Here is a 72,089-nt window from a genome sequence, read left to right on the forward strand (position 1 = left end):
AAGTTATATTGAAATCTCTCAAGTAAATCTTCTAAGCTCTCATCTTCTCTTTGTATCATTTTAAAAACCTCGTCCTTGTGATTAGTAGGCATACAATAGTCCAAATACCTATCCAAAAATGTCTGTTTCATTTCATCCCAAGTCCTAATGGATTGAGTGAGTAACCCCATGAACCATTTCAAGGCTTGATCCTTCAGTGTTGAAGGGAACAATTTGAGTTTCTGGGAGTCATCCAGGTAGTCATAAGTTCGACACACCACTTCAAACTCAAATAAGAATGTTTCAGGGTCCTCAGTCCTTAACCCATGGAAGTTAGGGAGGACAGATGGTGATATGTTTTTCATGGTGGCTCGAGAATCCTCATTAACAATGGGAAACCCAAATGAATTATCCCCATCTCTATTTCCTCCTCCAAGGGGACCTCTACCTCCATTATTGTTATTGTTCTTTCCTCCTCCTCCTCTACCTCTACCTCTACCCCTACCACCTCCTTCTTCCTCTGCCATGATGATTCTCCTAGGGATTTCAAAATCTTCTGGTTCCTCTACAAAAGGTGAATGAGAAGAGATTTCTCCTTCTTCTTCAGATGATTCCACTTCCTCAATTACAATTGGTCTTTCTGTAGGAGAAAGAGAAGAGTCTCTTCCTGGTTCAAATTCAATAGAAGGTGTAGGAGAGTCAACTCTTGGCTCTTGAATTCCAGGAATTCTAGGACTAGGAGTGTCGGTTGGAGATAAGGGAGGTGTCTCTTGTCTATCCCTTGAAGCAGATGGACTTGTAAAAATTGAACTTCGAGCTCTAGCTAAAAACCTTCCTCTAGAATCTCTAGCTCTATGCATGTCATTTTTTATTATTTTCTTCAAGTCAAGTTAATAGTTCTTTTTCTGATCTTCCAGTTCACTCTAGGTGCAAGAAGAGAGCATACTCAAGAAACTACCAAATCAATAACTTTCTCTTTTCTGATCCTCCAGATCACCTTGCAGTGCAAGAGGAGAGCATACTTTGATAGGTTATCAACTTCTTTCCTTGAAATTTTTTTTATGTTTTTTTTCTAAGAATATGGCTACTTAATTTCACTTCCCCGGCAACGGCGCCAAAATGTTTAGTCAATTTAGTGTTTCTAAATTGATGTCATTAATTGTCAACCCGGGGCTCGTAAGCTGATGAAGTGAAGGTGTACTATATGTACTTAAGCAACCTCTTAGAGCTTTTTGTCGTTTGGGGTGTTGTTTGTGGTTAATTTATCTTCCTAAGATGGAGTGATGATTTATAAACAGATGAGTGATAGTGTGTGTAAGGTGAATTCTAGATGAGTGAGGGTGTGTGATTAGTGGTTTCTAACTACTTGCTGAAAAGGAAAGCTTGAAAGAAATAAATAACTTGCAATGAACTGAAAGCAAAGAACCACTTTCTAATGGCACTAGACACCATTCATGCTGCTGCAAATAAAAGGTAAGAAAATCACTTTAAAAACCAATGATAATGTTTATCTCTTCCTAACTCCCTGCTTCTAACACATAGTACTGTGTAAAACACGATTAGGAAGTAGCTAAAGATGAGTTAGAAAAGTGATCAAAAATGAGAAAAATCTACTTTAAAGACTAGTTATAATGTTTTGCTCTTTCTAACTCTCTGCTTCTATCATATGGTACTATGTAAAGCACGATTAGAAAGTAGTTAAAGATTAGTCTAAAAAGTACTCAAAGCCAACTGTAATTTATCAGTATTCTGATCTCCAAAAGATAAACAATTTGTGATAAAGAGACCATTCATATGTTAGCAGACAACTTTGAGAAATTAAACTAAAAATCAGCTATGAAAAGTAAAGGCAGCAACTTTGAATCTGTCAACTGAAACTACCACTAGATATAAAGCAAATACATAAACACAAAAACAATCCCGGGTTAAAAACCTGCAAAAGAACAATACTGATCAGCTTAAAATAAAGGCTGGAAATAAAATAACATGAAAGTGAATCAAGCTGTACATGTTTCAAAGAAAAGGAAATGCTGAATGGAAAATAAGGAAATGCTGAACATAAAATACTATACAAGGGCAGTCATGAACAGGGGCCCTCCATTCATACAACCCAAAGAAGACTCAAGGAATTGAAAACGTCAGAACAGCACTGCTTCTATTACTCCATGTGCAGAAAATTACAGTCAAGAGTGCTAGAATAGCACTATCAAAACAGAGTCTTGAAATGCACTAAAATTATAACAGGTTCATAAAACACAGCAACTAAAAAGTAACATTAAGCGTATGCAAACGCTAGTTTTTATAGGCATCTAAACGATTGCCTAATGCGTAAAGCTAGAAACTGAAAATTAACTAATCTGTCATGCGTAATAAAGGTGCAGCAACACGTCATGAGCTTCGTGGATGAGCTGGAGGTTCTGGTCGTTATGGGAATTGAATCCAGAGTTGGATTATGTCTTCCACAACCTGCGTAACACGGACAAATCACCAGTTGCATTGACGTGACCCAACAGCTTACGCAACACCGTTAAGCTGCCTTTGTTGACCGTGGCTTGACCCTCGTTGACCGGAGGTGTAGATGATGTGGCTGACCGAACTAACAGCACAGGAACCTCGAGCACCTTTATTCCTAAGTGCCCATGTGGCTCATTTTGCAAAATGACACGTGGAACCTTGAGATTAACAAAAAGGCTGCGGAATCATCAGATGGCTGCGGAATCGCTGAATGGCTGCAGAATTGCCAGACAGCTGCGGAATCTCTGCAAATATGTCAAAATCTAAACAAAACAGTCACACATTAGCAAAGTTCACTTAATCATGCTTAAAGACATTAAATGTAATGATCTGGGTTGGTTTGCAAGGAAAATGAGGCAAACGAGAGAGATGAGTGAGGGAAAACTGTAGGTAATGATGGATAATCAAGTGCAAAGTAGAGGCTCTACATACCCCCACTACGAGGGTGTTGCATGTCCTCATGCAACGAGAACATTGTTCAATCCACCCGCTGAGATGCCTCTGCTAAGACATCTAGCCTTCTCTTCTTCCTCTGTGTGGCCACATTGACTCTTGGTCTTTTCATCAAACACCTGAATTTTAGATTGATCAAAGCTCTGTTTAATTTCCTGCATCTCTTCTTGAGCTTTTTGTTTTCCTTTTGCCACAGGCCCATATGAAGCATGGTGTTATCTTGGACCATCTTGTCCACATTGCTCTGTACCTTCAGTTTTTCATTTTCTTGTTTGATGTGGCGATTTAGTACCTCCAGCTCAAATATTTCTTGCTTCAGTGATTGCACTTGCTATTCCAAAGGTTGAACAGTGCTCGGACCAGCAGCTGCTTGTTCTAACGTCTCCAGGTAATTATAAACTTTCTGCTGATCTGGGTCAACCTCAGGTGACTTCTTAGGACTAGGCTCATACTGAAATTCAGATCCATGTTCATATTCAGGTTCATGCTCAAAAGGACTTTCCTCACGTGGAGGATTGGTCTCAACATACTCAGCATGTGGAGAGCTTTTCTCAAAGTCAGGTCTTGTAGCAACCTTTTCAGGTGTGCTCAAGTCAATGATGAGTGACTTTTTATTCTCGGTGGCCCCCACTTTTCTTTGTAACCTGCTGCTTCTTCTCACGGTGGTGATGTTCTGTTTTTCTTTTTGTGCCTTTTGCTTTTGTTTTTCCACCTTCTTGGAAAGGGCAGTTTCATGGAGTTGGGCCAACCTTTGTGTTAAGGGCTGAGTGTCTTCTTCACTAGAATTCTCTGGAGTAAGGTAGGTTTCTTGAGCTATGGATTTTCCTTTATCTTTCTTTTGTTTCTTCCTACTCTCTTTTCTCTTTTGAGCAACTTCTTGGGCAAGTTCTGAAAGGGTTTCTGTGATGACTCTTTGAGTTGTTTGATCAATGTCCACAGCAGGCTCAGGATCAATTTCATGTTCAGAATGATGTACATCAGTTTCTTCTTCAATCTGTTCTTGGACAGTTTCTTCTTGGACAACAGTTTCAGGGGTAGCCTCTTTTCTTTTTCTTCTACTCTTTCTAGGCACAGAGGTTTCTCCTGCTTCTTCAAAATGGTTTCTCACAAGAAATCTCTCCCAGGTATCTCTTTTTGCTTTCAATTGTTCCTCAACTAGCATCTTAACAAGACCATGATGATACAGATGTGATTCAATGTTTCTTGGGTTCCTTTGGACAATTGAACACATTTTTCTAAGACTTGAGAGTAGAAAATATGGAAGGTTAATATCTTCTCCTAAGAAATGCATCATGACTTTGGCATGGTAAACATATAAAACTCCAAACCTTCCCTCACAAGTAAAGAATTTTTGCACTAATAAAAGTAAAGTTGTCCATTCTTCCTTGACATAAGTAACAGGAATCCCTTTTGTAAAAATGCTGGTATCCATACCTGGATTCTTTAAGATTTGCTTCCACTGTTGGTCTTGTACTGATCTGTTTTTAAACCATCTTTCTCCAGTTTGTGGGAGTGAAGTGGCCTGTGCTATACTGCTCTCAGTGACTGTAAACTTTAGGTCCCCTATCTCCACTTGATTGTCTTTGTCTCTTAGGAACGTGCAAAGGCCTTCGTAACCTCTTTGTGGTAACCTCTGAATTTCTAGATGCATTGGAGCCAGTTTGCTTTCTGCAAAGCCTCTTTAACTTGAGGATATCCCTCCAGAAATTTTGAACCCTCGGGTTCTACTCTTAAGAGTTTACCCATTGGCTCTACGGCTCTGTTCTAAGACTTTTGGAAAAAAAGGTTACACGGCTTCAACAGTGGCCTTAACACAGTAAATTTACGGCTCTAATGTAACTGTCGTAACATACGTTCACTGATAATCAGAATTAGCAGAGAGGAAGAAGTAAAACAGAGTATGGCTAAGGTAGCAGCGTAGTGAGCACAGCGGAATAAGGGAACTGTGGAAATGAAACAGCGTGAATGGAATGATACGAGCGTAGGAGGGTTATGAAATGATGGGTAGAAACGGTTAGGCCCTTAGGTTTCGGTCATAGGTTTACACTTGGCTGCGGGATTATGACTTAGAGAGACGTAGTACAGTAGTCTACGTCACTTAGGTACGAAAATCTTAATGGAGGAGCAGCCGCAATTGAGTTTCAAAATCGTGATGATCATGACCGATAAGTGTGGGGGATACGTGGATTTTTGGTCGCATGATGGGAAAGACTGGTAATCATTACATTAAATGGCAAGAAACATAACCCTGAAACTTTGCAAAATGAGATAACCGTAAGTTTAGGATTTAGATCATACCTCATATCCGTGCTTGGATTGCCTTTGATCATTTTCCACTAACCCTTCATTGTTTTATTGCTGTTGCATGACTCTTTTCCATTTATTGTTGATGACTTCTGAACTGTAAATTTCTTTTCAAACAGACTGTGTTTTTTATGCAGGTGCAGAGGGCTGCGGAATGACTGAATGGCTGCAGAATTGCCAGACAGCTGCGGAAACTGCAGTGATACCCTCCGGCTGCACAAAACAACTTCAGTTATCCAAAAAAAAATAACTTTATTGATGGAATGAAATGTAATGAATGGATGGATGGATGGAAAGAAATGAGGTGAAGTGAGAGTGATTAAATGAATGAGATGGTGAATGAGGTGGATGAAATGGCGAAATGAGATGGAAGAGAGAGAGATTTTTTTTTTTTTGAAAACATGAGGTGTCAGGTGACCCTGATTTTCACCTCAGGTTTTCTGCATAAGACTGCCAATCAGAGATTGGTTTTCAGGCTTATACATTTATTTTTTTTTTTTTTTTTTTTTTTTTTCTTTTTTTTTCAAAAACCAAAGATTAGGCTGATGGAGGAGAAGAATCCTTCTCCACCAACCTGATTGCAGAATCTTCTTTAAACAACTTGACAAACTCTTCTTTTGAGAATGGCTTTTGGTAGATTTTCAAGCGATGGCCATTCACAATAAGAGGAGTATGAAATTCATCAATAGTTTTCACTCGAATTGCTCCATTGCTAAAGACTTCATCAATCTCATATGGCCCAAGCCAATGAGTTTGAAACTTTCCTTTGAAGTCTTTGAACTTTGAATCAAACAATAGAGCCCAATCTCCTTTCTGAAACTTTCTTTCTTTGATATGACGATCATGCCATTTAGATCTTTGGTGCTGAACTAGATCGGTCCTTAGAATTGCATCTTGTCTTATTTCATCTAGCTCATTTAGCTGGTCCATTCTGTGTCTTTGGGCTTCTGAGAGGCTCATTCCCAATTGGACTGCCATCTTGAAGGTCTTGATTTGGAACTCAATGGGGAGCAGGACTTCCTTCCCATAAACAAGTTCATAGGGAGAATGTCCTGTTGTGTTCTTCCATGTAGTTTTATAGGCCCATAAGGCTTCAGGGAGCCTTTCCGCCCAATCTCTTCTATGAAGATGAACAGTCTTGGTGATAATGCCTTCAAGAACTTTATTGGTAGATTCCACTTGGCCATTTGACTGTGGATGGTATGGAGTAGATGTTCTGTGCTTGATCTTATATTCCTCCATCAGCTTCTCCATCAATTTAGATGTAAACTGGCTGCCCTGATCTGCCACAATTTCCCTTGGGACACCAAAACGAGTGAAAATATCCTCAAAAAGAAATTGAACAACTGAATTTTCAGTGGCAGAAGGCAATGCTTTTGCTTCTACCCACTTAGTAACATAATCAGTACAAACCAGTATATACTTCTTTTGCTTTGATGGTGGATTAATTGGTCCAACGAAATCTAGAGCCCATTTCTCAAAGGGTTCGATGCATACCTGAGGCTGTAGAGGCATTTCATTTGAAGGAGTTGGTTTCCCAACTCTTTGGCAGCTGTCACACCTTCTAACATACTGCTTTGCATCTTTAAAGAGAGAAGGCCAATAATATCCTAGAGAAAGGATTTTATAGGTTGTCCTCTTGTCAGCAAAGTGCCCGCCGCATGGTTCATCATGACATGCCTTAAGGATGTCAGGCATTTCATCTTCCCGAACACACCTTCTGATTATACAATCTGGCCCTGTTTTGAACAATTCATTAGAAATCCAAGAATAATGTGCACTCTCCTGAATGATTTTCCTTTTCTCATTAGGAAATAAGTGTAGAGGAAGCTTCCCTGTAACAAGATAATTAGCCATATCTGCATACCAAGGAGTCTTGGTAGTCACTGCAAACAAGTATTCATCTGGAAACTTATCTTCTACTGGAGAATCTTCATTAGTGTTTTGGATTCTAGACAAGAAATCAGCTACTGTGTTTTGTTTTCCAGGTCTATCTAACACAGTAATGTTGAATTCTTGTAAAAGTAAAAGCCATCTTGTAACTCTACCATTAGTGACAGGTTTGTTCATTAAATATCTTATGGCAGAGTGATCAGTATGGACAAAGGTTTCATAGCCGGTTATGTAGTGTCTAAACTTGTTGATTGCATGTACCACAGCTAAGAACTCTTTTTCTGTAACAGTATAATTTAACTCAGTGGGAGTCAAATTCTTACTTGTGTAATAAATGGCATAAGGGATCAAATCCTTTTGTCCCAAAACAGCTCCTAGAGCTGTATCTGAAGCATCAGTAGAAATGTGGAAAGGGAGTTTCCAATTTGGCCCCCTTAAGATGGGTGCTTCAGATATTCTAGTCTTTAAAGCTTCAAAGGCAGATTGACACTCGGGATCCCATTTGAACTCACAGTCCTTGGTAAGCAATTTGAAAAGAGGGGATGCTATCTTAGTGAAGTTTTCAATAAATCTTCTGTAATACCCAGTAAACCCAAGAAAACTCCTAACATCCTTTTGGCAATTTGGAACAGGTAACTTAGAGATGACTTCAACTTTGGATCTATCAACCTTAATCCCATCTCCTGAAATATGATGTCCTAAAACAATCCCTTCAGTAAACATCATAAAACACTTTTCATGACTTAAAGAAAGATTTGTTTCCTTACATCTTACCAGTACTTTTTCCAAATTTTCCAAAGCTTCTTCAAATGTATTACCATAAACTGTGAAATCGTCCATGTATACCTCTACACAATCATGAATCAGATCTGAAAAGATTCCTAGTACAGCCTTTTGAAATGTAGCGGGTGCATTGCACAATCCAAAAGGGAGTACTCGGTAGGCAAAAGTTCCCCAAGGACAAGTAAATGTGGTTTTGTCTTGATCTTCAGGTGCTACCTGAATTTGATTATACCCACTAAAACCATCCAAGAATGAGAAATACTTTTTACCTGCTAAAGTGTCTAGTACCTGATCAATAAAAGGTAGAGGGAAATGATCCTTTAAGGTTGCCTTGTTCAATTCTCGATAATCAATGCAAACTCTCCATTTACCATTCTTTTTGGGCACTATAACCAAGGGAGAAACCCATTGGCTATCTGAAATGGGGTAAATGAAGTTTACCTTGAGCAATTTCTGGAGTTCTTCTTTCACGATTTCCCTAAGGTTTGGATTCATCCTTCTTTGTGGTTGCCTAATAGGTCTGTCGTTTTCTTCAATATAGATGTGATGAATACAAGTCTTAGGATCGATTCCTTTCATGTCAGTGTATTCCCATGCAAAGGTAGTGGAATGTTTTTGCAACAGTTTGGTTAATTCTTCTTGTTGTGGTCTTCCCAAGTTTTTGTTAATGTTCAATTTTTTTCCTGGAAGGATTTCAACTGTAGAACTACCAAACTCTTCCATTGAGAAGAGAGACATATGTCTAGAGGAGAGATATTCAATGTCTGCATCTAACTGAAACTGTGTAGAGTCATATTCTAAAGGTATTTCAAAATTTTCTAATGTATTTAGAATTTGACTATCCTCACTGATTTCAGAGATGGTTAGAACAGGTTGAATAGTATCCTCATCATCAACCCACTCATCTTCTCCTATTTCTGTTATTGCCTTTGCTGGAGGATACAAGTTGAATTTCTTGGTGGAATTACCATCTGATATATACATGTCCCCAGACCTACAACTTATGAAAGCATCAGCTGTGGCCAGCCAAGGTCTTCCTAAAATAAGAGGATGTCCTCCTAGATTGTTCTTGGGAGTTAAAATCATAAAATCAACTGGATATTCCCAAGAATCTAGAGAGACTGGAATGTCTTCCAATACACCATCAGGTTTAATGATTGATCTATCTGCAAGTTGCAGTAAAGTAGGTGTAAAGAGAAGGTTAGGAAGCTTTAACTGATCCATGGTCTGTCTACTCATGATGTTGATCGCAGCTCCTAAGTCAATCAAAGTATTTGGGATTTCAACCCCATTGATATGAGTCTTGACAATAGGGCTACCATGATCCACATATTTTTGCATGGTAATCTTACCCATCATTATGTCTGCAATTTTTCCAACTAGATGTATCCTTTTTGTATCTCTGGTTCTCTTTCCTGTTTTCTTCAAACTCAACTCCTTTATTGTCTTCGCTAGAATGGGAATTTCTTTAATGGATTGTAACAAGGAGATCTTGATACAAACATTCTTCAACTCATCTAGGAAACTATAGTCAGGCACCCATATCTGCTTTTCCACCCCTTTGTCAATTTGCAATCTTTCAGGAAAAGGAGGTGTAGCTAAAGGTGTAGGTTGCTCAACTATGTGAGTTGTAGAAGTTGATTCTTTTTCTTTTTCTTTTTGGATATTTTGGTTTTGAAGTGATACTTCAGAACCTTTATTGACTTTGAGAGATTCTTCCTCAGAAATGCTTGGTTGTTGGACACTTGTAGAAGGTTGATCTAAGATTCTACTTTATCTGAGTTGTACTTCATTGAGAGGAACAACCATATAGGTAGGGAATGGTTGACCTTCCATCATGTAAGCATTTTGAGGGTTCCTATTATTTGGATTTGGTAATGGCTGAGAGGGAAGTTGATTTGATTTCTGCTGGGATTGAAGTGATAGTTGAGAATTTTGATTTTGTGGAGGAGGTTGTTGTTGTTGAGGGTATGGCAATGATAGTTGTTGACCTTGATTTGGAAGTTGTGGGGCTTGCTGATTCTGAAATGATGGAGGATATTGATAGAATTGAGCAAATCTCCCATAAGGATTTTGCATGCTTTGCATCCATGCTTGAAAAGCATTTTGAGGTTGAGGCCAAGGTTGTTGCCAAGGATTCCAATTTGGTTGGGATTGAGAATTCATAGAGTTGTTAAACCCTTGATTCTGTTGTCCTTGCCAAGGTCTCCTTGCAATAAAACAGAGAGATTCAAGTGTATCTGGATCCTCTTGAAAGACTGCTTTGAGGCCAGGAATTGAAGGACAATCCTTGGTCTGATGAGTTTCTGAGCAAATTACACATGTTTCTACAACGTGTGCATCTAAGGGACATTCCCTTAAAGCATGTTTCTTTCTACACTTCGGGCAAAAGATAGCCAAAGCCTCAGCTTCTGCTTTTTGTTTATTGTGAATCTTAAGGGTATCAAGTTGTTCACTAAGACTCCCTAAGATGTCAGTTTTAAATTCATCAAGCATACTGCCGATTTCAGCCCTACTCACTGATCCTGTTGCAGATTTATTTGCCCTAAGGAGAGAAGGATCTCTAGGCCCTTTTTGAGTTTTTGATTTGCCTCTTGAGAGATGGATACAAAGTTCTGCTATATCATTGAGTGAAAGTTGAGAAATATCCCCTTTCCCCATCATGTTTAAGATGTCTATCCATTCATCCCTAATGGCTTTTAATAAGAGGGCTTTTAAGGTCTCTTCATCCAAGGTACTCATTTTTGCTCTTTTCAAGTTATATTGAAATCTCTCAAGTAAATCTTCTAAGCTCTCATCTTCTCTTTGTATCATTTTAAAAACCTCGTCCTTGTGATTAGTAGGCATACAATAGTCCAAATACCTATCCAAAAATGTCTGTTTCATTTCATCCCAAGTCCTAATGGATTGAGTGAGTAACCCCATGAACCATTTCAAGGCTTGATCCTTCAGTGTTGAAGGGAACAATTTGAGTTTCTGGGAGTCATCCAGGTAGTCATAAGTTCGACACACCACTTCAAACTCAAATAAGAATGTTTCAGGGTCCTCAGTCCTTAACCCATGGAAGTTAGGGAGGACAGATGGTGATATGTTTTTCATGGTGGCTCGAGAATCCTCATTAACAATGGGAAACCCAAATGAATTATCCCCATCTCTATTTCCTCCTCCAAGGGGACCTCTACCTCCATTATTGTTATTGTTCTTTCCTCCTCCTCCTCTACCTCTACCTCTACCCCTACCACCTCCTTCTTCCTCTGCCATGATGATTCTCCTAGGGATTTCAAAATCTTCTGGTTCCTCTACAAAAGGTGAATGAGAAGAGATTTCTCCTTCTTCTTCAGATGATTCCACTTCCTCAATTACAATTGGTCTTTCTGTAGGAGAAAGAGAAGAGTCTCTTCCTGGTTCAAATTCAATAGAAGGTGTAGGAGAGTCAACTCTTGGCTCTTGAATTCCAGGAATTCTAGGACTAGGAGTGTCGGTTGGAGATAAGGGAGGTGTCTCTTGTCTATCCCTTGAAGCAGATGGACTTGTAAAAATTGAACTTCGAGCTCTAGCTAAAAACCTTCCTCTAGAATCTCTAGCTCTATGCATGTCATTTTTTATTATTTTCTTCAAGTCAAGTTAATAGTTCTTTTTCTGATCTTCCAGTTCACTCTAGGTGCAAGAAGAGAGCATACTCAAGAAACTACCAAATCAATAACTTTCTCTTTTCTGATCCTCCAGATCACCTTGCAGTGCAAGAGGAGAGCATACTTTGATAGGTTATCAACTTCTTTCCTTGAAATTTTTTTTATGTTTTTTTTCTAAGAATATGGCTACTTAATTTCACTTCCCCGGCAACGGCGCCAAAATGTTTAGTCAATTTAGTGTTTCTAAATTGATGTCATTAATTGTCAACCCGGGGCTCGTAAGCTGATGAAGTGAAGGTGTACTATATGTACTTAAGCAACCTCTTAGAGCTTTTTGTCGTTTGGGGTGTTGTTTGTGGTTAATTTATCTTCCTAAGATGGAGTGATGATTTATAAACAGATGAGTGATAGTGTGTGTAAGGTGAATTCTAGATGAGTGAGGGTGTGTGATTAGTGGTTTCTAACTACTTGCTGAAAAGGAAAGCTTGAAAGAAATAAATAACTTGCAATGAACTGAAAGCAAAGAACCACTTTCTAATGGCACTAGACACCATTCATGTTGCTGCAAATAAAAGGTAAGAAAATCACTTTAAAAACCAATGATAATGTTTATCTCTTCCTAACTCCCTGCTTCTAACATATAGTACTGTGTAAAACACGATTAGGAAGTAGCTAAAGATGAGTTAGAAAAGTGATCAAAAATGAGAAAAATCTACTTTAAAGACTAGTTATAATGTTTTGCTCTTTCTAACTCTCTGCTTCTATCATATGGTACTATGTAAAGCACGATTAGAAAGTAGTTAAAGATTAGTCTAAAAAGTACTCAAAGCCAGCTGTAATTTATCAGTATTCTGATCTCCAAAAGATAAACAATTTGTGATAAAGAGACCATTCATATGTTAGCAGACAACTTTGAGAAATTAAACTAAAAATCAGCTATGAAAAGTAAAGGCAGCAACTTTGAATCTGTCAACTGAAACTACCACTAGATATAAAGCAAATACATAAACACAAAAACAATCTCGGGTTAAAAACCTGCAAAAGAACAATACTGATCAGCTTAAAATAAAGGCTGGAAATAAAATAACATGAAAGTGAATCAAGCTGTACATGTTTCAAAGAAAAGGAAATGCTGAATGGAAAATAAGGAAATGCTGAACATAAAATACTATACAAGGGCAGTCATGAACAGGGGCCCTCCATTCATACAACCCAAAGAAGACTCAAGGAATTGAAAACGTCAGAACAGCACTGCTTCTATTACTCCATGTGCAGAAAATTACAGTCAAGAGTGCTAGAACAGCACTATCAAAACAGAGTCTTGAAATGCACTAAAATTATAACAGGTTCATAAAACACAGCAACTAAAAAGTAACATTAAGCGTATGCAAACGCTAGTTTTTATAGGCATCCAAACGATTGCCTAATGCGTAAAGCTAGAAACTGAAAATTAACTAATCTGTCATGCGTAATAAAGGTGCAGCAACACGTCATGAGCTTCGTGGATGAGCTGGAGGTTCTGGTCGTTATGGGAATTGAATCCAGAGTTGTATTATGTCTTCCACAACCTGCGTAACACGAAAAAATCACCAGTTGCATTGACGTGACCCAACAGCTTACGCAACACCGTTAAGCTGCCTTTGTTGACCGTGGCTTGACCCTCGTTGACCGGAGGTGTAGATGATGTGGCTGACCGAACTAACAGCACAGGAACCTCGAGCACCTTTATTCCTAAGTGCCCATGTGGCTCATTTTGCAAAATGACACGTGGAACCTTGAGATTAACAAAAAGGCTGCGGAATCTCTGCAAATATGTCAAAATCTAAACAAAACAGTCACACATTAGCAAAGTTCACTTAATCATGCTTAAAGACATTAAATGTAATGATCTGGGTTGGTTCGCAAGGAAAATGAGGCAAAAGAGAGAGATGAGTGAGGGAAAACTGTAGGTAATGATGGATAATCAAGTGCAAAGTAGAGGCTCTACAGTAAGACATTTATTTTTGAAAATATTATTTGCATACCAAGTTTAAGTAAGAATCTCCATTCAAATAGTGAAGTAACCATGCAAATTGTAACATCTCCCCAAAGTAGTAGTGTATATGTGTACGTGATGTATGGCTAAGAGATGAATAATGTGATATGTAAAGAATTGTACATTCGATGATAATAAAATTGTACCTCATCGGTTGCTTGGACTATGATTTCACATGAGGAGAAAGAAAGGGGGCTTGAGGAACTCAAGAGGGTCAAAGAAAGATAATACTATTTTATTCATAAGCCTAGGTCCTTCGTTTTATGTTTTCTTAAGTCACTTAACTTGGAGTTAGTGGGAAACAAAAATATGTGGGCTTAATGTGAAGACATGATTAATCATTTTCATGCAAATTTATTACATCACCTTGGGCATGCAAAGGGATTTTGGATGCTCATTCTTTCTAGGAAGCCTTGTCTCAAAGATTAAATTGTTGTGTGAATGTTATAATAGAATTATGGAGATGGATTCCATGAACTTTGTTGAATTATGACTATGCAAGGGAATTTGTTGTCATGGAATAAACTCAATTACAATTGATACAAAATCAATATTGTTTATTTTTTCATTCCTAAACATTTCTACACTCAAGATTCAAATATATTGTTTACTTTCCATTCACTAAATAGCAATTTCATGTATTTAAGAAATCTCATTTGAACTTTAATGTCTTTAGTTAATCATTTATTGAATCACATGTTTGGTCCCATCCAAATGTTGGGCATGGAGCTTGATTATCTTCTTGATTGTTCATAGGTTTTTGTGTTCAGTCACATTGGATCCCTGTTCCTAACGGGGCGGCAACACCACCCATTTAATTTTCGTCAGGGGGGTCCAGGGGGGGCGACAACGAATTTTATGAGCCCCCCCCCCCCGAGCGGGGGTTTGAGGGCACTACCCTCGAAACTAAAAATAGATGAAAATATGCCTTGTAAAATATTGTAATTTCATAGTCAATCTGGATCGTTCATTAGGCGGATGATCTAATGGTAGAAGTTATGTTAATTTAGGGTTTTTTCCCCTAGAAGGCAACCCTCGGTTTATATGAGGGGATTGTATTGTGACTATGGATGATTATTCTGGGTGAGAGAGAGAGGAGGTTGTGTGAGAGCGAAGATGAAATTACAACAAACCTTTTGTAAGTTGTATCTCTTCATTTTTTTGGATAATATAAAAGGAAGGACTGGTTGTTTCTCTATTGACATAGCCCAAATTGGGTGAACAACATATATCTGTGTCTCTATTGTCTTATGTGTTTTCTATGTTTATGTTTCTGCAATATTTTATGTGTTCCATTTCTCTATAATATATAATTTTCTAACAACTGGTATCAGAGTCGAAGGTCTATTTAGCTAATAAACTCACAGGAGAGAAGGGTTGCTAGTTCGAGTGGGAGCAATGGTGGAAGATTGTAGGTTTAGGGTCGAGAAATTTAACGACCAAAACTACCAACTCTGGAAGATGTGGTTAGAAGATTATCTGTACTGAAAAGGTATATAGCTACCATTAAGTGGAAAAACAAAGAAGCCGACAAGTATGATAGATGCAGAATGGGAGATTATCGATAGAAAGGCACTAGGAACAATATGGTTGCCTGGCAACGTCAATGGCATTCAACATTTCAAAGGAAATGATAATAGAAGGTTTAATGATGGCATTGGAAAAACTATATGAAAAACCCTTGGCCTCAAATAATGTATTTCCTATGAAGTGTCTATTTAAAATGAATATGTCAGAAGGTGGATTTGTTGCTAATCATTTAATCGAATTTAACACTATTACCATTCAGTTAAGTTCTGTAGGGTTAAATTTTGATAATGAAGTTAGGGCTCTGTTGTTTCTATGCTCATTTCCAAAAAGTTGGAATGGCTTAGTTATGGCTATCAGTAACTCTCTCTTTGGATTTATTACTTTAAAATTTGATGATGTTGTTGGTGCTATCCTTAGCGAGGAAATGTGATGAAAAATATCATGTGAGACATCAAGTAATGCTTTGATTGCAGAGACTAAGGGAATAAAAATGGAAAGAGGAAGGACCTAAAGAAATCACAGTAAGTCAAGAAAAGGCATATCCAAATCCAAATCAGGGATAGTGTGTTGGAAATGCGAGAAGAAAGGACACCTGAAGAAATATTACAAATCTCGGAAAGGAAAAGAAGGAGATGGACAACAAGAGAACAATCATGAAGCGAATGTGACATGTGATGTGTTGAAAGATGCTTTGATTCTTTCATTAGATAATATTATTGATGCATGGGTGGTAGATTCAGGGGCCTCATTCCATGCCACACCTGATAGGAAACATTTTCATGACTACGTTCAAGGAGATTTTGGACATGTTCGTTTGGGTGATGATAAACCCTGTAAAATCGTTGGAATGGGTAAGGTTTTTATAAAGAAACAAAATGGAAATCAATGGTTATTGAAGGAGGTAAATCATCTTCCAGATCTATAAAAAAAAAAATCTAATTTCAACAGGACAGTTAGGTGGTGAAGGTTGTGTAACTACATTCACAGATAAAACCTAGAAAGTCACTAAAGGAGACTTGATAATAGTAAAAGGATAAAATGTTGGTACATTGTAGTTATGCAATGGTATTTCTAATTTTGTTAATGATTTAACCTTCACATGAGAAGATATGACATTGTGGCATTATAGGCTTGGGCACATGAGTGAGAAACGGATGTAGATTCTTCACTCAAGAAATTTGTTGCCAAGTTTGAAGCATGTTGATTTGGATTTCTGTGAGAATTGTGTTTACAGAAAATTGAAGAGAGATAGATTTATTAGAGTTGGGAAGGAAAAGAAGAGAGAAAAATTAGAGCTTGTGCATATAGATGTATGGGGACCAGCTCATGTATCATCTCTTGGTGGCTCTCACTATTATGTTACTTTTATTGATAATGCAACTAAAAAAACCTGGACTTATTGTATTTGGAACAAATATGATGTATTTGATACTTTCAAGAAATGGAAAGCTTTGGTTGAGAACGAGACAGGAAAGAAGTTAAAGTGTCTCAGATCAAACAATGGAGGTGAATACTGCAACAAAGAGTTTTATAACTATTGTTCAAAACATGGAATTCATAGAGAGAAGACAATTCCAGGAACACCATAGGAAAATGGTGTGTCAGAAAGAATGAACGGGACAATCATGGAGCATGCAAGGTGCATGAGATTGCATGCGGGATTGCCCTTACAAATTTGGGAAGATGTTGTAGATACTAATGTTTATATAATAAATATAGGCCCTTCAAGTTCCTTGGATGGTGGTATTCCAGAGGAGGCATGGACAGGCAAGAAGGTAAACTACTCTTTTTTAAAGACTTTGGTTGTGAAGCCTTTGCACACATTAACAAAAAAAATAGAACAAATCTTGAAGCAAAATCAAATAAATGTACCTTTATTGGACATGGTGTTAATGATTTTGGTTATCGCTTACATGATTATGAAAATCACAAAATCATTAGGAGAAAAAATGTCATATTCAATGAAAAGGTCTTGTGTAAGGATCAGATGCAGGAAAGGAAACAGGAAAAAGAAAACAAAGAATATGTAGTGCTTGATGAGATCACGTAAAAAGTAAAGGTGCATGAAAATCATAATGATCAACAACCACAACAACAACATGCACCTCAAACACCTGAAAGTGGTGTTAGAAGATCTACCAGGATAAGTAGACCCCCTAAACGATACTCTCCTTCATTATATTATGTATCATTGAATGGTTATGGTGAACTAGAAATATATGAAGAAGAAATGCAGATAGAAACCAGGAAGAAGTGGGAGAAAGCTATGGAAGAAGAGATGGACTCCTTGATGCATAACCAGACTTGGGACTTAGTCAAGTTACTTGCAGGTAAAACAACATTGTAGAATAAATGGGTTTACAAGTTGAAGGAAGAAGATGGAGGAAAACAAAGGTATAAGGCTAGACTTGTTCTCCTGTTGTTAAAATGACTTCAATCAGAAGTATTTTAAATCTAGTGGCAGCAGAAGATTTTCATCTTGAGCAGTTAGATGTAAAGACAGCCTTTCTCCATGGGGATTTGGAGGAAGAGATATATATGCAACATCCACAAGGGTATGAGGTCAAAGGAAAGGAGAAATTAGTGTGAAAATTGAAGATGACATGCTTGTTGTAGGGTCTAACACGTAGGAAATAAATGTTCTCAAAAGAAAATTGGCAAATTCATTTACAATGAAGGATTTGGGTGTTGCAAAACAAATCCTTGGTATTAGAATAACTAGAGATAGGAAAAATTGCAAATTAGCATTGTCTTAGAGTGAGTACATAGAAAAGGTGTTGGAAAGATTTAATATGTAGAATGTAAAACCAGTTAGTACACCTTTGGATAGTCATTTAAAACTAAGGAGATGTGTCCCAAGACATAGGAAGAGATGGATTATATGTGTAAAGTTCCATATGCATCAGCAGTTGGAAGCTTAAGGTATGCAATGGTATTCACTAGGCTTGATATTGAACATGCAGTGGGAGTTGTAAGCAGGTATATGAACAATCCATGAAAAGAGCATTGGATGGCAGTGAAGTGGATTCTCAGGTATTTGAGAAGTACCACAAATCAAGCATTATCCTTTGGTGGTTCAAACATTGCTCTACAGGGATATGTTGATGTACATATGGCAGGTTATAGAGATAACAAGAGGAGCACCACAGGGTATGTGCTTATTATAGGTGGAACAATTGTTAGTTGGGTTTCAAAGTTGCAAAACGTTTCACTTTGAACAATGGAAGCAAGGTATGTTGCCACTGCAGAAGCTAGTAAATAAATGATTTGGTTACAAACGTTTATGGATGAGTTGGGCAAGAAGTAGGAGATGGGCAAGTTATACAATGACAACAAGAGTGCCATTCATATTGCAAAGAACTCAACATTTCATTCCAAGGCTAAACATATGAAACTCAAGTACCATTTCATACAGTCAGTGTTGTAAGATGGACAGTTGAAACTGGAAAAGATACACACTAGCCAGAATCTTACAGATATATTAAGAAAAGTTGTAACCAAGGAAAAACTGAGATTCTGCTCAATTTCAATTGGTCTTCAAGTATGATGATGAAGATGAGAAGAAACCAGGTACAAAGTGGAAGCATTGTCTAGCAAGTGAAGCAGAAGTGGAGTTATTATAACCAATCTCCAAGTGGGAGATTGTTGGGTGTGGAGCCTGATTATCTTCCTAATTGTTTAGAGGTTTTTGTTTGTCATGTTGGATCCTTGTTCCTAATGGGACAAAAACGTTGCCCGTTTAATCGTTGTCAGGGGGGTCCAGGGGGGCGACGAAGACTTTTATGATCCCCCCCCCAACCCCCCTGGGCAGGAGTTCGGGGGCAACAACCGCAAAGCTAAAAATAGATGAAAATTTGCCATGTAAAATAATGTAATTTCGTAGTCAATCCCGATTGTTCATTAGGTGGATGATATGATGATAGAAGTTATGTTAATTTGGAGTTGTTTTCCCTAGAAGGAAACCCTCAATTTATATGAGGGAATTGTTTTGTGACTGTGTATGATTATTCTAAGAGAGAGAGAGAGAGAGAGGAGGTTGTGTGAGAGCGAAAAGGAAATTACAGCGGATTTTTTGTAGGTTGTATCTCTTCATTTTGTTGGATAATATAAAAGGAAGGACTAGTTGTTTCTCTGTGGACGTAACCCAAATTAGGTGAACCACATATATTTGTGTCTCTCTTGTTTTATGTGTTTTCTGTGTTTATTTTTCTGCAAGATTTGTATGTGTTCCATTGCTCTGTAATATATAATTTTCTAACACCAAAGAGACATTGAGGCAAATAGATTGGGGCATAGGGTCTGGATTTGGAATCTATATCGATCTAAAACTATTGATATTAATTCTCTTCCTCATTCCTATTTTTAAGTTCCTCGAAATGAAAAATCCCTTTGTTATTGGATGAGAAGAGACATTGATGCTTACTTGTTCTCACATAGGTTTCTAGTTGATTCTGTTGCAGTACATTCTCATAGCCTATGGTGAGACGAATGGATGAAACCCCATCCTACTCATGCTCAATTCTCTGCAGCTAGAGGCATATGTCCTCTTCATCTTTGGTCAATACATTGGGTCCCTTCAACCACTTTCTCTTCGTATATTTATCCTTGTCCTTTTCCACCTTAAATATTAAGATGTCATTTGGGCAGGACGATTGCATTTTGGACCTCAATCTTGGGGTTTAGGCACCAAAGGCCCCATCTGAAATATTTACTGAAGGAAACTTTGAAGTTTTCCCCTACTTATATAATTTTATCATCAAAACCCAATTTAACAATATGAATATGCTCCAAATTTGAAGTGGACTCTTAATATGTAAGTTCTATAGAATTCAAAGTCTTATAGAATTCAAAGAACAAGATTACAACAATCCATACACCAATCAAAAGATATATATAATGCTAATAAATAAATAAAAATTCCATCGGCACAAACTATTGGATATACACCATCACTTTCCAAATTGCCAAAAATACATGAATATTGTCCATCTCTTTTAATGAAAATAAATATGGTTGAAACAAAATTAAGTAATATATATATATCAACAAATGTTTGGGTATGATGTAACAAAGCCAATATTAAAAAGTTTACCTTAATAAGGGCAAGAGAAATAATGTTGATAATTGTAAGGATGGTAATAACCATGGCTATCCTACACCCTATAATTATTAGGTACTATCTTAAATAAGGAGTGGAGGATAGTATCACTAGCAATCCCATTTATCCTACTTGCCTCCTTGGTGAAGAATTTTAACATGGAGGGTGAGATGGCCACTTAGAGCAATCCAAAAAAAGCAAGAGGGCAACGAAAGTGTTGCAAAGCCCAAGCCACCTTATCCTTTACAAATTGTTGCTTCGTTGGCATTAATTCATGGGTAAGCCCAGCACAGGCAAAAATACTTCCCCGTGAATTAATTCTCTCTCTAAATCTATGACTTTATGCATGCAAGCACAATTTCCATTCATTTGTATTCTTATCTCTTCTGTGGAATATTCCTTGGACTTTCAACAAAGTGAACCAGAGCATCTACGTACATGAAGAAAGAGTAGTTTGTTTCCGCATGGACATGATTTCTCAGCTTCATCTAGTAGTCGGTTGCTTCTCAAAGAAAAATCATGTGAAAATTGTAAGGATGGTAATCGTCATGATTTTCTTTCTCTCTTCTACTACATACAAAAGATAAACATGAGTTACATCATAAAATAGTAGGGGAGTAGAGGAAAGATCCATATTGAAGGAGGGTAGGCAAGAGAAGAAAGGTTTGCTAGGTGATCGTCTAAAAAGTCATCAAAGTGCTTTCTACACATAATGTCAAATCAAATAGTTTAAAGTATACAACCTTGATGGGGAATGTGGGCCCTTGCATGAGGGCCACATGTCTCACCACTCCATTTCCATAAGACACCACGAAAATAGTATACCACACCATGTAAAGTTACAACACACTAATATGCCCATATGGGTGCAACTGTTTTTCTTGCCCACAGAATCTGTATCAATCTGGATTGGTGGATTTGTGAAGAATTCCATGGCAAACAATGACCTCTATGTCGACCTGATATGTGATAACGAGATATTCATGTTGTGTTGGGAGATATGAAGGACAAAAAGATTTCAACATTATGATTTTTTGTGCCATATCAAGGCTAATTTTGGCTGCAGTCAACAACAAGCAACAATTTATACATACTTTCATTAATTTTCAGAAGGACCTGGAATGTTTCTACATATTTCCATTTGTTTTGTACCGTGCTTCTCCTCAGGATCTGGCATCATGTACTGTGTTAGCTTCAGTTGAAGTTTATTTTTCAATATCAAGACCTATATTGTTTATAGTTCCAGTTTTTCTCGAGGAACAAGTTTAGCAAGGAAAAATCCAACTCAGCATTTCACACTATTAATGGAGAATTTATTAAGAATACTTCAAGTCCTCTTTCAAGACGAGTAACCACAACAACCTGATAAAAAATTTCCCCCCCTACAAATTAGATCATTAGTATGGTTTAATTTCTTTCGGTCCTTTCAATTCCTCTATAGTAGTTAGAAAATAATTTGGGCCTTTGGATTCATCTACATCTAATAAGTTGTGATACATATCTATGGAAATTAGTTAGTTTGTCACCAATCTCAACTATAATCAAGCATATTCCTTCAATAGAGATACCTAAAGTGATTATTTGTGCTCTTACTCCACTTTTTTTATTATTTGTTTCATAGTTGGGGGTTTTCGGTTTCATGGAGATGGTTCTCAAAGGTCTGAAAATCAATTTGAATTATCCTTTGAAAGCCTAATTAGTTTCTTCGGGAGATAACTTCTGGTTAAAAACATTATCTAATGGTGAATTATCAGAGTTATGTTAAGTTTATGAAGATTTTTTCATGGCATTGGAAACAAGACCAAGATCTTTTGACAAATATTGGAAGGGATATGGAGAGACCCAACTCTTTAGATAGAAACCCACAAGTGCCTATTAGACTTAATAGAATAGGCATACCTTTAGTATCATCCTGACAATGAAAACAAATCAAGGTATAAAGCTATTTTAATGTTGAAATTAGGTTACTTCTATTCATTGTTCTATTAAATAGGTTGTCATTGCACCAAACTTTCTTTTCCAACGCAACTACAATCATATGCATGAAAACAAGAAAAGATATCATTTCAATTTAACCACTCCTTTTAGTCAATAAGTAGATGATAATGTCGATAATGGATGCAAGTAGCTCATAATGAAAGTGTAGGGTGGTATGGCCTTTGGGGGGTAAACTTATCCATTGTCCCCATATAATCAAATTAATATAGAATAAAAGTAAAACATAGGTTAAAGGTGAGCAACCCTATGACCTAACATTATATAATGATGCCCACTTCAAATTTCCCTTTGTTGCTCACTACTTATGCATTCTATTCTACCACTTGTGTTTGATCTCATGCTTCATCAACCCTCTAGACTTTATTATTTGTAGTAGGTCTTAATACACTATTCTAAATGGCATTTGGCATTAGATTGTTTGCTGCTATAAGAGGCTCATATGCCTTAATCCTTCCTATGTTTTCCATCATTCATTCAAATAGAAACCAAAGCATTATTTATAATCATGAGTTATGAAAGAATCTATCTCATCCTGGCATTGCTAAAATTTTATTCGGATGTAGTTGATAGTATCCACTTGATTTCTAAAATGGAAAGTGGTTTTCTCAATATGTCTACAAGGATTTTTGCATATGACTCAAGGACTACAAGGCTCTCTGATTGTTGCTTACACTCCACAAATCATCATGGGATTCAACGGTCTTTGGGTTGTTGTTGTAAGGTTGTTAACCTAGATTTAATTTGGTCTAGTAACTCAAGTTAGTAATGAAATGAGGTATGCTCTGAGTGAAGCAATTGCCACTCATATTTAAGTCAAACAAATAACTCAAATTGCTAATGAAATCAAGTATTCTCCCATTTAGGTTATTTATACTATGGTTTATCCAAACTTATTCAAGAATGAAACAAAATACATATATAAACATGAACACAGAGATGCAGAAAAAATAAATCTTCATTTCATTAATATTAAAGAACTGAAAGATGCTTACACGCATAATGGAAATAAACTAGCTCAGGTGATGGTAGCTTAAATCTGAGAAGAGATGTGGCAGATACATGTATATGAACTGTGTTACAATGAGGCTCAAGGGCCTTTTATTATTGAACAACAAAAGGAAACCCCAAGCAACAAAAACCTTAACCCCAAGAGATGGAACACCAAGAGTTTGTGGGCCTCGTTGGGGTTAGGTGGGTAGCCAACTTCTCGAGGTCGTAACTTGGTCATATGATCTTTGTTTGATGCATATGATACCGCGTTGGAAATATCTCTTTGAGTACTACAGGATTTGTGGTTACAAGCCTATTGCAAACCTCAAAAAATGTCGTTTATGGAGTCAAAACAACTTTGGAAGTTCAAAACTCGAAAAATTGCTAAAAATAGTAAATGATGTTATAATCAAGGAAACTTATGAAACCGACTAAAGGTTTAGGTGTAATAGGTGGGTGGCCACTAATATCCACCTGGATCAGTCCTCCCCCATTAGGAAGAAATGGTCCCCATTGCATGCAAAGACTCCATGAGGTCAGGGAATTTCTGTTGAACCTGGTCCCTGGTGAACCACTTGCCCTGGTGAAGGAGTTGGCATGCTTTGACAACTCGATATAGTTGGATCCTCTGCTGGCGAGTGTTCATGACATGTATGTCCATGATCTTATCGGTTATGGCCTATTCGATGTAGCTTGGGTTGAGCTTTGTTGGTGCCAGCTGCTCAGCAACATCAAATGTGTCCAATAATGGGGGAAAGTATGGTCGCAGTTTGTCCACATTAAATATTGGGTGCATGCCAAGGAACAGTGGAATGTTGAGCTCAAAGGCATTATCTCCTACAGCCTTGGTGATGGTGTATGGACCATATTAGATCGGGTGAAGCCTGCAGTGGGACCCAGTGAGGTGCTCCTTCTGCAAATGTAACCAAACTTTATTGCCCATCTGGAACTTGTGTGGCACCTGATGCTGATCAAGACATTGTTTGTACATAACATTGGCTTTGTCCAATATGTCATAGACCTGCTGGAAGATTTGTTGAGTGTGCTAAATGAAGTTGTTAGCCCTGTCAGTTTCGAACTAGACATGAGTCGAATCTGCCTAAGTAGCTGCAAATGGTATGGCCAAATCAATGGGACATAGTGGTTGGAATCCTAATCCCACCTAAAAGGGGTTGTGGCCAGTTGAGCTAAGTAGAGCTCTATTGTAGTTATTTTGGACATAGGGGAGGCTTTCATCCCATGTGTGTGGATGCTTTGAGTTGTACATGCATAGAATGTGCACAATCATCCTGTTGACGACCTTTGTTTGGCCATCAGTTTGGGGGTGGAAGGCCATGGACTTAGTGAGCTTGGTATCCAACATCAACTAGAGGCTTGACCAAAATGTACTTAGGAACCTGTTGTCCCAATCTAAGATAATGGATTGTGGGATCCCAAAGTGTACCCACACTCATTCAAAGAAGAGCTTAGTAGTGGCTTCTGTTGTGATACTCTTCTTGCAATGTGCCAGAATGGACATCTTAGATAATTTGTCAATGACCACGAAAACGCAGTCGTTTCCATGCTTAGTAGAACTAAGGCTCGACATGTAACCCATGGATATGTATTCCCAAGGTCGTCTAAGAGTAGGCATAGGAGTATATAGGCCTTTCTTCTTGATTCTCAGTTTTTCAATGGCACAAACAGTGCAGGATCTAATGTACTTCCCAACATCCTATAAAAGGTTCGACCAATAAAAATACTTCTGCAGAACTACCACTATTTTCTCTACTCTGAAATTTCCATAGACCCAACTGTAGTGTGCCTCATACATCATATTGGGGCACTTTCTTGAAGGAACACAAAGGTGTCATAGGTGGCATAATAGTGTACCCATGAGGTGAAAATCTGGAACTTGCTTACCTTCTAGGAGCATCTGGTATGTATTGTCAAATTTTGAATCGCTCTTGTAAAGATATGGCCACCCCGAAGTATCGTGTCCACAAAGTGGAGCATAGTGGCCAGCACCATAACCGGTGGTCGATTGAGACAATTTTCAACATTATTGGTGTTTCCCTTCTTATACTTGATGTTCAAATGGATATTCTGCAGATATGTGGATCACTTCTGATGGTGATCGTTCTGCAACTTTCCTTGTGTGAGTATGAACTGTAGGGGTCGGTGGTTTGTGTGGGTGATTATTTCTTTCCTCAAAATATAATGCTTCCATTGTCGGCAGGCCTGCATAATGGAATACATATCTTTGTTATATGTGGGATAATTTCATATTGTGTCTAAAGTGTCCACTGTGATATGCCATTGGATGCCCCTGCTAAGTAAGAACTACTCTGATAGCATAGTTGGAGGCATCTGTCTCAATCTCAAGTGGTTGTTGCAGGTTTGGTAATGTGAGCATTGCTGTAGAGCAGAGGTGATGCTTCAACTCATCAAATTCCTTTTATTTTGGATTCAGACCAGAAGAAATTTGCTTTCGCTTTACCCTTGGTGACTTGACTCAAAGGCCAAGTGATATGAGAGAAACCCAACGTAAACTTGCGGTAGAAATTGGCAAGACCCAAAAATTTGCATAGCTTTTTTAGAGTGGTTGAGGCTAGCTAATCTCAAATAACTTGTATCTGGGTTGGGTCCACATGCACACCCTGCTCATCAATGATGTGCCCCAAATATTGAACCTAGGTCATACCAAAAGTGCATTTCTCCAAATTGGCACACAACTTGTGTTGTCACGGGATTTGGAGGACCTGCAGAATATGGTGTAGGTGCTCTTCCCAACTTTGGTTGAAGATCAGGATGTCGTCCAAACACACTACCATGAATGAGTTGGTGAAGTGCCATAATATGTCATCCATCAGCCTCATGAGGTTGTGGGGGAATTCGTCAACCCAAAAGGCATGACCAGCCATTCAAAAAGGCCCTCCTTGGATTTCAAGGTAGCCTTCCACACATGAAAGGGTTCAATTAGCACCTGGTGATAACCAGACTTCAAATCAATATTGCTGAAATATTTGGCCCCCTTGAGCTAGTCCAAAAGGTCATCAATCTGTGGGATTAGATACCTATTCCAGACAGTGATCTTATTCAGCGCTTGACAGTCAATACAGAGTCTCCAAGTGTCATCTTTCTTTTGTACCAACACATTCAGGCTCCCATAGGGTGATGAACTTGGCTTGATGTTCCCTTTTTGCAACATCTCCTAAATATGCCTCTTAATTTCATTGTTCTCAAGAACAAAGTGTCTATAGATCAATCCATTGGGTAGTGGTGTGCTCGGGGTCAGATCGATAGAGTGTTTGACCTAACAATGCAGGGGTACCCTTGTGGGTGAGGTGAAGATGTCCCTGTACTCCTCCACGACCTTGTCCATATAATGTTGTCGTGCGGAGGAATCCTATCTGGAGGCTGTGGATGTGGCCATTGTCTTCTTCTTTCCCTTACAATGAATCATAAGGAAGAAAAATTTCTTGGTCTGGGAAATGATCTTACTGCATTGCTTCGCAGAGATCAAAGAGATGGTGGTAGGTGGTGCTACCTCTGGTATCCTGTATAACTTATTGCCCAAAGAAATAATAATAGTGTGAGGCCTAAACTCATACACAACATGACACTTCCACAAGTATGGTTGGCCTAATAATACATCACAAACTTCAAGAGGAACAACATCACACAGTACCTCATCTGTGAAGGTTTTGATGTTGTAGGGAAGGCGACACTGTTAGCTGATGCAAAGATCTTGTCCTTGGTGAAGCCACCCGATGGTGAATGGTTGCAAGTGTGGTGTGGTCGATAGATCCAATCGCTTCACAACCTCTACTGAAATGGGGTTCTTTTAGCTTCTGTTGTCGATGATGAAGTACAACGGAGAACCCTTCACCCACGTTTGTGAGTGGAAGAGTCGCTCCCCCTCCTCTGGATCTTCGGGATCAATCTTCTAGATCTTGGTGGTGGCAATGGTGGCACTGGGATCCGCATCAATACTTTACTTCCCTTTGTCATTACCCTTGTAGAGTTCTGACCGAGAGTCGGAACATGCATCTAGTTCAAAAGCTTTTAGCTCAACCACCAATGACTGCTTGGCTCGACACTCACTTGTGTTGTGAGTGGGGCTCTTATGGAACTCAAACCATTTCCCTCTTTCCTTCTTTTTCTTCGTGGTGTTGTTTTTTACTTGTATCTTTGGTGGGTTGTCCTGGGATGCCCTGCCTTGGCTTTGTCCTTTGTTCTGTTGTTTGGGGGTGCCTTTTCCTTGCTTTGGATTTGCTGATCCAAAGTCTTGCTTCTTATGTTTAAAATTTTTCTTGACCTTGACAACATATCGATAAGCTGCTCCAAGAGAGGAGACGTCCAGGAACTCCATCTCATCTTAGATGTACTTGCATAGACAACCGCAGTACTTGAGTACCAAATGCCACTCATAATCCTTGATAACCAACTTCGTGCAAAGGGTATGAAAAATATTTGTGAACTTTAGCACATCTTGGTCCCTTCCCTACCATAGCATGGTCCACTTTATGTATTTATCTTCATAGTTCCCAACAGGGTAGTATTGTTCCTTGATGGCGTCTTGGAAAGGATTCCAAGTGGGTACGGCTAAAAACAGTGAGGGTTCCTTCTCATCCTTCTGTTCACAGTAGGTTTCCCACCAGTCCTTGACATGGGGGGCGACTTTGAGGAGTGAAAAAGTAATTTTTTCGCGATTGGAAAAGTCATGAACCAAAAAATATACTTCCAACAAATTTAACCATATATCTACGGCGTATGCATCTATCTAGCCTTCAAATATGGGAATGTAAAAGTTGACTTGTACCTTAAAGGGAGTGATGCCTCCAGAGTGGCTGCTAGATGAAGATGTAGCCATCGAAGGATCTAGGCAAAGTTATCCATCATTGCGTTCCTCTGTCGCTCTAGGGCTTCCTCGAGCAATATTTTGAAAGGATCTCTTGCTCCCTCATCTTTCTTTTCTTCCGCCATGGGAGATCATCGGGGTTTGTGAGGCTGGTCTTACAAAGGTTCAACCAGTTCGAGCCCTAACTCCTTATACCCTGACCTCGTTGGGGACATGCAAAGAAAAACAAAGAAATAGCATATCACTCTAATAACATTGATCCAGACTTATGCAAGAATGCAACAAATTACAGATATAAACATAAACATAGAGATGTAGCAAAAATAAATCTTCATTTCATTAATATCAACTAATTGAAAGACGCTTACAAGTAGAATGGAAATAAACTAGCTCGGGCGATGGTAACTTATCTCTAAGAAGAGATGTGGCAGCTACATGCCTATGAACTATTTTACAATGAGGTTCAAGGGAATTTTTATTATTGAACAACAAAGGGAAACCCTAAAAAACCAAAACCCTGACCGCAACAGATAGAACAGCAAGAGTTGTGGGCCTTGTTGGGGTTAGTTGGGCAGCCAACTTCCTAGGGTCAAAACTTGGTCATATGATCTTTGTTTGGCACGTACGATACCTCATTGGAAAGATCTCTCAGTTTACTACAAGATTTACAGCAAGCCTTGTAGTGCCTACGGGCCTGTTGTGGACCTCAAAAAAAACGTTGTTTAGGGGGTCAAAACAACTCCAGAAGTTTAGGACCCGAAAAACCCGCTAAAAATAGTAAATGCTGCTATAATAAAGGAAACTAATGAAACTGACTAGAGGTAGAGGTGGAATAGACAGGTGGCCACCAATATCCACCTAGATCAATGATCTAAGTAGTTTAATTAACTCATGTTGGTAATGGATTCAAGTATGATCTCAGAGAGACATCTGACATAAAGATCTAGGTAGTATGCTTTAGAAAGCTTTGGAATGAACTTGGTTGTAGTTAGATTTAGTTGCAATTATATTTCATGGTACATATACTAATTAAATATATACACACACACATTCAACCAAGGAATAAATAGGGCAAGACAAGATAGGTGTGTAAGCAAGCTAGCTCTAGAAGACTCAAAATCCAACTTTTACAGGTCATAGGTTATATTTATTTAGGTGTTGGACCATGCCCTGAATTTATTTCATGGATAAATTATGCATTGACAAACATGATGGCATCATAATTGAACAATATTTAGTAATAAGAATTTTATAAAGATCATATGTCTATGATGCAGATGATGCCAATTAAGAGTCATGTGATGAAGATGAAGAGTCATGCCCTATATTGGTGGTTGAAGAGTCATGTCCTCTACTTGTGGTTGAAGAGACATATCCTTTGTTGGTGGTTGAGGTTGACCCCTCTAATTCTCATTCTTGGTATATCAAATAATTCACAGAGCTAAAGTTAGAGCAATGCAAGGATACAACAATGTGTTGTATTATGTTGAGATAACTATTATCTAACAATGAGGGGGTGAGGAATGGTGGGCAGAAAAATGGTGAAGTAGTGGGGAGCTGAGACAGTTGAAGGATGAATGAAATATATAGTATGTTTAAAAATTGTAAGTTATAAACATTGAAATATAACATATTCTTAAAAGCTTGGTTAATTTCCATACATTGAAAAAATTCTCAATGCAATTGCATTTTTTTTTAAATTACATTTATCCCAAGTTTATAACGGACAAATATATTGGGAGGTGTGTAGCCACCAATAAGACCCCAATATTCTTAGGCCAATAAGAGCCAACCTAGTATACTATGACAAAAAATAAAAATTATAAATTAAATATGAAGTTTTAAGAAAAAAATTGGATAAATTAACAATATGAAAATAAGTTAGAGAGATTAATAGTTAGTCAATGCGATATCGATTGTTATATATATATGCCTTCTACAGGTATAATAAGAGGAAGGTAGGACAAGCATAAAAATAAAAAACAAAGGGTTCAAAGAAGTAGGAGAAAGGTGGTGTGTATTTTGTTTTCAATTAATCACTAGCATGATAATGAAGAGCATTATATTTACTATTTATTTTTTAAAATAATTATAAGCATTATATTGTTTTTATATTTTAAAAATTTATTTGAAATTATTTTAATATTTTAATTAAATAATATATAAGCTAATTTATATTGTTATAATTTTATATAGTTTAAAGAAAATGAAAAGATGATAATAATATTTATTTTAGACTTCTTTTAAAAAGCGTTTTATACATAATTTATAGGAATTAAAATATTATAGGGATCGTAGTGGTGGCATCATTTATGAAGAAGATTTAGAAATTGAGTTTAATTAGGGAATTGGATTGGTATGAAATGAAGCTAAGGCTCGAGTTCTTTATAAAGGGGTCATTCTTTTCAAAACTCAACAAGTGTTTAGTGTAGGAATTTACAGGGTAAGTTCCTCAGATAGAACACCAAAGGACACCGCTCACAACCAGATCGCAAATCAATACACCAGTATTTTTGACGTGGTTAAAACCCTCAAAGAGGGAAACAGTACACAGCCTGAGCCAATGCGGCCACTTCAGGCAATTTATTAATAAAAGAATGAAAATTTACATATGCTTCTCTCATACACAGATTACCCTACAAATGACCCTCCATGCGCTTTAAATAGAAATCATGGACCAATCGGGTGTCAAGCCACGGATCAAGTGTCGGTAATACCGAGGAGAGAATGAACCGTCGGATCACTACATATCGTGACCATCGGATTGTAAGTTACAAAATGTACAACAGTAAAGAAACACACTTTACCTAACTCTATACTAGACCAAGTTGTACTTAACTATTTCCTATGTGTCGGAATATCCTAACATCCCCCCTTAAGAACAACTTGGGATAGGATTGAAGGATTTACAAATATGACACAATAGGAGAAGGAAGGAGGCACTAGAGCCTATCCCCCCTTAGTGACAACTTCCTGAACTCCAACCATAAATCGAAGTTTAGTGAACTTCGCCTCTGTGAGAGCCTTTGTGAAGATGTCTACAACTTGATCATCTGTTGAACAATATTGCACTTCAAGAACATGGTCATGGATGAGCTTTCTGATGAAGTGCATGTGCAGTTCAATGTGTTTGCTGCGCTGATGTTGGACTGGATCTTTGCATAGCTGAATGGCACTTTGATTATCACACCAAAGTGTAGTCGGATGCTGCTGCTCAAAGCCAAACTCTGATAGGATCTGACGAAGCCACAAGGCTTCCTTACGAGCTTCTACGGCACCATGATACTCTGCTTCTGTTGACGAAAGAGAAATGGCACCCTGTTTCTTACAAGCCCATGTAATAGGTCCTGAACCAAGAGTGAACACATAACCGGCAGTAGACTTCTGATCATCAGGGTCACCGGCCCAATCGGAATCAGTGAAACCAACCAATAGAGGAGATGCTTCGGCACTGTAATGAATCCCAAACTGAACTGTACCTCGAACATAACGAAGTATTCTTTTAGCTGCTTTCCAATGACTTTCACGGGGGTTTTGCATGAACCGAGCAACAAGGCCAACAGCAAAGGAAAGGTCAGGACGAGTATGGGTTAGATACAAAAGTTTTCCTAAAAGTTGATGGTATAAGGTAGCATCAACTTCAGGGGAAGTACAAGTGACTGAAAGTTTGACTCCAGACTGAAAGGGAGAAGGGGCTGGCTTATAGTCTTCCATGTGAAAATGGCGTAGAATATCACAAGCATACTTGGACTGGGAAAGGGAAATACCCTCCTTGGATTGCAAGACTTGAAGACCGAGAAAATAGTGTAAGTGTCCTAAGTCTGTCATTTCAAATTTCCTTTTAAGGCTAGACTTCACATGGTTTATAAGGTTGGGATCACTACCAGTAAGGATAAGATCATCAACATAAAGAACAAGGATGATAAGAGAGTTGCCCACTTTCTTGGTGTAGACAGTATTGTTAGAATGACACCTAGAAAAGCCAGATTCTAAAAGAAAGCTATCCATTTTGGCATACCAAGCCCGAGGAGCTTGCTTGAGACCATAAAGGGATTTCTTAAGTCAACATACAAGGCTGGAGTCTGTTTGTATGAAGCCAATGGGCTGTTCCATGTAGATTTCTTCATGTAAGTCCCCATGCAAGAAGGTAGATTTAACATCCATCTGATGGACTTCCAATTTGAACGAGGCAGCAAGGGAAAGAACAAGGCGGATAGAGTTCATTTTGGCAACAAGGGAGAAGGTTTCAGTGTAGTCAATGCCTTCAACCTGTGAAAAACCCTTAGCAACAAGACGAGCTTTATGTTTATCAATTTTCCCATCTGGTCCATACTTGGTTCTGTAAACCCATTTGCATCTAACAAGTTTTCGTCCCTTTGGTAAAGGAACAAGATCCCATGTATCATTTGCCAACAATGAATGATATTATTCATTCATAGCTGCTTCCCAATCTGGATGGCCTGAAGCTTCTGGAAAGGTGTCAGGATCATAATTTACTGGAGCTTGAGCCAGTAAAGAAGAGGCTCTCTCGAACTGAGAACGTGTACGTCGCTGATCTGTAGGATCACCGGCAAGATCACCTGCTGCATCTCGAGTAGCACGAACCCATTTTGGAAGCTGAGGAGCTGAAGGAGGATCCTGAGATGGTGGGGGAGGATTGTCATCCTCACTTTCATCATCTGAAGAAGAAATGTTTTCAAAAGTAGAAGAGTTAGGGAGAGGTGGCACAACCGTCGGACTAGGCTCGCAGGCCGATATATTTTCATCAAATTTTACATCTCTTCTAATGATAACATTTTTGGACTTAAATGGAATAAGTCTATAGCCTTTGACATCTTCAGAATATCCAACAAAAGTACATTTTTCACTCTTAGGTTCTAAAGCTTTATGCTTTTCATCTGGAATATGGGCCCACGCTTCACTTCCAAAAACATGAAAGTGACTTACATCTGGTTTGATTGAGCTCCATGCTTCTTCTAGAGTGATATTCTTTAAAGCCTTAGTAGGAGTGCGATTTATTATGTAATTTGCACAGTTAATTGCTTCTGCCCAAAAACTAAGACCAAGTCCTTTAGATTGTAGCATACAATTAGCCATTTCCTTTAAGGTGCGATTCTTTCTTTCAGCTACACCATTTTGTTGTGGAGTATATGGAACAGTATGTTGCATTTGAATTCCATTCTCAGTGCAATAGTTGATGAATGTGTTTTTAACATATTCTCCGCCATTATCAGATATTAACTTAAGAATTTGATGTCCAGATTGTTTTTCAACAAAGGCCTTGAAGGCCAAAAAAGTGTTAAATACTTCACTCTTGAGTTTTAAGAAGTATACCCAAGTGCGTCCGGAGAAATCATCAATGAAAGTTAAGAAATACTTGCAGCCAGAGAATGACACAACTCGAAGTGGACCACATAAATCACTATGCACAAGCTGTAAAGGGGCTGAGGCGTGCCAAGAGGCACGTTTTTCAAAACTGTCCCGATGATGTTTTCCGAGTACACATCCGGAACAAACACCATCTCTGCAAGATACCATAGGAAGACCTGTCACCATATTTTCTTTACATAGATGCTGAAGGGAGCGATAGTTTAAGTGACCAAATCGCTCATGCCAAAGTTTGCTCACTTCATCGTTATGAGCAACAAATATTGAGGGAAGATTTGATGACCCAAAGTTGTGAAACTTATACAACCTTGTAGAATCATCAGCAATGCCAGTAGCCAAAATCTATTTAGGATCTTTTAAGTCCTTGATTACAACATCATGAGGTGAAAATTCAACGATTTTACCTTCACCTGAATGAATTATTTGATATACAGATAGAAGGTTGCAGGATAAGGTTGGAACACATAATACATCATTAAACTGACCATTGTCTAGATGAACAGTTCCAATCCCTACAACACTAAGAGATCTATCATCACCAACATATATGTTTTTGGTGTTACAATCATTTAAAGAAGAAAACATGGCTTTGTTTTTGGCCATGTGATAAGAAGCTCCAGAATCAATGAGCCACTCATGAGAATGAGAAGAAGAAGATACATTTAATGCATAGCCAGACCGAGATGCTTGACAACCACATGCAGAAAGTGCCATTCCTGAAGATGAAGTTGAAGTTGAAGATTGCCCCAAATGGATGTTATGCTTCTTCATTGCTGCTTCCAAGGCTTCCATCTTCTTAAAGCATTTTGATTCTAAGTGGCCATCTCGATTACAAAAATTGCAATGTCTATCAGTCTTCTTCCCTTTGTTTTTATTTGTCTTATCATTTTGTTGAAATGATTTTTCATTTTGGGGCTGAAATTGCTTAGGACCCTTGTTTGGTTTAGGACCATTCTTTTTAGGATATGACTTCTTAGGATTCTTTGAATTTGGTTGCTGTTGGGCGGCTAACACTTTCTTGGAAGAGTTTCCAAGATTAAGAAGACCAAGGTGTAAGAGTTTTTCTTGTTCTCTTATTAAAGAATCACAAAAAGAGTCAAAGGAAGGGGACTTGTAGTCTGTTCCTTGAGAAATGAAAGCTTCTCTTGTAGAATGGAAGGTGGAAACAAACACAAAATAGGCTGGTCCCAACTTTGTAAGAATGGAATAGATAAGGTTACTATCTTCTTTCTTAACTTTAACACCTTCCAAGAGATATCTAAGGGTCTTGAACTTGGACAAGAAATCTTCAATGCAAGAAAAATTATTAGGGTCCAATGTAAGCAACTCATTTTCAAGCTGATGGGCTCTAAGTTCATTTTTAATCCCAAAAACTTTATTGATTTGTTTCATTGCTTCATCAGGAGTATCAAGTTCTACGATATGGAATCTAAGATCTGGAGAAATAGACATCCCTATCAATCCACGTGCTTTATCTTGCCTATTTTCCCATTTAGCAGCCTTATCTTCATCCTTTGGTTTCTTTTCTTGGCCTGAGGCTATTCGGTAGAGACCTTTACTTCTAAGTAAATCCTCAATGTAGGACAACCATTGGAAGTAGTTGGTGCTGTCAAGGGTAACTTGGTATTGACTTTCCATTTCAACGGAAACTGAAGCTAAAGATGCTGAAAATAAGTGTTCCAATGGATAGATCTCGAAAAATTAGGCTGGTTTAAAAAAAACGGCTCTGAAAATGGCTTCCGGATGAAGAAGTTATGGCTTTTTGAAAAAAGTTGATGAAGTCGCCGACGAAGTGCGGGAATGTGCGGAAATGAAAAAATCCGCCCCCAAAAAATGGAGACTTGAACCCAAGACCTCTACTCTCTTAGAATAGCTTTGAACCAATTGAGCTATACAAAAAATTTGAGAGAGAGAGAGAGAGGGTGGGGGTTGATGCTTTGGGTTGCGTGCTTGCTTTGAGAAGGCTCTTTTTCCCTACAAAACAAAAAACACAAAACCCAACACGGACATGCAAAGATAACGAACCTTACGGCTCGAAGTTAGCTTTAGCCGAAAAACTAAATATTTTCAAAAATGAACCTTGAGGCTCAAAGTTAGCTTTGGCCGGAAACTAAATATTTTCCTCAATGTTTCTGATTTTCCGAGATCACCCTAAGGCGCAGGGAAAAGAGCATACGCATGAGAAAAATCCTTCCTTTCTGTTTCTGATTTGCCCAGATCACACAGAGTCGCAGGGCAAAGAGCATACGCAGAAATGAAAGGTATAGATATGGTAATAAAAAAGGCTAAATAAACCGAAACCGAAATAAACAGAGAGAAAATAACTGTAAACTGCAAATAAACACTGTAAACCCCCAGATCTTAAAAATGACGCAGCTAGGGCTACCGGAAACCTTTTCAAGTGAAACGAAAGGGGTTCCTCACTGGAACAGATGCTCCCAACACAACAGAGCATTCTTCTCGGCCTGAAAGCAGTCAGAAACAGTAGATCTAGGAAACGGCAGTCGGATGTAGTTCTACCGGCTTCAGATTTGGATCACCAACGGACGCGACCCTCAAATAGCTCTGATACCATGTAGGAATTTACAGGGTAAGTTCCTCAGATAGAACACCAAAGGACACCGCTCACAACTAGATCGCAGATCAATACACCAGTATTTTTGACGTGGTTAAAACCCTCAAAGAGGGAAACAGTCCACGGCCTGAGCCAACGCGGCCACTTCAGGTAATTTATTAATAAAAGAATGAAAATTTACATATGCTTCTCTCATACACGGATTACCCTACAAATGACCCTCCATGCGCTTTAAATAGAAATCATGGACCAATCGGGTGTCAAGCCACGGATCAAGTGTCGGTAATACCGAGGAGAGAATGAACCGTCGGATTGTAAGTTACAAAATGTACAACGGTAAAGAAACACACTTTACCTAACTCTATACTAGACCAAGTTGTACTTAACTATTTCCTATGTGTCGGAATATCCTAACATTTAGGATATTATTGTGGTAGAATATTATTGTAGTGAGTGATTTCATGATTATTTTTCAAGTAGTATTAAAAAAAAAAATACTAAACCAATTTCTCTTATCTTTTTCAATTTGAAAGTTTAAGTAGGAAATATAAGATTTTGATAGTATAATATTCTTTCACATACTTTGTTACTAAAATGAGTTATCAAATACTAAAAAACAAGGTTAAATCTAGGGTAATATATAGTAAATGGGGGACATTATTTCATATCTTTTTCTACAAATTACGAGCACATTATGTATGGGAATTGTATGTAGTGTGATAGTGAGGTCCCCCTTTGTGATATTTATGAAATGATGATGCATAAAAAAAAATCACACTCTCTCACATGTGAATTAATATGTATACAGGGAGGAATAAAGGAGGATGATAAATATGGTTTCAAGGTTTGAGATGTGGACTTGTTCTAGACTCTTCTAAGGTTTTTAGGCTTTTCTCATTTAGATCATTCTTTTGGTTGTTGGCATATTGGAGCCTTGGAATTTTTCAACCTATATGTTGAACTCACCTCAAGTTGTTTTTGTTTATTTCTATAACAATGGATATAGTCTTACTTGGTTTCATATCCATTTCATTTTATGGGCATTATTTAATGGAATCACCTATATATGACATGTATGTGTTTACACATCATATCTCTTGCCAAACATCAATATTTTCTTGTAGAGAAACAAGTCATTTAACAAACAAGAACCAAATCACCAATGCATCAATGGTCGTATAACATATTTGAATAGCCAAGATCTATATACACATCATATCATGCATACGATGATATAATGTCATAAGGTGATAGGGAAGTGAAGAAGGGCATGCATATTTTGATCCACACATAGTCATTGGTTGGCTTAAGGTTAGCTTAATCTATAATCTCTTAATATTCTTGAACTTTAAAACCTAATAGGCAAATGCTAAGAGACTTCATTGAAACATAGTCACTCCATTTATGAACAATATTTAAGTTATATCAATGCTTCCTTTCATGGTTTGGTAGGTATTCAATAGACAACACTTGTCTTTGATACAAAGAAGGTACTTGTGACATGAGACTCTCTCTGTGAATTACACGTGGAAATATGTTTTTATTTTTATTTTTTTGTTCCCGAGGAAATATCAGGGCAGATCCACCTCAAGGGATCACTTCCCATCATCTTATTAACCTAGCCTAACACTGAGGGTGTTGAGGAGAATTGACCATGTGACCTCCCATTAGCGAGGTGCTTTAGCAACAGGAACTCAACAAATTGAGCTAACCCTTAGAGCTACAAAATTCTGAATCTATACCATTGGTCCATTAAATAATGCCCATAAAATGTATTAATAATTTAATTAGGATGTATTGTGTGGTGCATAACACTACCCTGCTTTGATTATTATTGTAGTAAATAATAATAATTCTTAATATTAATATTATTCACTTATTGACATGAGGTAATATATCATATAAAACTGGCTGGAGCTTTGCAACCTGCGCCTCGGCTTCTTCCACGAGATCCACTCTTTGCAGGCTCTGAAACTTGCGGCTCTGCCCGCTCTCTACAACATCTCCTCTCTGCGGGCCTGCCTGCAGTAGACCTGGCTCTGATCTGAGATTGTCAGTCGATTCTTTGGCTAGGGTTTGGTTGTTGCTGCGTGGTTGCCCCTGTGGAAGCCGGCATCATGCCAGATCTTATGGAGACGCAGGGCCATCCCATGGATCCGCCCTCTAATCCTGCTCTGATGCTTTCAATCAGCGTGTGGCCGGATTGCCTCCGAAGAAAAGAAGTGATGCTTCTAAATTCGTTAAGAAACATGATGAAATTCCTGAGATCTCCTTGCCTCCGGAGACCCCCATTCAAGTAGCTTTGTCTCTGGCGGATCGTGGACTCATTGGCCAATTCACGGGACTTTGGCCCTCTCTGAAAACTACTGAGCAATGGGTTAATAGGAATTGGGCGCCTCTGATCAATCAAAGTGTTACCTCATATTTTCTGGGGTGAGGGTATTTTCTTTTCGAATTCACCTCCAAAGAAGACAAAGATCTGATCTTTCGAATCAGGGACTCTACCTAAACAAATGGACTCCGAACTTTGACCCGGTGGTCGACGTTCCCAAGGTTGTTCCTGTGTGGGTTCGGCTCCAAAATCTGCCATTTCATTATTGGAACTGGGACTCCTTAAAACACATTGGCAACTCCCTCGGGAAATTCATAGATCGGGCAAGCAACAAAGATCAGTACAACTGTGCTAGGATCTGTGTTGAGGTAGATCTAGAGGTGGGTCTACCAGAGGCAATCAAAATCAAAGTCAGCAGCTAGTCTCATGTGCAGATCTTGGATTATGAACAGCTGCCATTCAAATGCAGGAAATGTCACGTTTATGGGAATTTCGCCAGAAACTGTTCGACCAATGCAGAGCCAGAGAAAGGGAATGAAGAGGGTTGGAACCAAGTCAAGCGAGCAATAGCCAAACACAAGGGGCAGAAACAGGGTGGACCCTCTGGCAAAGGCAATCTCCAAGCTAATGTCCAGCGTCCCCCTCCCAACAAGGCGCAAGAAAACAAATTCGACCCTCTAAGCCAGCCGACAGAAGACACACCGAAGGTGGAAACCCAAAAACCAGTCTCTCCAAGTAAAGGCACTCCATCAGCTTCCCCCCAAAGAAGTTGAAAACCCCAAAGGCATGGCCTTAGAGGATGAGGAAGAAGAGCAGGAAACTGATGAGTCAAAAGAAGAAGGAGAAATAGGAGAGTCCCAAACCTCGGTAAGAAGATCTACAAGAGGCCGTAAAACAGACAAAGAAAAAAGAGAGCAGCAGACCTACAAAGACAAGCTACAGGGTAGCCAGCCAACTCTGGAAAAACTGCTAGCCTCAAAGCCCAAGATGATGAAAAATCGACCCCAAGGCTCCAAGGGAGCCCACCAGAAATATAAATAATGAAGGTCATCTCCAGGAATCGCAGAGATATGGGGAGTAAAGTGAAGGAAGAAGCCATAAGAAATCTAATAAGAACAAAAGCTCCAGATATACTTCTCGTCCAGGAGACCAAGCTGGAAGACAAAGTCTTCCTGCACGCAAGCAAAAATCTGTGATCCAAAAGTCAAGCAAGAGCAATCTTGGCCAGGGGTGCCTCGGGAGGGATTGGTACACTATGGAACTCCAATAAATATGCAGTCATCTTTGAAGCGAGTAACATTCACTGGTTGCTACTAAAACTGCAGAATCTGGACACAAAGGAAACCTTCAGCCTCTTCAATGTATATTCTCCAGTTAATATCCGGGAGAAAAAGGATTGCTGGGACTCTCTAAGACGACAGGTAGACTTGACAAATCTGGAAAATACAATCATTACTGGAGACCTCAACCTCACTCTTCATTCAACTAAAAAAAGGGGAGGAAGTGCAGTCGGAGATCTGGCAAGAGAATGGGCGGAGGATCTTTTGCAAGATTGGGACTTGCTGGACATCAAGTCCTCATCCGGTAAGTTCTCTTAGTCTAACAAAAGAGTAGGTCCTGGACACATTGCTGCTAGGCTAGATAGATTTTTCATTCAAATATCTTTCTTGTTACTTGGTTTAGAACCCAGAATGCACATTCTTGCTAGCAGCGTCTCGGATCATAAGCCTATAAAGCTAGAGCTCCTTGCCCACCTAGATCTGGGATCTATCCCCTTTCGATTTAGTCCCCTTTGGGTTAAGGAGCCTCTTTTCATGCAAACAGTCAAATATTGTTGGAGCCAGCCTGTCAAAGGTTCACCATTCTTCATCTGGGAGGAAAATCTCAGAAGGGTTAAAGGAGTTCTGAAACGCTAGTCCAAAACCCTGTCCAATCCTGCAACAGAAAGGAAAGCCATCAAAGCCTCTCTTGCCTCTCATCAAATCCACATGGAGAGCGCTACAGTCACAGAGGAGATGTTAGATCAAGAAACTCAGCTACAACAGAGCTATCATAAGGCCTGCTTAGCTGAAGAAGAATATTGGAGATTAAAATCTCGAAACCTTTGGCTCAAAGCAGGGGACAGGAACACGGGTTTCTTTCACAAGCAAGCCCAGGCCAGGAAATGCTTTAACACTATTTCTGAGATCAAGGAAGATAATGACACGCACAAGGAATTCGCAGACATTAAGAAAGCAGCCTTCTCTCATTTCCAAAACTTGTACAGCGATGATCAGGAGTCGCTCCAACACCAAGAGCTGCTAGACATTATCCCTCAATCAATCTCTCCTCGTATGAACAGGATTCTAGAGGCCAAAATCACTAAAGAGGAAGTTAAAAAGGCCCTCTTTGACATGGATCCGGACAAGGCCCCGGGGCCAGATGGCTTCTCCGCCAGGTTCCTCCAAGTCTGTTGGCCGATTGTTGAAAAGGACCTTCTCAAAATGATACAAAAGTCTCAAAATACATAGAAAATAGGAGGCAGCACAAACTCCGCTTTCTTAGCTCTCATACCAAAGGAAAAAGGTGCCAACAACTTCAGCAGATTCCGCCCAATCTCATTATGCAACACTAGGTACAAATTAATCACCAAGGTCATTGCAAATAGACTGAAGCCCATTCTGCCTAGAATAATTCCGGAAAATCAAGGAGGCTTCATACAGGGAAGGCAGATCGTGGACAATTTCACTCTCGTCCAAGAGGCAATACATTCAAGTCTTCTCCGAAAGGAACAAGGTATGGTGATCAAACTCGATTTAGCAAATGCCTTTGATCGAGTAAATCATAGATTTCTTTTAAAAGTCATGTGCAAGTTTGGTTTTGGAGCAAATTTCATAAAATGGATCCGGGCATGCATCTCAGAGCCATGGATTGCCCCTCTTGTAAATGGAAGAGTCACTGAATTTTTCAAAGCCTCGAGAGGACTTAGGCAGGGATGCCCCCTTTCCCCTCTGCTCTTTTTCATCCAAGCCTCTGTCTTCAGCATTCTGTTAGACAAAAAAAATGCAAGATAAAGAAATCAATGGACTGTGTATTGCTAGAGGGGTCAAAAATATAAACCATGCCTTATTTGCAGATGACACTCTGCTATTAGGCAATGCCACCCTTTCCTCAGCCTCTAAGTTTAAAGCTGTTCTAGATGATTTCAGTGAGGCCTCAGGAAATGCTATTAACAAGAATAAATGTCATATATTCAATTGGAACACCTCGCCCAGGATTCTCTCTGCCATATCTAGATGCCTGGGCTTTGCAGCCTCCTCCTCCTGGAGCTCATTCAAATATTTGGGCCTCCCTGTTTTTCATAAGAGACTTACAATCAAAGACTGCCACCCTCAGCTTGAAAAATTCAAGTCTAGGATCCAAACCTGGGCTACCATTAGCTCAACGCCGCTAGCAAGTCTGTCCTCATAAAATTCGTGCTCTCCAGCCTCCCCTTATTCCAATTTGCTGGACTTCTCACCCCGGTAACCATTCTAAACAAAATGGATGAGTTCATGCATAGGTTCTTCTGGAAGGGCGGAAAACAAAACGAAAAGAAAATTCCTCTCATCAACTGGGAAACTATTTCCAAGCCGCTATGGGAAGGTGGATTGAATTTTAAAAATATATGTCAGCAGAATGTGGCCATGGCAGCAAAGACTATTTGGAAGATCATTGCGCCCAAGCTTGGATGGGCCCAGCTGGCTCTATGGAAAAAATATTTCAGAGGACCTCGTTTAAGCTGCTTAGAGAATGTGATCCAATTGCAGAACTCGCCTTTTCTCAAGCTGTATGCAAAAGCAGCCCCATTAATCAAAATTCACTCCTACTGGATCCCTGGAAATGGCAGAAAGATCAACATCTGGACTGACAAAATAATGAATATGGATCCAATCGAAGACAAAACATCCATCAGAGAACTGTGTAACTGGATGGACAGAGAAGGGTTGTGCACACTGTGGGATATCTCTCTATGGTGCAACTCGGTATGGGCAGGCTGGAAACACATTAAGGTACCAATTCAGCTGCGGAGTGAATGGTCCACGTTGCTAGAACACCTCCACAGCCTGGCACCCACGCAAATGAGGAAAAAGGACTCGAAAGGCTGGGGATTGAATGATAGAGGATACAATGTTTCCATGGGTTATGTTAAGCTCAACGAGAGGCCTTATGTTCCCCCTGACCCAGCACCTTGGCAAGGAGTTTGGCGCATTCCCTCATGGCCCAAGATCGATTTCTTCGCTTGGAAACTCTGTCATGGACGAATTCTAACATATGACGTCTTGCAAAGGAAAGGATTTCACGGGCCATCCATATGTTCGTTATGCAAAGAAAATGCAGAAACAACTGTCCACTTAATTCTTGAATGCAAATTTTCCAAGAAAATTTGGCTCTCCTTCACTCACAATCTGAATCCCAACTTCCAGATGCCTTGTTCTACTATTGAACTATTATCTAATTGGGCAGTCAGATACCCCGGTTCATCTCCTAAAAACCAGGTAATTAAAACAGCATGGGCCATTCTTCCAAAGATTATTTGTTGGCAAATTTGGCTTGAACGCAATAGAAGAATTTTCAGAAGCACCAACCAGAACAGCAAGGCCCTAAAAATCAAAATTAAATGCCACATAAAGGAGTGCTTGATTGATATTAAAGACGATACTAATCTCAGCCAACAGGATATTAATTGGGGCTCACTCCTTGATTTGCAATTCCAACCAGTAGTTAGAAACACCCTCCCTATTAAAGACTGGCAAATAAGAAAATCTGAAGCTGACTTTCAAGACTGGCTCAAATTGCATTCAAGGCACTTTCTCTTCTTTGACGAGGCAGCAAAGGGAAATCTGGGCAAAGCTGGTGCAGGAGGTGTTATTGTAAATCCATACGGGGAAAAAACCCATTCCTTCGCTTAGGGGCTTTGACATACATCCAGCATTCAAGCTGAGGCTCTGGCCCTCTTTCAAGGCCTCAAGTTCCTCAAAGATTTAAATATTGATGAAGCTAATGTAATCGGTGACTCCCATATCATTATAAATGCAATGATATCTAATTCCCCAGTGTTGGACCTCAAGCTAGCAAGGCTGATATCTAAAATCAAGGGCCTTGGAAAAGATTTTCAGAAGCTAAACTACTTCCATGTGTTGAGAGCTCTTAATAAAGAGGCGGACATTGAAGCCAACAAAGCTGCCCTCCTCTCAGCAGGGGTCAGGCAAAAAGACAAAGAAGAATCATGGGACCCCATCCCTTAATCTGATTACTGCCATGTTTTACTGTTTGCTTTTAAAGAAATTTGTTTGTATCTCCAAGTGGGGGAAAATTTCAAAAATCGAAAATATAGACCCTATATCAAGGAAGAAGTCTACAAGATTCAGAGGCATGCTCACTCATAGAAGTGAGATGCACCAGGACACAGAAGTCCCCTATGTAATCAGCTTTTGGAATTCAGGCCAAGAGGAATATAAATACCCCATAACCGTTTCTGTCAAAAAAATATATATATATATATATATATATCATATAAAACTAACATGTATATATTATAAATATGGACATATTGCTAATTATTATATTAGTTAGTATAATAATAAATCTCATTATAATCACTCTTGCCTATCTTATTATTTCTATGCTATTTTTTTGTGTATGTGTGTAGCCTTTTATTTATTGCACGAGAGAAAATGACAAAATCTAAATAATTAGCCAATGGAAGTCCATTTTAAACTCTTATCTATTAAGCATGGTCAAGAAGAAGCAAATTTACTAAGGTGTAATGCAATATTATTATTTAAAATGAAGGATTTAATACACGACGTTAAATTAACTTATTAAAAAAAATGTAGTGTGGCATTCATTAAAGGTTACATAAACAAAATTGAGCCAAAGTTAACCACACACTATAGTCAATCATTGTTAACCAAAATCAACTTACAATCAACCATACTTAGCCCTTGTGGACTATACTCAGTGAAATCCAAATATCACACTCTAGCATAATTACTTTTACTTAACAATAGTTAATTTGTGATCATACTCAAACATGTGTAACCACAGTCGAGCATTATCAACCATAACCAATTATAATCAACCACAATTAACTAAAGATAACCACACTCAATTTACAATCAACCATAGTGAACCATTAAAAACTGCAATGATATAGAGTCAACTATCGTTAACAATAATTACCCATAACCAAACAAAATCAATAATAAATAGTTCCATAGTCAATAGTGATCAACCCTATCAACATGGTATAATATAGTCAACCATAATTCACCATTGTTAACCAAAGGCAATGTTAGGTTCCTATAATACTAGTGTATCCCCCTTATTGTTATTGTTAGTGTAGCCCCCTTATTATTGTTGTTGTGCCCATGTAGCCCCCATATTGTTATTGTGGTGCTTAATAGGAACCCACTATTGTTATTGTTGTGCCCTTACATTATTATTGTTATGTAGGCTATACTTATATTGTGACCCCTTAGACTCCTATAAATACAAAGGAGGTCTTGTCATTTGTATCATCTTAGAATTGTTCATTTATGTAATGTAAAGGATTTTTCCCCCTCGCAAGGATATTTTTTAAATCATTGATTTATCTTTTTGTGAGCTTGTTGCATAACATTTAGTATCAGAGCCTTGGATTCTAGGGTTTCGCTTCTTCAAATAGGTCATATTGGAATTTTCTCTATAACTTTTTTTTTACGAGGCTTCAAAAACTGAAATTTTGACCACAGGGAGCCAAAATATTGTTGAACTTCATGTCCAAAATTCAGATATTGGCTCTTTATTTTTTCGAAGATATGATCTGAGGAAGTTAGGGTTTTTGCAAACTCCAGAATTCAATCTCAAACATGTGACCTAGGGAAAATCGTCATAACTTTCTCTTTGAGAATCATATTTGAATTTCATAAAAAATTGCTAAAATCACACTAGCTATAGTTTTTCGTGTATCATTTTCAAGGCCTAAGGCCAAAACAATGACACGTGGCACTCTGTACAAATTCGCTCTACTAAACCATTCGATAATCAGGTCATTGTGGGAGACTAGTAATAATTCTTTCTTGAAGAATCCAATATTGTTTTGAATTATGGGGTTCAGAAGAAGACTCAGAGGGATACCGCAAAACAAAATTTCAGACCTTGGAGATCCGAAATTACAAAGATACAACATTTGCAATATCAAGCTCCTTAAAAGCAAGGAAAAGGTGTGTATTTTTTAATTTTACATAACTTTTGTTTCAAAATTCAATTTGAAGTGATTCAAAAGGCATATTGAAGCATAGATATCAGTTTTTGGTTCTAAAATTTCTACCAAACAAAATAATTCTACACCCATTAAGCCCTCAGAAAGGTCTATTATGACACATGAAGAGGAAGAACTTAAACATGATATATCAAAATTATGAGACAAAGTGCAAAAAATTTCGCTCACAAAGAGAAACTAAATATGACATGGATGGCTTAAAAGGGGACATGGATGGTATAAAAGGCAACATAGAGGTTTTTAAAGCAGACATGGATGCGATGAATGTCAATTTGGAAGGGTTGACAAAGTTGTTGCAAGAAAGACTTCCCAGTGGTGACAAGGTAATCCATGAAAATCATGATGAGGACAAAAGGAATATGGATTATGATTTTATAGACTCTAATGTGGGGTTTAAGAACCACCATATTCCAAATATAGATATGAGGAAGTTTGATGGCAAGGATCTGGTAACATGGATACTACAGATGGAGCAATATTTTGATCTATAAGATGTGCAACCCTCACAAAAGGTATGTATTGCATCTTTATATTTAGAACCCAATCAATTTATATGGTATATATGGCTTTGTTCTCGTAAACCACTTGTTACCTGGTCAATTTTTACGGAGGAAACGATATCACATTATGAAGATACAAAGAGAAACACCTTCTTTAGCCAATTGATAAATCTCAAACAAAAGGGTTCAATGGCAAAGCACATTGAAGACTTCCAAAAATTGAATATTGGGGTAACCAATATTCTAGAGGAGCATAAAATTGATGTCATCATAGGGAATTTAAAAGATAACATCCAACATGAGTTTCACCTTTAGGAACCTGATTCATTAGAGAAGGCATTCAAGGTGGCAAGAAAAGTTGAAAGCAAAATTATGGCAACAAGGAAGTTTACCACTCATAACTATAAATATGGAAGTGTTGTTGCTCCTAATCTTCCATAACCTACAAGGTTGACACTACAATAATTGGAGGAAAAGAGAGCAAAAGGGCTTTGCTATAGTTTTGATAGCAAATATACTAAAGGTCATAAGTGTGCTTAGAAGAAATTATTCTACATAGATTTTGAACATGAGGAAGAAAAGGAACAAGAAACATCAAAAGAGCATGATATATACCAGGAACCAACCCCATATAAAAAAGAAATGAATTTGACCATATCTTGTAATGCATTGGAAAAAATTACCACTCCTCAAACTCTCAATATAGAAAGATATATCAAGAAGAAAAACGTAATAGTGTTGATTGATTTGGGTAGCACCCATAATTTTATTCATTGTAAGATAGCCAAGGAATTGAATTGCTTCATATATCTAGCACCAGAGTGTCAAGTGATGGTTGCAAATGGAGGAACTATAAATTGTTCTAGAGAGTACCATAATATCAAGCTAACCATGCAGGGATATGTATTGCATAGTCCAATGCTTTCCATTCCAATGGGTGGTGATGATATTGTACTAGGAGTCCAATGGTTACAATCTTTGGGGACGATAGCTTTCGATTTTCAAGAATTTTTCAAAAAAAATTGGGAAGTAAAGGAAGTTAACTTAAGGGGTATCGCAGGGAAACCAGGAAATATAATCAACTCTAATGGCATGAAAAAGCTTCTAAAGAAAGAACAATGGGGCATAAATGCACAATTATTCTCACTAGAGGTTCAAACATCGAAATCATCTATTTCTCCAGATATTCAAAAAGTCTTGGACAATCATTCCAAGGTGTTTGAGATTCCCAAAGGCCTCCCACCTATTCGTGATCATGATCATACTATTCATTTGATTCCAGGAAGTGTTCCTCCAAACATCAACACTTACAGATGTCCTTATAACCAAAAGAGTGAAATTGAACGTATGGTTGAAAAAATGCTAAAGGATGGTATAATTCAACCTAGTTAAAATTATTTCTCTACTCCAGTAATATTAGTGCACAAGAAGGATGGATCATGGCATATGTGTATGGATTATAGGGAGCTCAAAAATCTCACTATTAAAGATAGTTTTCTCGTTCCTGTCATTGATGAATTGTTGGATGAATTACATGGAACAATTTATTTCACCAAGTTGGATCTTCATTCAGAATATCATAAAATTAGAATGAAGGTTGAAGACATTCTGTAAACAACATTCATAACTCATGAGGGTCATTATGAATTTTTGGTCATGCCTTTTGGCCTTACTAATGCACCTTCCACATTTCAAAGTTTGATGAATTCCATTTTAAAACCATTCCTTTGAAAATCTGTGTTAGTATTTTTTGATGATATATTAATCTACAACAAGTCTTGGTAGGGTCATGTTTAACATGTTGACCGGGTGCTCAAAATATTGGAGGAGAAACAATTATATGCAAAAACATCCAAATGTTTCTTTGGAGTATAGGAGGTGGAATATTTGGGTCATATTGTATCTCATGAGGGTGTTAAGGTAGACCTTAACAAAATTAAATCCATTAAGGAATGAAAAATCCGCACAACCATAAAGCATCTTTGAGGATTTCTTGGGTTGACATAGCATTATCACAAGTTTGTTAAGAATTATGGGAGAATAGCAGCACCTCTAACATCATTACTGAAGAAAGATGCATTTTCTTGGACTCCAAAAGCAAAGAAGGCCTTTGAACATCTTAAAGAGGCAATGTTCCAAGCACTGGTCTTAGCTACGCCAGACTTCACAAAAACTTTTATTGTGGAATGTGATGCCTCATGAAATGGTATTGGTGTTGTTTTAATGCGAGAAGGAAGACCCACTTCTTTTGAAATTCGTCCAATCAAAGGAAAGTATTTACACAAACCTATTTATGAGAAGGAAATGTTGGAAATACTACATGCACTAAAGAAATGACGACCTTACCTAATGGGAAGACACTTCAAGGTAAAAATAGATCATGATAGTCTTAAATATTTTTTGGAGAAAAGATTATCTTCATAAGAGCAGCAAAAATGGGTCACAAAGATGTTGGGTTATGACTTTGAAATCATCTACAAAAAAGGGAAGAAAAATGTTGTTGCAGATGCACTCTCAAGAAAGGATGAGGATGTGGAAGCATTGCTTTGTGCCATTTCTATTATCCAACCTGAGTGGATAACCAAAGCAAGGGATAAATGAAAGAATAGTGAATATGTGTGGTCAATCATTCAAAATTTGCAGCAAGATCCTAGTACATCTGATACATTTAGCTAGAAAAATGATTCATTATGGTACAAAGATCGCTTATATCTTTGTAAGAATTCCCAACTCAAACAAAATATTCTTTTGGAATTGAACACCTCTCCCTTAGGATGGCACTCAGGATTTTTAAAAACTTACAATAGGATCAAGAAGGAATTTTTTTGGGATGACCTTAAATCTGATATTCAAAAGTTTGTGGCATAATGTTTAGTTTTCCAACAAAATAAAGTTGAGACAATTAAGACCCTGGGTTTGTTACAACCTTTAGCCATTCCAAGCTAGTGTTGGGGGGAGGTCTCAATGGATTTTATCATAGGTTTACCCAAGTTTGAAGGAAAGAGTATCATCATGGTGGTAGTTGGTAGACTTACCAATTATGCACACTTTTTTGCATTATCTCGTCCTTTTAAAGCCAATAAAGTTGCTATTGCATTTATGGAAACAATTCAAAATCTTCAAAGCCAAATATTATAGTAAGTGACAGAGATCCCCTTTTCACTGGAAATTTTTGGATGAAGTTATTTTCTTATCTTGGTACTCAATTATCTCATAGCTCATCTTATCATCCTCAATTTGATGGGCAAACTGAGATAGTGAACAAATGTTTGGAAGGATATCTTCATTTCTTTGTATATGATAAACAAACACAATGGGTCAAGTGGTTACCTCTAGCTAAATGGTGGTATAACACTTCCTTCCATACTACATTAAAAATTACCCCATTTATGGCACTTTATGGATATCATCCACCATCCATCACATCATCTTTAAGAGAAAATTATAAGGTTCAAGCAGTGGAAGATCACATTGAGCATCAACAATAAGTTCTCCAAGTCTTAAAGGATAACCTCACTATGGTACATAATCGAATGAATAACAGGCAGATAAACATCGCAGTGAAAGAAGTTTTGATGTAGGTGACTCAGTATTTTTACGTCTACAACTACACAAACAAATGTCTCTCAAGCAAGCTAAGAAGGATAATAAATTATCACCCAAGTACTATGGTCATGCTGTAGTGGCTACAACCACCCTCAAAAATTTTGCCTTAGCTTCGTTTTGGAGCTTCCCTACCAACCATCCTAACAACATGTCTTACACTGTCAAGTACATAGGCTTCATTGGTTTTTCAACAACTTACCAACCTATGCATGTTAGTTTGCTTCTCTCCCCTCACAGGTTGTATTTCCAGACTTAGACCATGTGATGGCCAAGCAGCTCCCCCAGAAAATTGCACAATTCTAGAGGGGAACCAGCCTTCCCTCCAGAATTTGCACAAATTAGCTGGCCGGCCTGCTGAGCTCAAGAATTATGCAATGCTACCTTTCAAGCTTCCTCTAAAAAATTGTGCAATTCATCCCAGGATATCTGCTCAGCCCAGGAATTGTGCAATCTAGGGAGATAGTCACTTGTTCCTCCCATAAAGTGCGCAATCCCTCTAGGACAGACATCTATGCTCAGCCCAGAAACTACGCAAATCGCTCTCCTAGGCTTGCAGACTGCTGCATGTGCCTTCAGGTTGACAGGTTCCCTCCGAGGCTGAGTTATCTTGATTTGCATGCATGGGTTGCTCTTGCTGGAATAGAAAAAGGTAGCATGCAAAAGGCATCCCTAGATCTAGGGATCTATTCTTAGCAGTTGGAGGTTACATGCAAAGCTCATTTTAGAACCTCTCGCCAAGTGTCACTTTTTCCTAGATTTGTGGCATGCGCGTCATAACCTCGATCTTATCCAAAATCATCAACCAGATGCTACAAAGCTCATTCCTCATATCGACCTTGCAGCTCTAACATCCCACATTGCATCTAGGAGTCTTCGGCACTTTCAGCTTAGTTGTCTCAGGGTAAGTCTGCTTTTCATGTCTTGTGTTGTGTTTCTGTCACCTGTTGTGTTTTGCTTTGTGTGAGTGTTGTCTACTTGATTTCAATGAGCATTTGTTGTCATTTCAATGTATGTTAGCTTATCGAAGCACCGTTTCAATTTTCATTTGCATCTCACTACTATCGTGTGCATAACACTTTTTTTGCACCAACGGTCGCCGTTGCGGCGACCCATTAAACACACATGCATGTTTTCCCATTTTATGAATCATGCATTTATTGTTTGCATGCATGACCATTCACTCTTGTTTACACTCAGTATCGCCATGCATTCAGACTTCTCATGTTTTCAGTCACCCGCCAGCAGGTCTAGGATACCTTAGCCTGGACATTGCCTTACCCGGCTAGCATTGCGCATTTCTGGGAGTGAAGGCTTTGCCTTCCCTCCAGAAATTGCGCAAGTATGGCCCAACACTGACCTCTAGGCTTGCATTGCGCAATTCTGGGAGGTAGTGTCTTACTGGCCCCAGAAACTATGCAATGCAGTTTGCTGGTTTGCATGTCACTACAGACTGAAATTGCGCATTACGTAGTTTAATTCCTTAGCAGGCCAAGCTGGAATGTGCATTGCATAGTTCCAGCAGTCAGTTGGCCTCCTGACAGCCCGGACTATGCCTTGCGCAATTTTGGCAGTCAGTCTGCCAACCTCCCAGTGAAAATTGCGCAATCTTCACAGACATACACATAGGTATGTTGCATGTCAGTCCTCCAGTTTGTTTTGGTTTTTGACTGACAGGTTTCTTGTCATGAGTGTTGCTATGTCTCCAGGTATCATAGGTGTTTGTCTACAATGGCTTCCAGGAGAGCAGAGTCAAAGACACCTTTCAGAGCACAAATGGGGATGCAATCAATCAAGTGTCTATGAACTTGCCTATCTATGAAGACATCAAGTTTTTCATGGACAAGGACATCAAGATGAAATGGAAGCAGCGCCACATCGAGCAGCAATAGAAGGTAGCACACCTGCATGTGACAAATGCAAGAGGAAGGTTGTTGACAGCACAGAGGTGGAACAAAGTTGCAAGCTCAAGCAAATCCACTTATGATGAAAGCAACTTTGGAGACTAAGGCTATGAGGCGACAGCGTGACATGAGGATCGCACGAAGATAGAGAGAGAGAAATAGAGAAGGAGTTGCATGTGCTCAAGCAGCAACTCAACAAAGAACAGGAGTTGCATGGATGAGAGATGGAGTCGCAACAGGAACAGGTACAGTAGGAGGTGCGACATCCACAAACTGATGAAACTATGCCCATACAGGTTATAAACCCAGCCCAACGGCTAGCACGGAGCAGACAGGGTGAGCAGTGTTGTCAATCGCATGCAAGGGTATTCAGGAGCATGGATTTCATTGTGCGCATGCATGCAATCCCACCCATTTGGCACACTCATCGAGGCAAAGATAAGAAGCAAGTCCGACTAAAGCTGAACATGTATTTCGACAAGTTGATGTGCATGGTCAACAGCACACTCTTGGAGATCAGCACAGACGTTATGCATCAGTATGTTACTGGTACAGTTGCACTCAAGATAATGATGCATATGTTATCAGATGAGTTGGACAGAGGAGCCATATCAATGTACCTAGATGCAACAGAGGTAAGAGTTCGCATACAGTAGGATGTCACCATTGAGCACACGGACACCATCACGGATGACCAAGATTGGCATCAGTTCGCCACCGTCGATCATCGCAAGGATGTCAAAGAGTTGGTCTTACCACAACTTTCTGAGTGTTAGTGATATCTTGCATGGCTTTCTCAAGCCTATTTTGTCTCACATGGGTACACATGCAAATTGTATTGTGAAAATCCAATTTTTGATAGTTGAATGTACCAGTCATGTAGTAGGTGAAGAGTCATGAGGGTAAGTGAAGAGTCACAAAGGGGAATGTCAAGGGTCACCCCACCCTTTGCTATATATAGTACCTCATAACTCATTGTATTGGCTTTTGGTCAGCCAAGCTTCCAATAAGAGTATCTTAGAGAAAGCTTGGAGAGTATTGTAACGAGCCTTGGCTTCTCCACAGTGCAAAGCTAGTATATCTCTTTGGAGGAGCAGGCAGCAATGACTGTAACGTTCTGTTATGGGGACTAGTGGTTGGTCATAGTTGTACTGTATGATTGGAACTTTCACTTCTTAATATAATAGAGCCAACACGTTTCATTCATATGTTGTTATTGTATTTCATCTATCTTGGTTACTCTAATGATATATGTATCTATTTTCTTACGCATGCATGTATGGACTCTTTCTGTATAAGTATGTATGAATCTTACTGAGACGTGTTGTTGGTATAACCATCACTTTGGATTTTTAGCTTACTTGCTTTCTAGTTTGTGATGCATCTTCGCTCGTGTGTTCCCTTCCAAGCCACGTGCTTCCACAGGTTTCTAAGGGACGCACTCACCTCACTTTTCGTGTGTTAGAACCGTTCATACACCTTCCTTGGCTTGTTGCACATGTCACACCCTTGCTACCAATAGGGACATATTACTTGCCTCTGCGTGCTACCATCGCGGCTACCATGGTCAAGGCGATACTGTATGACCCACTACTAGGACTCCTACACCAAACAATCTGAGGTCTAGTTGGGATTTCTTACCAGGGAGATCCCTTGACATGTTGGCAGGTCCATCACTGTCAACATTTTGGTTCTCGAAGGAGGGCCAGATGACAAGTTGTGTCCCCTCATCCTCTTTTGAACCTTTGCACATCTATCATGGATTCTATCAGACTCATCCCTCCACAATGTCTTACGCATGCTAAACCTCTCAATATCACGAGGGAGTTTTTTGATCTCTTATCCGAATTCACGTATGATGCTGAAGGAAAAGTAGCCTGACCTAAGTACTTAGAAGACTTCTATGTATTCCTTGAGAATGCAGATGAGTTCTATGCAGAAGAGGTCGGTCTGCTACTATCATACACACTTCGCGAATCCCCACAACGATGGTGCTGGAGCCTGCCTCCTGGCAGCATGCACTCACTTAACCAATTATGTGATCTCATTGAATCTATTTTCCATCATTTTGATCCAGAACCTCTTGACAAAAAATTGTTACAACAATGGAGGCCGCATGAATCGCCTATGTATTTTTGGCAACGCTTCCGTGATTTGCAGTTTGAAGCTCCGAAAAGCTAGATGAAATTTCCATATCTTTGGGACATATTCAAATATTGTCTTAACAAATCAGTCAATCCCAAGAAGAAGTTCAATATCAAGCCCAACTTAGCATACTTCAGTGATGGAGCTGCACAATCGTGGACGGACATAGTCGTTGTCACAAGTGATTGTCCATCGTTACCTCATCAAACAACTCCACCATTGCAAAGTGATGTGGGAGAGCATGCACACACATCTGTTCAACTATCACATCCTCTCGACATCGTTCTTTCTGATTTTCATGCATGCTTGGTTGCGAATCCATTGGGTTATCACATGTATTTTGTACCTAAACCTCCGTCTTCGTACTCAGATGATCCTTTGGATGACATTGTCTTGTGTTCTTCCATTTTGGACTCTACACTTGTTGTGAACGAGGATAAAGCCATCAATGGAGTTGGTGTTGCACAACCAACATGCGTTGTTATTCATGAAGAGTATGACTAAGAGCTTGAACATCCAACGACAGCAGAGGACCATCCATGTTTGTTCGTACCTCCTCTCTTTTTTTCCTGACATCCTTGATGATCCTGCCATCCCTGATTTTTCAAGTGTATCTCCGTCCATGAATGCACCTATTGTTGATCATTCGCAAGACACATCATATGTCATCCCATCATCTGACAACTGAGAGGACCAATCATTCATTGAAAATCCACTTTATTTTTCATCTGCTTTTTCTGGAAATGCAGAGGTTGAACATTCTTGCTTCTCATCTACCCCTCTGTGTGATTCATCAAATCATGAGGATACCGACAAACATCCTGAATTTTATGATCTTAGTTGTCATGAAATCTCTACTTCTTCATCCTATCACGATATTGATTCAATTGTGGTTAATCTATCTAAGACACTAGTCTATGTTGATCTATCTATCGACAAAGCCGAAACCCCGCAGACTATCGAGGCATTTCAGCATGAGTTGATGGTTATGTCAGGCCCTCATCCTAAGGTTGGTTTCACTTCTGATCAGGAAATTGTTGAGACACTCGAGGCTCCTCATCACTCATCTGTATGCATTGAAGATCAATCTCTCACATAGATTATGCTTCCTCCACTCAAAATACATGATCCCGTTGCTCATGCATTGGAAGAATCTTACACAGCAAGCACACTTACGCAACGTAAGTGGTCTACTTTTCTCACATTTGCTTACATGTCACAGTCAAGAGAATGCATACACTTAACATCTGCACACACTGTAGCACAGCACCATGGCAAGTCCACAGAGTGCATGTCATGCACTTTCACTCACTTATGTTCTGTGGACGCTTTTAAACTCGGAGTGTGTTTGTCTTCGTTGTTATATCTTTCTTGTTTGTTGGTTCACACAACTGTCTTGTTCGCAAACCATGCCTTCACCAACATGGGTCAACCAATGTGTCGGTGGCTGCATTGGAAGTATCACTTCACGTGAGCAGACCCATGTATCGTTAGCTTAGGAGTAGGAGTAGTGTTTGCTTTTGGTTTTTTTGCTTGCATGCATCTTTGGTTACTTGCTTTCCATGTTTATTTGTTTGCCTGCTTGTTTTCTTACTCGCTTTGCTTACACATTTACTTATGCTTTTTGCTTTGTTTTGTGGTTTGTTTGCTTGTTTACGTTCGTAAGTTAGTTTCACATGGACCATGTGCGACTCTTGAATCAAGCAAGGAAAGTACAAGAGGCCTTGTGCAGTTATCAATACTTGGTTATCCATCGTCCTGCCTTTGTATGAAGAACTTGTTATCTTTATTCCACGATAGCCAATGGAAAATACATACTGTTCGAAGTGAACCTTGGTGGAAACACAACGCTTGTGTGCTAACTAGTGTCACCTACTCTAGTCAGTTGTTTTTGGGTTAATCCTTGTCAGCTTAGTCAAGTAGAGTAAGGTGAGGGGGGAAAACTTAACAATCACGTCAGAGGTATATAAAGAATACCTCTCTGAAGGAACAACCTCTTCTGCTCTCAATAATTTGGGATCCCTCTTCCACCTCTGAAATGAATAAGTGCTATGCACAATTACGAAAAATGAGAAAAATGAAAAATGAATAAAGCGAAAGAAGAGAAAGGCTTCTTGCGTAGAGAGGTGATGCAAGTAACTCCACTGGGGTACTGACCAGGCTCATTGGCAGCGAAGCGATGCTTGTGTTCTTGCGTGACTCCGTCGGGGTACTGTCCAGGCCTGCTGGCAATGGAGCAACACAAGAGATGAAACTAAAACTCTGATGACCATACTGCTTGTGCACCAATATACCCCTCATCCCCAATCGAAACAACTATGTTGGATTGGCTTGGAATGTGTGTCAACAGACCAAGATCTTGGTAGAAGCTACATCTTACAATCAAGTGAGTGTGGAAACCACGATGAACAGAGAATTGAACAACAGTTTCGTGGGTGTTAGACTTTCTTTTCATGAACAAGGTTAATTCAAAGAGCTGGAGTTCTACCAGTGTGTCGCTTAGTGTTGTAGCTGCTACAACCACCCTCCAAAATTTTTCCTTAGCTTCGTTTTGGAGCCTCCATACCAGCCATCCTAAAGCATGTCTTGCACTGTCAAGTACATAGGATTCATTGGTTTTTCAATAGCTTTCCAGCCTATGCATGAGAGTTTGCTTCTCTCCCCTCACAGGTTGTATTTCAGAACTTAGACCATGTGATGGCCAAGCAGCTCCCCCAGAAAATTGCACAATTTTGGAGGGGAACCAACCTTCCCTCCAAAAATTGCGCATATCAGTTGACCAGCCTGAGCTCAAGAATTTCACAATGCTGCCTGTCAAGCTTCCTCTAAAAAATTACAGAATTCATCCCGGGACAGCTGCTCAGCCCAGGAATTGTGCAATCCTAGGAGACAATCACTTGTTCCTCCTAGAATTGCGCAATCTCTCTAGGACAACCATCTCTGCTCAGCCTAGAAACTGCGCAAATCCCTCTCCCAGGCTTGCAGACTTCTGCATGTTCCTTCAGGTCAACCAGTCCTCTCCGAGACTGAGTTATCCTAATTTGCATGAATGGGTTGCTCTTCCTGGAATAGAAAAAGGTAGCATGCAAAAGGTATCCCTAGATATAGGGATCTATTCTTAGCAACTGGAGGTTACATGCAAAGCTCATTTTAGAAACCTCTCGCCAAGTGTCGCTTTTTTCCTAGATTTGTGGCATGTGCATCATAACCTCGATCTTATCCAAACTCATCAATCAGACACTGCAAATCTCATTTCTCATATCGACCTTACAACTCTGACATCCCACATTACATCCAGGAGTCTTCGGCACTTTCAGCTTAGTTGTTTCAGGGTAAGTCTGCTTTTCATGTCTTGCATTGTGTTTCTATCATTTTTTATGTTTCGCTTTGTTTGAGTGTTGTCTGTGTGATTTCAATGAGTGCTTGATGTCATTTCAATGCATGTTATCTTGTAGAAGCACCATTTCAGTTTTTGTTTGCATCTCATCGTTATCGCATGCATGACACTGTTTTTGCACCGACGGTCGCCATTGCGACGACCCATTTCACACACATGCATGTTTTTCCATTTTTTGAATCTTGCACTTACGGTTTTCATGCGTGACCATTCACTCTTGTTTACACTCAGTATCACCATGCATTCAGACTTCTCATGTTTTCGACCACCCGTCGGCGGGTCTGAGCTACCTTAGCCTGAACCTTGCCTAGCTCAGCTAGCATTGCGCATTTCTAGGAGTGAAGGCTCTATATTCCCTCTAGAAATTGCACAAGTCTGGCCCAACACTGACCTTCAAGCTTGTATTGCGCAATTCTAGGAGGTGGTGCCTTGCTAGACCCAGAAACTGTGCAATGTAGTTTGTTGGTTTGCATGTCACTTCTCACTGAAATTGCACATTGCATAATTTCAGTCCTCAGCAGGCTAGGCTGGACTATGCATTGCACAGTTCTAGTAGTTAGTCAGCCTCTTGATAGCCTGAACTGTGCCTTGCGCAATTTTGGCAATCAGTCTCCCAGCCTCCCAATGAAAATTGCACAATCTTCATAGACAATCACATAGGTATGTTGCATGTCAGTCCTCTAGTTTGTTTTGGTTTTCGACTGACGGGTTGCTTGTCACGAGTGTTGTTATGTCTCTAGATATCACAAGTGTTCATCTGCCTCTGAGCAGCACAGGTACAATGGCTTCCAGAAGGGCAGAGTCAAAGACACCGTTCAGAGTACAACTTGGGATGCATTCGATCAAGTGTCTAATATGAACTTTCCTATCTATGAAGACATAAAGTTGTTCATGGACAAGGACATCAAGATGAAATGGTAGCAGCGTGACAACGAGCAGCAGTAGAAGGTTGCACACCTGCATGCAACAAATGAAAGAGGAAGGTTATTGACAGCACAGAGGCAGAACAAAGTTGCAAGCTCAAGCATATCTACTTATGATTAAAGCACCTTTAGAGACTAAGGCTATGAGGTGACGACACAACATGAGGATCGTGTGAAGACAAAGAGAGAGAAACATAAAAGGAGTTGTAGGTTCTCAAGCGGCAACTCAAGGAAGAACCGGAGTTGCATGGATGAGAGATGGAGTTGCAGCAAGAAAAGGTATAGCAGGAGGCGCGACATGCACAGACTAATGAAACTGCGCCCATACAGGTTATAGACCCAGCCCACTAGCATGCATGATGCAGACAGGGTGAGGAGTGTTGTCGATCGCATGCAAGGGTATTCAGGAGCATGGTTGTCATTGTGCACATGCATGCGATCCCACCCATTTGGCACACTCACCGAAGTGAAGACAAGAAGCAAGTCCGACTAGAGCTGAACATGTATTTTGACAAGTTGATGCACATGGTCACCAGCACACACTTGGAGATCAACACAGACATTATGCATCAGTATGTTGTTGGTATAGTTGCACTCAAGGCAATGATGTGCATGTTATCAGACGGGTTGGAAAGAGGAGCCATATCAGTGTACCCGGATGCAATGGAGGCAAGAGTTTGCTTACACCAAGATGTCACCATTGAGCGCACGGACACCATCACGAACGACCAAGCTTGGCATCAGTTCGCCATCGTCGATCACCGCAAGGATGTCAAAGAGTTGGTCTTACCACAACTGTCCAAGTGTTAGTGATATCTTGCATGGCTTGCTCAAGCCTATTTCGTCTCACATGGGTACATGCGCAGATTGTATGTAACGTCTTGTAAAGTGAAAATCCAAGTGTCAATAGTTGAATGTAATGGTTGATGGAATAATGGATCATTTGTCAAATATTCAATAATTAAAGTTGTTGTTTTTAGTGAGAGATTTATGGAGAAATTAGTGGAATGACAGGTGAGAGATTTATGGATGATTGTTGAGAGAATTATGGAGTGATTTGTGGAGTTATTGATTGAGAAATTTGTGGATTTGACAAAATCCCAATGCCTCTCCTCATGTATAAATATATGCCTATGTTAATGAAATAAGATTGAGTTGGTGTGTGAGAGTTGTGCATTGTTTTTGAATGTTTTATGCTCTGTAATTTAGTTTTTAATGTGTTGTTCCATCTTTCATTTGGTATTAGAGCCATTGCCCATAAGAGAATTGAATGTTGTCAATACTGCAATTTTTTTTGTTGTCCTTTCTTTCCATTAGTATTGTTTCTATTAAGAATTTTGTTTTGATAGTGTGAACGTTAGAGAATTGTTGTAGACCATGTGCATGCAGATAAATGTGTGAGCAGTCAGAGCAGAATGCATGTGGATGGATATGCGTTGAAGACCTGTGTTGAAGAAAATCTTGTCCTGCGTTGGAGAAAATATTTGCTGAATTTTTGCGTAGAGCAGACTTACATTGAATAATCTATGCTTATGCTAAATTCTGCATGGACCAGAGTTGCATTGAAATAATTCTGTGTGGAGTAGAGTTGCATTGAATGAAAGAAACCATGCAGTCACCAACGTGGAGTAGAGTCCAGCATGTCGTGTGAATGACTCTGTGTGCAACAGATCTATGCGTGACGCTGTCGTGGAGTACTTTGTCAAAGTGGAAAAATGGTTGTGCTCCATATTTGAACGTTAGACCTACTTGAACTGGTTCCTTTTATTAATTAAGGTCAAACAATGCATTGAACCTACGTTAAAACTTCCAAAAAAACAAAACAAAAATAAAAACAAAAAGAAACAAACAAACTTTTTTTTGGTATTCCCAACGTTATATTTTTTAAAATTCCTTAAAAGGTGTGAAATTCACCTCTAGTGGAAGTAAACGTATTTGAATACCATTACTATCATACTTTGCCTTATTTGTTGATATAAGGAGTGAAGAGAGAGGATTAGTGGAGACCATGAGAGGGGATTAACATTTTTAATAAGAGAGATATAAGAAGTATATTTGAATACCATTACTATCAGACTTTGCCTTATTTTTTAATATAAGGAGTGAAGAGAGAGGATTAGTGGAGACCATGAGAGGGGATTAACATTTTTAATAAGGGAGATATAAGAAGTAAATATGTTTTATAAGGTTTTGAAAAGGGAGAATTAATATAGGGAGATATAAGATAGTTTGCAATAATGAAAGGAGATATAAGATTTCAAAAAATTACATCTTTTTAGCTCTCTTTGTAATCTTCCAATTAATAAAGAAAGATATTTTTTGGTGGTGGTTGAGTCCCAAGTTTTGGGACTTTTGGTTCTTGTTTTGGGTTGAAGTGGGACACATTGTGTTCTTTTGCATTTTCTCTCTATCACTCTCTCGTACTCTCATCATGGCAACAAGCAGTATTGTATTGCCTAAACTTGTTGGCACACACTATTTTTATTGGAGCAAACATATGCAACCTATATTCATCACTAAAGATTTATGGGAACTTGTCTCTGATGGATACAATATGCCTTCTCTTGATGAATTCAAAGCATTAAGTGATGATGAAAATAAATCTCTTAAGGAACTTATTAAGAAAGATAACGAAGCACTTTCACTTATAGGCAGTGCTCTTGAAGCATCTATATTTCCAAGAATTAGTGGTGCAATATCATCTAAAGAAGCATGAGATATCTTAAAGAACACATTTGAAGGTGTTGTTGTAACTAAACTGCAACCATTAAGGAGGAATTTTGAAAATGCCCATATGAAAAGTATTGAATCCATTCATGATTACATCACAAAAATGCAAGATCTTGTTAATCAAATGAGGTCATTATGTGAAGATGTTCCAGAAAGAAGGCTAATTGAGAAGATTTTAAGAAGTGTTATGCCTAAGTTTCAGATGGTCACTACTACTATTATGGTCTCCAAAGATTTAAATACCATGAAAATTGATGAATTAAGTGGATTCTTGTTAACTGTTGAAGAGAATCAACCATCTGAGCAAGTAGGACGTGCCTTTTCCTCTAAGCATAGAGGAAGAGGAAGGACTAGGGGTCAATATCATAATCAGAATCAAAACTGAAATCAACAAAGTTCACATGGAAATGCATCACCTTCAAGAGGTAAAGGCAGGAATCCCAACCACTTTAGAGGAAGAGGCAGAGATGGATCTGGCAGAAGAGGACAATGAAGATATGGAGTCAGAAATGGAGGAAGAGGAGGAGGACCACAATGTTATTATTGCCAAAAATTTGGCCATCTTGAAAGAGATTGTTATGCAAAAATGTGAGATACGGAGCAAAAAGATGCTAATATAGTTGTTGAAGAAACTAGGAATGAGAACTTATTCATCTCAAGTTTGATGGCACATAGTGAAGAAAGTGAAGCATGGTATATTGATTCAGGATGTTCAACTCATATGACATCTTAAGAGGAGTTGTTTACCAAAATTATTGACAATTATTCTGGTAAAGTCATATTTGGTGATGATAATGTTTCTGAGGTGAAAGGGAAAGGCACAGTTGCAATACCAGAATTACATGGAAAGAAGAAGTTAACTGAGTAACACCAGCATTGAAGAAGAGCCTACTTTATGTAGGACAGATGATGGAGCAAAACTACAAGTTAGTGTTTGATAATAAAGAATGCTTAATCATGGATAAGTTGAATAAAAATGCAGTTGTAGCAAGAGGTGAAATGACTGAAGATAGAATTTTCAAGCTCTCCTTTGATTCAAGTAATTCACAAAGTTTGAATACAACAAAAGATACAAATAGTAAGCTTTGGCATTATAGGATGGGACATCTAAATTTTTAGAGTTTGGTGTTGTTAAGAAAGCAGAACATGGTGAATGGTCTTCCTTATATCAAGTTGGATGATGATGTATGTGAAGGGTGTATTTTTGGGAAACAACATAGGGAAAGTTTCTCAGATAGAACATGGAAGGCTAGAGAACGTCTAGCATTGGTACATTTAGATTTATGTGGTCCAATGGAGATTGTGTCTTTTGGAAAGGCACGTTATTTTCTCACTTTCATTGATGATTATTCTAGGAGGACATGGGTGTAGTTTCTAAAATAGAAGTCTGAAGTGTTTTCTCATTTTCTTGAGTTTAAGGCTTTAGTTGAAAAGAAAAATGGCCTACAAATTCTCACCCTAAGAATAGATAATGGGGGAGAATACAAGTCAAACGAGTTTTTGAATTATTGTAGGAATAATGGGATATGGCGAGAGTTTACTAATTCATATTCTCCTCAACAAAATGGTGTTGCAGGGAGAAGAATAGAACCATAGTTGAAATGTCTAATAGCATGTTAAAAACTAAGTCACTTGGAAATGAGTTTTGGGCTGAAGCAGTACACACAACAGTATACACTCTTAACCGATGTCCTACAAAGGCAGTGTTGAATTTGACTCCAGAAGAAGCATGGTCAGGATACAAACCAAGTGTTGCACATATGAAAGTTTTTTGTTGTACTGCATATGCACATGTTCCTAAGGAAAAGAGGAAGAAATTGGATGATAAGAGTGTGAAGTGTATCTTTATTGGATACAATATTGAAACAAGAAGTTACAGGTTGTTTGATCCAGAGGCAAAGAAGGTGATAATAAGCAGAGATGTTGTGTTTGATGAGAAGGGAGTCTATCATCCAAAACAGGTACAGTTTGAATTGAAGAACGATGCAGTGAATATTGGTGATGATTCAAATTCTGAGTTAGTAAAAGAAGATGAAGTTAAGAAGAAGCCTAAGTGGCTTGAAAGGGGTCATTCAGAAAGCAGTATGTTGGATAGAAATTTTGAAAGAAGGGTTACTAGATCTCAAAGTTATCTAGTGAATTATGCACTTATGGGAGAGGTAATGAAAATGGATAAACCACAAGATTATGCAGATGCATCAAGAAAGAATGAATGGAATGAAGCTATGGAAGCAAAAATGAATGCCTTGGTGAAAAATGATACATGGGACTTGGTCAAATTACCAAAGGGAAAAGATGTAATTGGAACTAAGTGGGTTTATAAAACCAAGTATAAATCAAATGGCACCATTCATAAGTATAAGGCTCATTTACTTGCAAAGGGTTATGCACAAAAAGAAGGAATTGATTATACTGAGACATTTGCCCCAGTGGCACAGTTGGATACAATTAGGATGGTTCTTGCATTAGCTGCACAGTTCAAGTGGCCAATTTTTGAAATGGATGTTAGATCAGCCTTTCTAAATGTTTATGTGGATGAAGAAATTTATGTGGAGTAGCTTCAAGATTTTGAAGTGTCAGGAAAAGAAGATTATGTTTATAAGTTGAAGAAGGCCTTGTATGGTCTTAAGTAAGCGCCAAGGGCATGGTATTCAAGAATTGATAAGTATTTTCAGGACCATGGCTTAGTTAAAAGTTTATCTGAGCCCAATCTCTATATCTTTCAGTCAGGACATGACATTCTGATAGTTGTCTTATATGTTGATGATTTGATCTACACAGGGAATAATACAAAACTATTTCAAAGGTTTAAGTCACATATGATTGTTGAGTTTGAGATGAAAGATCTTGGTGAGTTACATTATTTCTTGGGTATTGAAGTTTGGCAAAAGGAAGATGGTATTTTCATGTCACAAGCCAAGTATACTTGGGACATTTTGAAGAAGTTCAGAATGTTGAGTTGCAAGCCCACGACAACTCCTTTGGAAGTTGGGTTGAAGTTATACAAACATGATGACTCCAATTCAGTTGATGTTACTTTGTATCGTCAATTGGTTGGATGTTTGATCTACTTAACTACAACTCGACTAGATATTTCTTTTGCAGACAGTATGGTATCAAGATTTATGGCAGATACTAAGGATATGCATTGGAAAACAACAAAGAGGATTTTAAGATATCTACGTGGAACAGTTGGTTATGGTTTGGTATATAGGTCTACAGAAGATTTTAGGTTGATTGGTTATGCAGATTCAGATTGGGTTGGATGTATGGATGACAGGAAATCAACTTCAAGGTATTCATTCAGTATGGGTTCAACAGCAGTTGCTTGGAGTACTAATAAGAAATCAACAGTTTCTCTCTCAACAGCAGAAACATAGTATAAAGTGGCAACAACAGCAGCATGTGAAGCAGTTTGGTTAAGAAGAATTCTAGAGGACCTACATGAAAAACAAGAGAAACCATCTCAGTTGATGTGTGATAATCAAAGTTCTATTCAGATGACAAGGAATCCAGTTTTCCATAAGAAGACCAAGCATATTGATATTCAATATCATTTTGTTCAGGATCTGGTTCAGCAAGGAGTGATCAAGATTGAGTACTACATAATAGATAAACATGTAGCTGATATATTCACCAAAGCATTGTCTAAGGAAAAGTTATGCAAATTCAGAGATGATCTTGGAATATTTCCAAATGATCATTATGGGGGAGAAATGATGGAATAATGGATCATTTGTCAAATATTCAATAATTAAAGTTGTTGCTTTTAGTGAGATATTTATGGAGAAATTAGTGGAATGACGGGTGAGAGATTTATGGATGATTGTTGAGAAAATTATGGAGTGATTTTTGGAGTTATTGATTGAGAAATTTGTGGAGTTGACAAAATCCCAATACCTCTCCTCATGTATAAATATATGCATATGTTAATGAAATAATATTGAGTTGGTGTGTGAGAGTTGTGCATTATTATTGAATGTTTTATGCTCTGTAATTTAGTTTTTATTGTGTTGTTCCATCTTTCAACAGTGATGTAGTAGGTGAAGAGTCATGAGGGTACGCGAAGAGTCACAAAGGGGAATGTCAAGGGTCGCCCCACCCTTTGCTATATGTAGTACCTCATAACTCATTGTACTGGCTTTTGGTTAGCCAAGCTTCTGATAGGAGTATCTTAGAGAAATCTTGGAGAGTATTGTAACGAGCCTTGGCTTCTCCATAGTGCAAAGCTAGTATATCTCTTTGGAGGAGTAGTCAACAGTGATTGTAACGTTCCACTATCGGGACTAGTGGTTGGTCATGGTTGTATTGTATGATTGGAACTTTCACTTCTTAATATAATAGAGCCAACACGTTTCATGCATATGTTGTTATTTTATTTCAACTATCTGTTGGAAATAATACTGAGAGGGGGGGGTGAATTAGTATTATTAAGTTCTTTTCAATATATCTTCCTTATTTATACTTTGAATTATTCTTCAGATATTGATCGTCACTTTGTATGTCAGTACCGTAAAATAATGAACATGAACAAGATAAATAAATAGTCACACCAAAGAACACCAGATATAAGGTGGAAACCCAATGTGGGTGAAAACCACCTGCTACAATATGTCTCTATCTTCTTTCAATTAGAAACTTCTTTTACAATGAGTTTGTACTGGTGCAGTCATTTACCAGTACGCAGGCTGCAACCTGCAGAGAGCTACAACCCTCTCTCGCTGTCCAGCTTCTCCTGGAAGGGAGCTACAACCCCCTTAGCTCTTGTACTAGCCAAGATACTAGTACGTAGGTGCTGGCCTACTGAAGGCTACAACCTTCTCTTTCTTCCAGGGACCACGTTTCATAAATTTTCAGACTGGATCCAAGAAGATCAAATGATCATAAAGTATAAATGATTCTTCAGAAATACCCAAACCTCAGATCAATACATGTTTTCTTTATACAGCAGATCACCCACGCGCCAACCCAAGCAATAAATATCTGATCTGGTCACCTTTTAATCAGAGGTTGTATATGCCAAAATCATACCATAATGCAGAGGACATACATGTTATAGAGCACCCAGAGGCTAGACACAAAACAAACCCAATATCTGGACCCAGATACCTTTAGCGAATCAACAGAAGACGCTATATCAGAGTTAAGGAATGACTGCTACTTCCCTGCGGTTGGCTGCTCTCAACTGAACTGCAATACCCCCGAAGCGATGCGGATCTGCCGTACTTCGCGCATTCTTCTTGGATTCGGTTCAGTAGATTGCTCCTTGACAGATCATAAGAATGTCGATCTATTCTCCCTTAAGATCTTCAATTCATAATCGATACTTTGCCACCGGATCCCCTTTCTCTTTATATAATCACGCATTTGATAAAACCATGAATCAAAACCATAGGATCTGAAAACCTGAGGCGCAACTGTTTTTGACCGATCTTCTTAAGAATAGGCTTAAGCGGGAAAACGATGAAAATGGTCCAAACCACAAAAGGCGGACTTTTAACTTAATGCATCCAAACTAATAATATATCGGGTCCGCTCCTCATTTCTAACAATACATGCCCAACGTCCGATCCGATGGATCAGATGCGATATGCCCCATTAACCAGCCTTTATTTATATATCGGGTCCGCTCCTCATCGCTAACAATACATGCCCGTATCATGGCCTATTCCGACGTCTGATCCGATGGATCGGATGCGACATGCCCCATTAACCAGCCTTTATTAATATATCGGGTCTGCTCCTTTCATCACTATCAGCGATTTGAAGTGGGAGGCTATTATAAGATGGGCGAACACCGCGGATGCGATTTAATATGAAATGCTTTTAATTCCTTCATCGGGTCCGACCCCTCTTTTCGCAATCGAAGGATTGGGGTGGGCGACCCTTTATGTATTCCGATATACTGTGGACGCGATATTTTTATAAACCATGTTTTGATGCCTTCATCGGGTCCGCTCGCAATCGGAGGTTTCAACGAAGTCCGACGCGCATATATGCCGAACTGCGGATGCGATATTATTATATATTGCCTTTAATGCTCCCATCGGGTCCACTACCTCTTTATCGCAATCGACATTCAGGGCTTTTAAGCATCGGACGCGATATTATTATACGTCAAGTTTAATTCCACCATCGGGTCCGCTGAGTTATCGCAATCGGAGGATTTGAGGTGGGCGACCCTTTATGTATTGCGATACTGCGGATGCGATCTTGTTATAAACCATGATTGATGCCTTCATCGGGTCCGCTCCCAATCGGAGGTTTCAACGAAGTCACTTAGCCGGACCCCCGACGCGCATGGATGCGATATTAATATAAACCAATTTTTAATGCCACCATCGGGTCCGTTGCGATATGCCATCGGGTCCATATGTGCCGAAACATATTTAACTTGTGTTGTTTCCGCCAAAAAGGAAAAAGGCCTTTGATTATTGTAAAAGCATATATATATGGGTTTTACGCACCCAACCAACTCCCGATAATATAAATGCATGCATATATGGGTTTTAGGCGCCCAAATACCTCCGATAACATTAATACATGTGTATATGGCCTTTCTTCTCTAATACATGTGTATATGGCCTTTCTTCTCTCCTCTTGGCTCTTCTTGTCCCCTTCATGGTGTATATAAGAGAAATGATCGTCTAAGAGAGGGTTGCCATCAAGTTCAACATATGTTCATAATGCCATAATGCCAACACTATCTTGGTTACTCTAATGATATATGTATCTGTTTGCTTACACATGCATGTATGGACTCTTTCTGTATAAGTATGTATGAATCTTATTGAGATGTATTGTTGGTTTAACCATCACTTTGGATTGTTAGCTTACTTGCTTTCCAGTTTGTGATGCATCTTCGCTCGTGTGTTCCCTTTCAAGCCGCGTGCTTCCACAGGTTTCCAAGGGGCGTACTCACCTTGCTTTCTGTGTGTTAGAACCGTTCATACACCTTCCTTGGCTTGATGTGCATGTCACGCCCTTGCTACCAACAGGGACATCTTACTTGCCTCTGCACGCTACCGCCGTCAAGGCGATATCGTATGACCCACTGCTGGGACTCCTACACCAAATGGTCTGAGGTCTAGTTGGGACTTTTTACTGGGGAGATCCCCTGACATGTTGGCGGGTCCGTTAACAAGTCCTTACAAAGTGTTGCAAAAGATTGGTACTATGGCATATAAATTGGAGTTGCCTGCATCTTCCCAAGTACACCCAGATTTCTATGTTTCATGCTTAAAGAAGGTTATCGATGACAAGATTCTAGTTCAAACAGTGTTACTAGAACTTGATGAAGAAGGAAAAATCATATTTGAGCCTGAAACAGTCACAGAAACAAGAACCTGACAGCTATGAAATCGATCAATTCTAGAGTATCTCATTAAGTGGAAGAACTTATCCGCTAAAGATTCCACATGGGGGGATGAGAAATTTATACAGAAGCATCTAGAACTACTTAAGCATTAATAACAACACTTTTTTGAAGGAGAGGGGCATGTTAGGTTCCTATAATACTAGTGTAGCCCCCTTATTGTTTTTTTTTTCCCATAGGAAAAATCGTAATTTTATTAATAATAACAAAATTACATTTTGTAGATGTTGAAGCGCATATCCATTAGCAAGCCAAAGACTGTTGTTCAAAGGAATAAACCAGTAAGAAAATAACCAGAAAGAAAAAAAGTACATTTGGGGAGAAAATTATGCTTTTCTCCCTTTTTTCTTCTCAACCTTTCGCCACTCCCCTTGAGTCGGCAAGGACGAAAACAACATTACTGAAGTGTCCTCCACAGGGCGAGGATTATCCTTGTCAGAATCGAAGTGGTCTGGAGAATGATGTCTTTTGGCTCCACTGATGTCCGTTGTGTCTGGTATTTTGTCCGACAAAGAGTCCATCAGATCATGTGATACTAATTCCTCAATTTTTGGCTCCTTGTGTGTCTGATTGTTTTCTTTGGGAATGGGGTGTTCTTCTTCCATAGCTTCCTCCTGAATCGGGACATCATCAAGGTCTAGTGGAGGGAATTGCCATCCTTTAGGCTATTTTCCTTCTTTATTCTTCGTACGCGTATCTGTTTTGGCTTTTGGGCATGTATTTTGAAGATGCCCTGTTTGGCAACAAATTCTGCATCTAAATGCAGTATTTTCATAATCTAGTATCTGTGTCCAGCATCTATGTTTATACTTTAGTTGTATTTGGTCTGGCAGTCCTTTGCTGAGATCTACTTCCACACACATGCGTGCAAATGTGTAAATTTTTTCCTCTGTTCTTTCTGTGTCCATTTTAATGAATTTCCCAATGGTGTTGCCTATACTAGACAGGACTTGAGGGCTCCAGAAATGTAGTGGTAGGTTGTGAAGGTGAACCCAAACTGGCATCCGAGATACAACCATTGTATTTGGATCAAATTCTGGGAACCATGGAGTAATGAAGAGACCCGTGGATCCCATAAACCATGGTCCTTCCCTCATAATAATGTCCCTTTCTCTGTTGTACAGAATTTTACAATGAAGAACCCTTTGGAACAGAGATGGATGTCACATAAATTGGTCCAGGTTTTGAAGACCCAAAGGAATAGGTCCATAGGTTTGGGCCAGAAGCAGTTGAATCTGCAAATTAGGGCTTGTTTTTCGAATGAAGAACAGTACTCGTATGTTTCTGGTATATCCATATTTATTTCTGGGGTGTAACTTAGTTGTTCCACAATGTATGGGGTGGATGTTATGCCAACTTGTTTTGTTGATGTTGTAGCTAGTTTATTTCCTTCAAGAATGTCTTTGAAGGATAACCCTGCACTTTTTTGCTTTTGATGTGTTTCTAGGATTTTTGCTGTGTTGCTTCCTATACCACTACCTGAAGGATTTGTTTTGCGATGGTCTGCCCCGCCTCCCCTCAGCTGCAGGTTGAGAGTGATGGTAGATTCAGGTAAGATTTTGTAGTCCATAAGTGATTTGTAGTCTTTAAGTACTCTACCTCCAAAGATCAAAACCTGTGATCCTGTAGGATAACCAATATGCTGGAAGATGTTGTTCTTCAAAATAAATATTGGTTTGGTTATCTGTACCCAAGCCAGATGTGTCCTCCCAGAAGGGGTTTTTATAAAACTTAAAAGGGAAGAGGTTTTACCTACGATGCAGGTTCTAGTTCTATCTGAGAGTATATTTTCCCATCTGCATCAAATTCGTTGCACATTTTTGTATTCCCAATGAGTTCCTTCTGGGTACGCTAAGGAATTGCTAAGGGGGTGAGATCTGGTTTTAGCTGAGTTGTTCCATATGCATTGTTTGGTAAAAACCTGAATGGAGGTCGCGGGGGCCTCAAAGTTATCCAAATCGCCATATTGTTCATCAAACCCCAGATTGCAAATTGTGGATCTCCATTTGAGACTATGTACATACATGACGGCTCGGAAGATACTCTGCAGCTACCGCAATCATACGCAGCGGCCAATGGTAGAGGGAACCAGCCTCGCACGCCCCTATGAGAAGCGTAAGCAACAACCCCAAGGTGCTCACTCCACAGCATAAAAGCTCTGATAATGCAAAGCTCCCAGCCTCCTACATATTTGTTGTTCCAGTAAACAATCATGGGTATAAACTTTATTGATAAGTCTGCATCTGGGTCAAAACCCTCGCCGTCGTATAGCTCCCTAAGCACCAGTCGTGGTAGAATCAGAGGGTACTTAGCTAGAAGGGGCGAATGACGATGCTAGCCATAACTGGAATCACACTATTGGACAATCTCTACTTGACCTGGAACCCCACGACCCACAGCAAGTAAGCCTAGCCTCTCAGCGGCGCCATGCCTGCTGTAGCAGGAAGCCAAAACCCTAGTCCATGTCGTGTCCATTCTCTCTTTCCTGTTTCAATTTATCAACCCCCTTATTGTTATTTTTAGTGTAGACCCCTTATTATTATTGTTGTGCCCATGTATCCCCCATATTATTATTTTTGTGCCTCATAGAAACCCACTATTGTTATTTTTGTGCCCTTACATTGTTATTGTTATGTAGGCTGTAATTATATTGTGGTCCCTTAAACTCCTATATATACAAAGGAGGTCTTGTCATTTGTATCATCCAATAATTGTTTATTTATGTAATGTAAAGGAGGTTTCCCCCTCGAAGAGGATATTTTATAAGTCGTTGATCTATATTTTTGTGAGATGGTTGCATAACATGCAACCTAAAATCAACCATAGTTAATCATTATATTCCTATTTGACCAAATTCAACCATCATACTCAACCATAGTCACTTTTATTTGACAATAGTTAATCTTTCACACACTCAAACACATTTAACCTCCAACACTATTAACCATATTCAATTATAATCCACCACAATCAACAAGATATAAATATACATCTACAATTAATTGTATTTGATAATTGGGAATTATACTTAACCAAAGTCAACTATTGTCATCAATATTCAACTATCGTCAACCATAGTCTACAATTATCGACCATAATCAACAATAGCCAAACATGGTCAACCATAGTGAGTTACATTTAATTAAAATTAATCAAAGTTGACCTATAATCGACCATAGTTAACCACTATGATCTCTACTCAACCATGTTTAACCATTGTCACATTTAGTTAAAAATAAATCTTTTACATAGTCGAACATGTTTAACCAACCATGACGTTTCTACGATAACATTTGCCATAAGGGAGACAAAATATGGATGTGAGAAGTAACATTGTATGGTTGTCAAACTAACACATACAAGAGCAATGAGCCTAAACATTCTTCCTATGTTTCTTCTTTCAAGTTCTTCAGATCTATACAAACAAGTACACTCACATTATTGATTTCATTTTATATTTAAAACAATAAATTTTGAAAGCTTTGTCCTCATTTGCACACTTGAAATTTGTCTTTTGTTCTTACCACAGACTTTGGATGGTGTACACTTCCTTTAGTTAGTTATATTCAAACCTCTCCACAAGAACCGCAATAAAAACTATAAAATATCGATAGATTGGCCATCAATAAACGTGAGACAAGACATAAAATCCAAAAACCCCATCAAAAGTTTCTTATCCATTGATGTTTTCATTCATATAAATTGAAATCAAGGGCTCCTTTACACTATAAAATCTTTCAAATATAGATTGAAGAAATACACTTGCTCAACTTCTTGGATGATCAATGTTTATATTGTTCATGGTTCCTCTTAAACTCTTTGCAAGATTTCCAAATGTACCACCCATGGTTGTCCAAAAACTTTGACAAATCTTAGTGTT

The sequence above is a fragment of the Pinus tabuliformis genome, chromosome 7, assembly GCF_031772625.1.
Source record: "Pinus tabuliformis cultivar Carrire ecotype Pingquan chromosome 7, CPIR1, whole genome shotgun sequence".
In the NCBI taxonomy this organism is placed as follows: domain Eukaryota; kingdom Viridiplantae; phylum Streptophyta; class Pinopsida; order Pinales; family Pinaceae; genus Pinus; species Pinus tabuliformis.